Source organism: Microcebus murinus, chromosome 32, assembly GCF_040939455.1.
Source record: "Microcebus murinus isolate Inina chromosome 32, M.murinus_Inina_mat1.0, whole genome shotgun sequence".
In the NCBI taxonomy this organism is placed as follows: domain Eukaryota; kingdom Metazoa; phylum Chordata; class Mammalia; order Primates; family Cheirogaleidae; genus Microcebus; species Microcebus murinus.
The window spans coordinates 3048036-3117995 of record NC_134135.1 but is presented as its reverse complement, the minus strand read 5'-3'; the positions used below and the strand labels follow the sequence as shown (position 1 = coordinate 3117995).

Sequence of the window (69960 nt, the reverse complement as noted above, 5' to 3'; positions counted from 1 at the left end):
TTGGCCAATTAATTTATATTTTTAGCAGAGATGGGGGTCACACCCAGCCAATTGGTGAGTTTTTGAAGCCATGTGGTAATCGTGTCCACGTTAGCTGTCTTTTTTCCCAGTGTCAGGACCTTCCCATTCAAAAGCAAAAAGAGACCGGGCGTGGTGGCTCACGCCTGTAATCCTAGCACTCTGGGAGGCCGAGGCGGGCGGATTGCTCAAGGTCAGGAGTTCGAAGCCAGCCTGAGCAAGAGCGAGACCCCGTGTGTGTGTGTGTGTGTGTGTATATATAGAAAAAAATTAGCCGGGCATGGTGGCGCATGCCTGTAGTCCCAGCTACTCAGGAGGCTGAGGCAGGAGGATCGCTTGAGCCCAGGAGTGTGAGGTTGCTGTGAGCCAGGCTGACGCCACGGCACTCACTCTAGCCTGTGCAACAAAGCGAGACTCTGTCTCAAAAAAAAAAAAAAAAAAAGCAAAAAGGAGGCCAGGCACGGTGGCTCATGTCTGTAATCCTAGCATTCTGGGAGGTTGAGGCTTGCAGATCACTCAAAGTCAGGAGTTCAAAACCAGCCTGAGCAAGAGTGATACCCCGTCTGTATCAATAGTAGAAAGAAATTAATTGGCCAACTAAAAATATATAAACATTAGCCCGGCATGGTGGCACATGCCTGTAGTCCCAGCTACTGGGGAGGCTGAGGCAGGAGGATCGCTTGAGCCCAGGAGTTTGAGGTTGCTGTGAGCTAGGCTGACGCCACAGCACTCTAGCCCATGCAACAGAGTGAGACCCTGTCTCAAAAAAAAAAAACAACAAACCAAAAAGAACAAATCTGGACTGAGTTGCCCATAGAGAAAATGAGACAAAAGGCTTCACTCCTGGCAGCAGTTGGAAATCCCCCAGCCCCTTCCCCTGGAAACCGAGACGACAGCCGGAAAGAGGGCCTGGAAGAAGGGGGACACTGAGCCCAGACCAATGCCCTTATTGCAAGGAAACCAGACACTGGAAGAACGAATGCCTCCACCGAAAAACAGCCCCCTCCCCAAAAACCAGAACCCTCCCTGAGGCTTCCAGCTGGAACCAGAAAGTCAGGACCTCCTCGGACTTGTGGGCGGCACCTCAGAGTAGGGCGCCGGGGCCTGCCAGACGGGAGGACATAAGGGGACACATGAATTCCTGCACCTGCCGACTGCCCGATCCCTGTGCTGGGGCCGGCTCTCCTACCGCAGCTAGGAGCCCCGGCCACCCTCACCCTGGGGGCACAGCCAGCCTCTCGCTCCAGGCCCCGGGATCCCTTGGGATGGCAGTCAGTCCCCAGAGAAAGAGAAGGGAGATTCTACAGGGACAGCGTTCCAGGGGTGGGACCCCTGCAGGTGCGACTGCATCAAACCTTTAGGGGGAACAAACGCCCCAGAGTTTAAACAAGACTTTCCAGCAGCCTGGGCGGAGGACGAAGCCCCCACGCCACCCCTGGCTTTGGCACGCTTCCGGGCACCAGTGACGGTGGAAGTGAAGCCAGGGGCGCAGCCTGTAGGAAAGCCACAGCGCCCATCCCGAGAGAAGCGGGGGAGGGGACTCTAAACCACCCAGACACACTTGCACAGGAAGGCGTCTCGCTGGATTGCCAGGCTCCCTGCAACACCCCTTTGCTCCCGGTGAAGAAACTGGATGGGGCCCGGGCTCGGTGGCTCACGCCTGTAATCCTAGCACTCTGGGAGGCAGAGGCGGGCGGATCGCTCGAGGTCAGGAGTTCGAAACCAGCCTGAGCAAGAGCGAGACCCCGTCTCTACTATAAATAGAAAGAAATTAATTGGGCAACTAATATATACAGAAAAAATTAGCCGGGCATGGTGGCGCATGCCTGTAGTCCCAGCTACTCGGGAGGCTGAGGCAGGAGGATCGCTTGAGCCCAGGAGGTTGAGGTTGCTGTGAGCTAGGCTGACGCCAGGGCACTCACTCTAGCCTGGGCAACACAGTGAGACTCTGTCTCAAAAAAAAAAAAAAAAGAAAAAGAAAAAGAAACTGGATGGCACTTACTGGCCAGTCCAGGACCTGCGAATAATTTTTTTTTGAGACAGAGCCTCACTCTCCATCAGTGGAGTCACGCTCCCCGGCAAAGCCCTCGGACTCCTCCATTCCCGTCGCATGTCCGGGCCAGCCTGTGCCACAAGGGCCGCATTCACCACCTGGGGACTCTCCCTCCGTGCTTCAGGGTGACAGGCAGAGTAGGTTCTGCGACCTCCCAGGGGCGCTCGCAGAAGTCACTAGGCGTCCGTCCGCCTTCTGTGTGACTAGAGCGAGCCGGGTCCCACCGGTGGGCTTCTCAGCGCCTCCGGATCCCTGTAAGGGCCTCCCGACACCTGGCCGCCATCCCGGCCGCGGCTGTCAGAGTCCCGCGTGGGCGCGGTGGCAGGCGCAGCTGGCTGGCCCATGTTTCCAGGGCAGGGACCCCGCCGGCACTTGGCCTAGAGTCCACCGCCGGGCACGGGGGTGATTCTGCGTGGCTCTTGGTGTGGACGTGCCGGGAGTGGCTGTGTGCAGTCCCCCAGGTGACCTGTGGGTCTGGAAAGTGGTCTCTCCAGGACGTCTGTCACGCCGGCTTTGCAGAAGAGGAGGGTACGCTGCTGCCAATGCAGAGGGTCTGCGGTGGAGAAAGGTTGGTAGTAGGGGACTGGCTGCCCGGCTGGGCGGATCCATCATCTGCAACGCAGGGGGCTGGCCTCGAACTCGCCGACTGGCAGCTGGGGGCTGGAATCAGATTCCGGGCGGAGCAGAGACGGCGGCTACTGGGGTCCCTTCAGCGGGTGTTTCTGGCGTTTGGGGTGGCGAGACTGATGGCGGGAGTGTGCCTGGGGCTGTTGGGGGTGGTGGCCCTGGGGTCTGGTCGGTGGGATTGAGCGGTGGAGGCAGGATAGCTCATCTCCGGGGTCCCTGGTGCATGGTCTCACACCTGAGCTCCTGGGACCTGTCGCAAGCTAGCTCCCCTGGGCCTCTGAGCGCGGGGGCCGCACTCTGACCCTTCTCCGCGCAGAGCCGCACCCCAAGCCGGTCCGGGCTGCTGCCAGGCAGGACTCCGCGTCCGGGAGGCTGGGGGCCTGGGGCGCCTGTGACTATCTGCCGGCCGCCTGCACCGGGACGCAAGTGCGCCGACCGGGCCACCCGGCTGCGACGGAGCCGTTCGGCCTCACAGCGTGCACGGAGGCGATTCGGAGGCATCTTAACTCCGTGGTCACCCGAGCCCCTTGCTGAAAATTCTCCAGCGTGCACCCAGGGCTGTGGCTCCGGGCTCTGCCCCTCCCGAGAGGGGCCCCTGGGCGGCGTCTGTCGCACAGGGCGGCCAGGCTTCCAGCCCGTCTGGGCTGAGGCGCTCCTGCGTAAGTCCCCACGGGTCACTCCCCTCCGGGCACTGAGGCACCGTTAAGCCTGCGACGCGCCCAGACACCGGGCGGGGACCCACCCGAGTCCCGCGGCCGCAGGCCGAGGAAACTTTCACATCGCGGGGGGCACAGACGAGGCGGCCACACCCCTCCCGGACCTCTGCCTGCAGGAGGTCACCGAGCTTCCCTCTGTCCGCCGGGACAGGTGCGACGGGCCGGGGGCGGGGCCGGGACCTTACCGTGTCCGTCGGCTTCTGGCTGGTCGTCTACACCCTCCCCTCGTGGGGGGTCGGGGCTCGGCGGTCGGGAGAGCCCCTCGGAGCGAAGAGAAGAAACATCCGCAAAGGGGACCTGGCGCGCCCGCTCCCCCGGCCGCTGGGGCCCCCGGCGGCGCCCGCCCCGTCCCGCCCGCCCCGTCCGGTCCCCAGCGGGTGGCCGCAGGGGCCAGCGCAGTCGGGGTCCCGGCCGGTCGGCACCAAGTGCACAGCTGACCGGGAACAAGCCGGACGGCGCGAAAAGGGTGGAAAAACCAGGTTTAGTTACACCCGCGGGCTCCCAGGGGGCTTGCCACCGAATTCGGAGCCCGGACCGAGGGCGCGGCGGGCCTCCCCGCATTTCGTTGTAGGGAGGGCGCGGTGGCAGAGTGGCTGCCCGTGCCGGGCAGGGTCCCCGCGCCCCGGGTCCCGGCATAGAGTTGCTGCGGAATTTCTTCCTGTCGTGTCTTACTTACCGTGCCAGAAGTTGCTGCTAGCAGTTTGCAGAGGCGACAGCAGCAACAGTTTAGCAGTAGTCACATAGGTGGCTGCTCCGGGGAGGGGTTTTGCTTGGTGTAATTTTCTTTTTGTCTATAATCAAGATAATCATTGGTGTTTTGAAAAGCACACTCCAGGATGTGCCCAAAGAGGCCAGAGTGCACACAGGGCGAGTAATTAAAATGCTGATGAGTCAAGCCAGACGCGGTGGCTCGCGCCTGTAATCCCAGCACTCTGGGACGCCGAGGCGGGAGGATCCTTTGAGCTCAAGAGTTCGAGACCGGCCTGAGCAAAAAACGGGACCCCATCTCCTCTTAAAAAAAAATACTGATGAGTCATTCAGGAGAGACATAGTGGCCACCAAGGTAGAAGAAGCAGTGCAGGGGGGCAAAATGTTTGCACTGTGGACAGTCCAACTATTTGATTATTAAAAATTACATGTATAAAAAAAGATTAAATGCTCTTAACCAGTATATAAAGAGGGACTCTGAGGTTTGTTTATTTTTCGAGACAGAGTCTCACTCTGCTGCCCGGGCTAGAGTGCTGTGGCGTCAGCCTAGCTCACAGCAACCTCAAACTCCTGGGCTCAAGCGATCCTCCTGCCTCAGCCTCCCAAGTAGCTGGGACTACAGGCATGTGCCACCATGCCCGGCTAATTTTTTACATATATATATCAGTTGGCCAATTAATTTCTTTTTATTTATAGTAGAGACGGGGTCTTGCTCTTGCTCAGGCTGGTTTTGAACTCCTGACCTCGAGCAATCTGCCCGCCTCGGCCTCTCAGAGAGCTAGGATTACGGGCGTGAGCCACCATGCCCGGCCTCCTTTTTTTTTTTTTGAGATAGAGTCTTGCTTTGTTGCCCAGGCTAGAGTGAGTGCCCTGGCGTCAGCCTAGCTCACAGCAACCTCAAACTCCTGGGCTCAAGCAATCCTCCTGCCTCAGCCTCCCGAGTGGCTGGGACTACAGGCATGTGCCACCATGCCCAGCAAATTTTTTCTATATATATTAGTTGGCCAATTAATTTCTTTCTATTTATAGTAGAGACGGGTCTTGCTCTTGCTCAGGCTGGTTTTGATCTCCTGACCTTGAGCAGTCCGCCGCCTCGGCCTCCCAGAGTGCTAGGATTACAGGCGTGAGCCACCATACCTGGCTTTTTTTCTTTTATTGTTAGAATTCAGAGTGCTAGAATGATTTGAGACCTGACTTAACTTATGTCACTCTCATTCACCCTTATGACGACACCCTAAGTAGAGATTTTTGGTTACCCGCATCCAAGACAGGAGCAAATTAAGGCTGAGTGTGGGGAAAATCGTCCATGCAAACTGTGCAAACGGTGTCTTGCCTGTGATAAGCTCTCATTGGGAGATAACAGTATTGCTATTTTCCTAGTAATAAGTATTACTAGTATCACTATTATTATTGTTATTGTAAGTACTATACAATTACTATTACTTGCAAAAGTACTATTATTGGCCAGGCACTGTGGCTCATGCCTGTAATCCTAGCACTCTGGGAGGCCAAAACAGGTGGATCGCTCAAGGTCAGGAGTTCGAAACAAGCATGACCAAGAGCAAGATCCCGTCTCTATTAAAAATAGAAAGAAATTAATTGGCCAACTAAAAATACATAGAAAAAATGAGCCGGGCATGGTGGCACATGCCTGTAGTCCCAGCTACTCAGGAGGCTGAGGCAGGAGGATTGCTTGAGCCCAGAAGTTTGAGGTTGCTGTGAGCTAGGTTGACGCCACGGCACTCTAGCTTGGGCAACAGAGTGAGATTCTGTCTCAAAAAAAAAAAAAAAAAGTACTATTATTATCACTATTGATTCTGGTATTATTTACTATATACGTCACTATTATTATCTGAACCGCAGGCTTCGGAGCTGCTGCTAAACCCGCTCTCCTACCCGGCCTGACTTCTCTCGGGGAGGACAGTCCCCAGGCAAACACTCTGCAGCTCTGCAGCTCTCGGCTCTGATCTTGGCAGGAATGGAGCTTTGCCTAAATATTCTTTGACTACATCCTTTGATATAGATACAGGCCACGCTTTTTTTTGTTTTTTTTTTTGGAGACAGAGTCTCACTCTGTTGCCCAGGCTAGAGTGAGTGAGTGAGTGCCGTGGAGTCAGCCTAGCTCACAGCAACCTCAAACTCCTGGGCTCAGGCAATCCTCCTGCCTCAGCCTCCCGAGTAGCTGGGACTACAGGCATGTGCTACCACGCCCAGCTAATTTTTTTTTTTTATAAATATATTAGTTGGCCAATTAATTTCTTTCTATCTTTATAGTAGAGACGGGGTCTCGCTCAGGCTGGTTTCGAACTCCTGACCTTGAGCAATCCTCCCGCCTCGGCCTCCCAGAGTGCTAGGATTACAGGCGTGAGCCACCGCGCCCGGCTCAAGCCACGCTCTTGACCATGAATTACCGAAGGCTTCAGAAGGCCGGTCTCAGAATAACGGAGAAAAGGACTCAGATTGCCGGCGTGTGAGTCCCGGCTTGTGCCTGCTGTGTGACCTTGGGGAATGGTGTGGCATCTCTGGACTCTCAAATGCCCAATGAGAACGGCTAGGATGCTTCCTTGGTGCGCTGCTTAGCCAACAATCCATTTCCAGTAAGCGCCAGCCGCGGTTCCCAGCTACTTGGTAGCTCTGCTTGCGGCTTGTGGTCCCCGCCCCTGGCCTGTCACATCAGAGGTCATTAGCTTGTCCGCCCATTCCACAGGCCTTCTGCTGCCAGCGACCCGGCGAAAGATGCCAGAGGCGTGCCTGACTCATGCTGTGCCCCCAGGAGCTCCCGGTCCCAAGGCAGCCACGGCTGCGGGGGCGACATTTGTCTGTGTGGGGACTTACACCTCTTTCTCACAGTCACTTTCACCCTGGTCTCGTTGGTCCCTTTTCTTCTCCACATTCATGCAAAATTTGTCCCTCAGTCCTGCTAGCCACGCTGGGGTTTCAGGCTCTGTGGGGAAGATCTCATCCCCTCGCTGGATCTCAGTGTGCCCATCTGAGAAATGGGGCAGTGACAGACACGTTGGGCTCACTCTCCAACCTGAACTAGTGTTTTGATTGCAATATCTGCAAAGCTATATAAAAAATAAATAAAATATTTTATTGACTCCTAATTTAGCCAAGATAAAAAGAAAATCAAGTGTCTGAACAAGACACTTCATTTAGCGATTCATCAAATGTTGAGCACACACCCCCACCCCTGCTTGACGGTCATTTGAGAAACCGGTGATCGGTTCGCTGCTCTCACGGAGCGGGGGAGCCTCAGTCTCACGGAGCTGGGGCTTCAGTGGCCAGGATCCGGGCTGTGAAGCTGACATCCTCCACTTGGGCCTAATTATTCCATCCTTCAGCCTCATTCAGGTCTCCTCTCTAAAGCATTCCGGAGCCTTTTGGGTGAAGTCCTTTATCCTGCTAATTGAATCACTTCCAGCACCTTCCAGCACACTCCCCACCCCCACTATGCCCCACTGTCTTCTTACCACTGTTTGGGCCCTTTTTTTTTTTTAATTTTTGAGACAGAGTCTCACTTTGTTGCCCAGGCTAGAGCGAGTGCCATGGCGTCAGCCTAGCTCACAGCAACCTCAACCTCCTGGGCTCAAGCAATCCTCCTGCCTCAGTTTCCCGAGTAGCTGGGACTACAGGCATGCGCCACCATGCCCAGCTAACTTTTTCTATGTATATATTAGTTGGCCAATTAATTTATTTCTATTTATAGTAGAGACGGGGTCCTGGTCTTGCTCAGGCTGGTTTCGAACTCCTGACCTCGAGCAATCCACCCGCCTCAGCATCCCAGAGTGCTAGGATTACAGGCGTGAGCCACCGCGCCCGGCCTAATTTCTATTTTTTTAATGCAGACACGATCTCACTCTTGCTCAGGATGGTCTCAAACTCTTGAGCTCAAACGATCCTCCTGCCTCGGCCTCCCAGAGTGCTAGGATTACAGGCGTGAGCCACAGCGCCCAGTCTCCCTGGGCCTCTTGACAGACATCACTTTTGTGGGGACCCCCAGCATCGGTATAAAATAATTTTAAAGTTAAAACATTTGAGCAGGGGCGCACTGGCACGAGCCTGTAGCCCAGCTACCCGGCATCTGAGGCAGGAGGAAAGCTTGAGCCCAGGAATTTGAGGCTGCAGTGAGCAATGATGACACCACTGCACTCCAGCCAGGGGTGACAGAAAATGCAAGAAGAAATCTTATCTGGGCCGGGCGTGGTGGCTCACGCCTGTAATCCTAGCACTCTGGGTGGCTGAAGCTGGCAGATTGCTCGAGGTCAAGAGTTCGAAACCAGCCTGAGCAAGAGCGAGACCCGTCTCTACTATAAATAGAAAGAAATTAATTGGCCAACTAATATATATAGAAAAAATTAGCCGGGCATGGTGGCACATGCCTGTAGTCCCAGCTACTCGGGAGGCTGAGGCAGAAGGATTGCTTGAGCCAGGAGTTGTAGGTTGCTGTGAGCTAGGCTGACGCCACGGCACTCACTCTAGCCCAGGCAACAAAGTGAGACTCTGTCTCAAAAAAAAAAAAAAAAAAAGAAATCTTATCTGAATATACAGGATTTGAATAAACCTGAGCCTCTCAAGAATAGAGCTATTAGCCCCCCTCTGGGTTTCCTCCCAGTTCAGCAGCCTAGAAGACAGACCACCTACAGTAGCATGGAAAGCCCAATAGAACCTTCCACATTTTCCCATTGGAGCCCCCAAACTCTCCCTTTTGTTAAACTAATGTATATAAACCTTTACTTCCGGATATGCCTGAAGTTTTCCCTTCCTGAAGGATCCCTCACACCCAATGAATAAACCAGCCTTTTTCTATGATAGGTCAGTCTATTGTCAGTTAATTCGCAAGCCCCCACCTATAGGACTCAAGCACAAAGAGGAAAAGCTTCTCTTCCCAACGCTTTGCTCAGAATACTTTTCATCATCTCCCAAATCCTGGCGAGTTACCCTGTTTAAGGCCCCTCCATCGCCCTGCCATAGTTTTTCTTTTTTTTGAGACCGAGTCTCATTTTGTTGCCCAGGCTAGCGTGAGTGCCCTGGCGTCAGCCTAGCTCACAGCAACCTCAAACTCCTGGGCTCAAGCGATCCTCCTGCCTCAGCCTCCTGAGTAGCTGGGACTACAGGCATGTGCCACTGTGCCCAGATAATTTTTTCTATTTTTAGTAGAGACGGGGTCTCACTCTTGCTCAAGCTGTTCTCAAACTCCTGAGCTCAAGCGATCCTTCCACCTCAGCCTCCCAGAATGCTAGAATTGCAGCTGTGAACCATTGCGCCCGGCCTGGAAAAAAGTAGATGTTAACAAACACTTGTTGAACAACGAAGTTCTTCACAAAGGTAACTTTAGGAATATGCAGTAAAAGAGGACTTAAGAAAATAAAAATGTCTTTCTTGCACCAAGCACATTCTTCTGGCTGGGCGAGGTGGCTCATGCCTGTAATCCCAGCACTTCTGGGAGGCCAAGGCGGGAGGATTGCTTGAGCTCAGGAGTTTGAGGTTGCTGTGAGCTAGGCTGACGCCACGGCACTCTAGCCTGGGTGACAGAGTGAGACTCTGTCTCAAAAAAAGCAAAACAAACCTATTTTCAGAATTATGGTGCTCCTGAAATTTTTTTTCTGGAAGTTTCCAATTGTGTGGTTCATAGCCTTGGAACACTCTGCAGACCTTTCCCGGACACTTGGCTATCACTTTAGTTTCCCTCCCCTCAGCAAGATCCCTCCCTACACCAGAGTTGAGTCAATTAAGTGATTTTGTAAATCAGCACCATCCAAAATAACTTCCTTCAAGGATGTAAGTGTTCTATATCTGCACTATCCAATATGGTAGCCATTTGGTCTATGAAAGCTTAACAAAAAAAAAAAAAAAGTAGTATGGTAGCCAAGAGCCACAGTGGCCATTTGGCGTTTAAATTGTAGATACTTTATGTTGACCTAGTTCCCTTCCATGTCGTGTTCCAGATCAGTCGCAGTCACCAGTGCTGACTGGGAGAGTCCTGAATGGCCCATCTTCTCCCTTCCCCTCCATCGCAGTTCGTTCATCCCTTTGGCATACACGGTCCAATTTCTTAACAGTCACCCCAGCAGTCAAACACCTTGCCCACGGAACCCTGATATCAGTTGTGTGGATCTGAGTGTTTGACAGGCAGGCTCTGAAGGAGATAGCTGTTGGACCCTGTCTCTTAACTTCTGTAGGGTTCAGTCTCTTTCGTGGTAGTAGACAGCTCCAGGGAGGAGTCCTTGAATAAAGATACAAAAACCAAGCTGGGCATAGTGGCATGTGCCTGTAGTCCCAGCTATTTGGGAAGCTGAGGTGGGAGGATCCCTTGAGTCCAGGAGTTGAGTCCAGCCTGGCAAACATCGGGAGACCCTCATCTCTGGAAAAATAAAAAGAAGAAAGAAAAAAACATATAAAGCAAAGGGCTGAGGAAGCTAAACTCTCAATAGAGGCTAATTATTACTTTTATTTATATTGATTGTTCAAGACAAAAAGGCTAATAATTCCTGAGCACTTAATTCTTACCAGGCAGAATTTTAAATTGTAAACAGGGTTTGATTATCATGGGAAGACTGGTGCTTGGGATCATGAGAATTTCTCTATGAAACAGGTGAGGGAATAAATCTAATAGAGTGGTTCCCAAAGGAACATTTGTCCATTTCTTAATTATTTGTAGGCATTTTTTTTTCAAGAGAGAATTTAAAGAATTTTTAACTACATATAAGCTAATTCAGTCACTGAAAAGGCACCAAGAGAACCCTAAGGCACGTGGGAGGGAGCCCCACGGGGAGCAGGCGCCACCCCACAGCTGCGGAAACTAAGGGAAGACGCTGGAACTCGGTCCCAGGGGCTGGGACCGGTGGGGGCAGGGGGTTCTGGGCGGCACCCCCACCCCCCACCCCTGCAGACTGGAAGCTCTTTTTTAAAAATTATTTTAATATTAATTACAAATAATAAGTTTACTTCTTTTTTTATTAAAGCCTGGTTTTTCTCTAAGCCTTTATCCTTTTTTTTTTTTTTTTTTTGAGACAGAGTCTTGCTCTGTTGCCCAGGCTAGAGTGAGTGCCGTGGCGTCAGCCTAGCTCACAGCAGCCTCAATCTCCTGGGCTCAAGCGATCCTCCTACCTCAGCCTCCTGAGTAGCTGGGACTACAGGCATGCGCCACCACGCCCGGCTGATTTTTCTATATATATTAGTTGGCCAATTAATCTCTTTCTATTTATAGTAGAGACGGGGTCTAGCTCTTGCTCAGGCTGGTTTTGAACTCCTGACCAGGAGCAATCCGCCCGCCTCGGCCTCCCAGAGTGCTGGGATTACAGGCGAGAGCCACCGCGCCCGGCTAGGCAGACCCTTTTTGTGCAATCATATTTCTACACGCTTAGACATACATTTGTTGAGCATAAAAATGGAAAGTTTCAGGGCGGGACATGGGCAATATCCGTAACCTTAACATTTGTACCCACACAATACGCTGAAATAAATAAAAAAGAAGAAGAAGAAGGGCCGGGCGCGGTGGCTCACGCCTGTAATCCTAGCACTCTGGGAGGCCAAGGCGGGTGGATTGCTTAAGGTCAGGGGTTCGAAACCACCCTGAGCAAGAGCGAGACCCCATCACTACTATAAATAGAAAGAAATGAATTGGCCAGCTAATACATATAGAAAAAATGAGCCGGGCATGGTGGCACATGCCTGTAGTCCCAGCTACTCGGAGGCTGAGGCAGGAAGATTGCTTGAGCCCAGGAGTTTGAGGTTGCTGTGAGCTAGGCTGACACCACAGCACTCACTCTAGCCCGGGCAACAATGTGAGACTCTGTCTCAAAAACAAAAAAAAAAAAGGGAAGTCTCTCTGTATATTTGAGTGTGTTACAGCCGGTTTCCCTCCGCCCCAGGAGCAGAGACGCAGAGTCACGAACTGCAAACAACAAAGTTTATTGGCTAGCTAGAGCTAGGACCAAGGCCCAGAGCACCAGCAGTGGCCTCCCTCGGGCCAGGACCCCGCCCTGGGGCAAAGGTCGAGCTCTCATTGGCTTCTGTGGGTCACACCCGCAGGACACACCATCCCTCCCCCGCCCCAGGTCATTCGCTCCTTTAAAAGTGGCTGACCCCCCGTTGGCCCCTCATTGGTTCTGTTGGCTCCTGATTGGTCGGGTCCGAGCCCAGGACCCTCCACTTGTAATTGGCCTCATTTGGGGAAGGGGCGGACCCTCGTAGGGAAACCAAACTTAGGCCTACTCCAGGAGGTTCAGCCCGTCCTGGAGTCACCCCTACTCCCATCCTGTTCTACAGAATGACCCTGGTGACTGGGACCCGGCAGGTTCCGGTCCCACGTCCCTGCCCAGCACTCCTGCACCCAGGCTGACCAGGCCGGAGGAAGGAGGTGCGGAAGGGCCTCAGGAACCAGACAGGCCTCGCCCCTCCTTATCCCGTCGGGGGTGGGGGGGGGGGCCAGAGCGCCAAGCAAGCACATCTGCCCAAACCAAGGGGGGAGGTAACTGGGTGAGCCATGACTCTGCTTCTGGAGGCCAAGGCGGCTGCTCATTAGAAACCTCGTGTGGCCTCCCCTCTTGTTTATTATGGCAGGCATTCCTGTTCTACATGCCCTTTTTCTTGTTCCTGGGGTCTTGCACTTCCCCCATTTCTAAGCAGTAATCACGGCTCAGCCTTTGGTACTGCTACCGCAGTACCCCCAATTGCATGGTGTTGACTCGTTCTTTTATAACTAATCTATTAATTATAGATACATATAATCTAATCTAAGGTAACTAATCTATTCAGAATACAGGGCCCAAAAGTGCGGATGAGCAGAAGCACAATTAGGGGGTGCTAATAAAATGGAAAACATGTGATGGAAGAAGTCTTTGGAAGTGAGGAAAAAAAAGCAAAGAGAAAAAAGAAATGAAGTTAAAAATTAAAAAAAAAAAAGTGGAAAGCAAAGTAGTTAGCCAAGGGGAGCTATTGAACCATGACTCAAACTGTCCTTTTGCTTATGCCCTCACCTCTCCTTTGCATTCCTTCCCTGGCTTTAGCCATGGATTCTCTTACTAAGCGAGTATGGTCAGCACAGAAGCCGCACTCTCTCTTCTCCTAGGGCCGCCCGCACACAGTCCCCCCTGCAGGAGGAATATTAGGTCCAGCCCCCTCCGGTTCTGCAGCACTACCTCAGACAGTGAGGGTAGTGACTTTTCTAAGTGGGAGATGGACTCCTCGATCCTGACTATATCCTCATCTGTGGCGGCCCTTAAACTATTGAACCCCTGGTGCTGCACTGCTAAGGATGAGATACCTGTCCCTGCTCCTATTGTGCCCAGGCCGAAAAGGGTGGCAGGGGTTATGGCTGTAAACAGCTCTCTTCTTCCTCTAGTCAGCCCGGGGCCTTCTGTGCCCTCCGTCCATGCATCATACATTGCATTTTCCTGGTGGTAAATAACCTTGGTGAATACTAGCACCATGATGCAGTATCCCTCTGACTCATTAAAAACAGACAGGCTGAGACATGGAGTCAGACCTGTTTAGAGCAAACCCACCACCCACTGAGCACCAGAACTATCCATTTTGCTCTTCCAGTCGTGTTCACAGACAGGTGGACTTCAGCAGGGAACTGCGCATGACTAGAGGGCACCTTTCCTATGCAGGTTCCATTTCCGGTGACTGCCTGAAGTGTTAGCCCTGGGCCTCTGTGGTCCCAGGCAGAGGACGGGGGTCTCTCCTCCAGAAGGGTTAAAGGGGGCAGCTACTCCTACTGCTTCATAAAAAGGGGGTCTGATATCATAGCATAACCAGCAGGCTTCCGTAGTGTTGGGGTCGGAAAGGTTCAATGCCTGATATGCTGCTGTCAGCCTTTTCCAGAAGGGGTCTCCAGGCTCCTTTGTTTTGGGGGTGGGGGCCAGCCTATTTATTTTTCCGCCACCGGGGTCAGTGGAGAAGGCTGGTGGGACGCTCGCCCCTGTGGGTTGGTGTCATGGGCCGTGGATTGCCCAGCATCCCCCCAGCACTAGATTGGGCCCTATACACCTGAGACGGGAGACACCCTCAGTTTAAGCTGTATCACAGTGCCAAAAAGTGGGCGCTGGTAGAGACATATTCCCCAGGATAGTCCTGAGACCCACCGTCTGTCCGCTTTCCCTTCATCTGTGAACCTCACCCGTATCAGGTTGCAGTTAGAGGCGTACCTGGTTAGTGAGCATGGCCGGACATAAGACATTTCGATAAAGAGAGGCTGCACCTGCCACCTCCACTCTCCATCATTGGCGGTCACACACCTCCACTCTGCACAGTAGAGAGACTCGGTCCCCCCACACGCGCGGCTCATCTCCCCTGTCCTAAACCCCGGACATGCATAAAACCCATTCCGGCTCATGGACACTCGCCTATGGTGCTGCCTCCACGTTCCCCCTTCCATTTCTTCTAGAGGACTAATTTTTTCTAGATTGAAATATAGGTCTGGCCACCAGGTGTTCAGTGGGGCCGTTCCTGAAGTCTTATTGTACACTTCCTGGGTTTCTAAGTTAGTAATTTCCCACGTGAGGTTATAGGGCATGTGGGGATTTGGGTCAGTCATTGCTTTTCCCATAAGGGTTATGAGTATGAAAGTCACCACAAGCATTTTTATTCTGTGTTTCTTCATCATGGTCCTGCGGCGGTCTGGTTGCCACGAGAGTTGGTCTGGTCTTTAGCAGATTCTCTGGATCTGATGTCACCCCTCCACTGAGCCTGCTGTCGCTCTTGCCCGTCCTCGTTGGCAGGTCTTACGTGTAGTGCTGTACCCAGGTCGCCACTCCGTCAACCTTTAGGGCAGTGGGGTTAACAAGAACAATCTGAAAGGGTCCTTTCCACCTGGGCTCTAGGATTTTGCTATGATGCCGTTTTACCCATACCCAATCTCCCGGCTGGTAGGGGGAATCCCCGATAACTTTGTTTTCTTCCTGTCAGGCTGCCTGATAAATGGCTCAGAGGGCAGGCCAGATCTGGCTCTGAACCTGTCTCAGAGCCTGCACAGCCTGCAGCACTTGTTTAGGGTGTCCAGGCAGAGCCCTGGAGTTCATCCTTGGAATCACAGGAGGAGGGGTAACCATGCAATCTCAAAGGGGTTTAAGCCTGAATGGTAGGGGGTGTCCCGGGCTTGGAAAGGGTGAAGGGAAAGAGGGTCACCCAGTCTAGCAGTAGACCCGGAGATGCTCCCTACCTTTCTTCGACCTCGCTGTAGTCCCAGGGGGGTCGTTCGAGTGGAAACGCGCGGCCTATGATTCCTGGATTAGCCGTGGGTCTGCCGTCATCTCCCGGAACCAGTTTTCTTGCTTCCCCTTGTATTCTTTCCCTTTCTGCTGTGGTGAGAAGAACTTGTAGTAGTTGCTGACGATAGTCCCAGGTGGGCTGGTGAGTGAACAAAACAGAATGTAAGAGGTTAACCAGATCTTTAGGGTTTCTTTGAGAAGTTGGCGTTTTGAGACTTCCAGTCATGTAGATCACTAGTGGAGAATGGCCAATGTCGATAGGCCTGCTCCCCATCTGCTCGCAGGGGCCTATCGCACGCTACGGGAGAGCCTCACTGGCTCTGGCGTCCTAGTGGCCCGCTGCGGTCCCGTACCCCGGGCCATCCACCGGCGGGGCCGCGGCGGGGTTATAAGGAGGGGCGAACTCCATTCCAGGTCTACTAGGCCAGGGTATACAGTGGAATCCGGAAGAACAGGGGCGAGTCCGGAGGAGCGCCATTTGTGGGCCCCAGTTTGGACTCTCCCTCTTTCTTCGCCCCCACGATCTTGCTGTGTCCTGTTGGGGGCAGGATCTTCTCCAACCAAGGCGGGGATCCTGGACTGAGTCCTGCCAGGCGACGGTGTGCGGCATCTGGTCAGGGCGGCCATGGGCCCTTCACTAAAGACAGCCTCTCTCCCCTTACAGACGACACGAGAGTGAATGTTCCGCCCGGGGCCACCCAGCCCCGAGGGTTGGCCACTCGGACTTACTGTAACACGTTTTCCTTTCCTAATTTCTACAGAGAGGTTATCAGCCCAATCCCTGACTTCCTTAAAATGACCTAAGAGAACAGACAGAGGCGTCGTCTGAGTCTGTCCCATTTCAATAAATGAAAAAAAAATTAGAACACTGACGAGAAGCGACAATGCGAGCGACAGAGCACAGGCAAAAACCCGGAACGAAGATGAGGAGACAATACAGCACGGAGACGACGACAGGGCGTCCACGACTCCCCAATTCTTGGCGCTGGGGCCGACTTGGTTTCCTCCTGAATGGACCCCGTCGTGTCCCCGCGGGAAACCTACGAGGGGGAGAGGGACCCTCCCCTCCCGACCAGCGACGCGCCGGCGCGCCCGCTAGGCCTTCTGCCGTCGCTTCCCAGGGCCCGGTCACCTGCACCGCACGGGTTCTCAGAAACCCAACTCCTCTCGGGTCCGGATTCCGCGCTGGGGGTCTCGGGATCCCGGACGAGCCCCAAAATGTTAGAGCCGGTTTCCCTCCGCCCCAGGAGCAGAGAGGCAGAGTCACGGACTGCAAACAACAAAGTTTATTGGCTAGCTCGAGCTACGGCCAAGGCCCAGAGCACCAGCAGTGGCCTCCCTCGGGCCAGGACCCCGCCCTGGGGCAAAGGTCGAGCTCGCAATCGCTTCCGTGGGTCACACCCGCAGGACACACCATCCCTCCCACCGCCCCAGGTCATTCGCTCCTTTAAAAGTGGCTGACCCCCCGTTGGCCCCTCATTGGTTGGCTCCGAGGTCATGTTGGCTCCTGATTGGTCGGGTCCGAGCCCGGGACCCTCCACTTGTAATTGGCCTCATTTGGGGGAAGGGGCGGACCCTCGTCGGGGAAACCAAACTTAGGCCTACTCCAGGAGGTTCAGCCCGTCCTGGAGTCACCCCTACTCCCATCCTGTTCTACAGAATGACCCTGGTGACTGGGACCCGGCAGGTTCCGGTCCCACGTCCCTGCCCAGCACTCCTGCACCCAGGCTGACCAGGCCGGAGGAAGGAGGTGCGGAAGGGCCTCAGGAACCAGACAGGCCTCGCCCCTCCTTATCCCGTCGGGGGCCAGAGCGCCAAGCAAGCACATCTGCCCAAACCAAGGGGGGAGCATGCAGCTGTGGGGTGTGGGGGGGGAGATAACTGGGTGAGCCATGACTCTGCTTCTGGAGGCCAAGGCGGCTGCTGATTAGAAACCCTCGTGTGGCCTCCCCTCCTTTTTATCTGGCAGGCATTCCTGTCCTACAGGTCTTCATTCTGAAGGCTCTAATGTCATAGAAAACGATGGTCGAATAAATTTGTATGCTTTTCTCCTATTAATCTGCCTTTGTCTTTTAGTTGATTTTTATTTTTTGGAGACAGAGTCTGGCTCTGTTACCCCGGCTAGAGTGCCGTGGCGTCAGCCTAGCTCACAGCAACCTCAATCTCCTGAGCTCAAGCAATCCTCTGGCCTCGGCCTCCCAGAGTGAGCCACCTCACCGGCCAATTTCTTTCTATTTATAGTAGAGATGGGGTCTTGCTCTTGCTCTGGCTGGTTTCCAACTCTTGATCTTGATCGATCAGCCCACCTCAGCCTCCCAGACTGCTAGGATTACAGGCCTGAGCCACCATGCCCTGCCCTTAGGCCCCTTTTAAATAACATATTTTGAGCATAAACTTTGACAAGATTCCTCCCTTGTCCAAACTTTAGTCAGGCTCTCCAGAGCCTCGGAGGAGACCTCAACCTTGACCTCCACTTTATCTCTGACCTGCCCAGCCCAGTCTCAGCAAAGAACCCTGCTAAGTTACCTCCCCACCCTGGATATCTGGTCACTCCAGATATGACAGGACATCTGATAAACTTTGTCATCCCCCACCTTTGATGTACCAGGCCCTGGCCTGCCTTTAGCCAGAATCCTCTTTGGCCAGTTTATATATATATATATTTTGAGACAGAGTCTCGCTTGTTGACCAGGCTAGAGTGAGTGCCGTGGCGTCAGCCTAGCTCACAGCAACCTCAAACTCCTGGGCTCAAGCAATCCTTCTGCCTCAGCCTCCAGAGTAGCTGGGACTACAGGCATGCGCCACCATGCCCAGCTAATTTTTTTCTATATATATTAGTTGGCCAATTAATTTCTTTCTATTTATAGTAGAGACGGGGTCTTGCTCTTGCTCAGGCTGGTTTCGAACTCCTGACCTCGAGCAATCTGCCCGCTTCAGCCTCCCAGAGTGCTAGGATTACAGGCGTGAGCCACCGCGCCTGGCTTATATTTTTTTATTTTTATTTTTTTGATACAAGAGTCTCGCTTTTTTTTTTTTTGAGACACAGTCTCACTTTTTTGTCCAGGCTAGAGTGAATGTGTTGGCGTCAGCCTAGCTCACAGCAACCTCAAACTCCAGGGCTTAAGTGATCCTGCTGCCTCAGCCTCCCAAGTAGCTGGGACTACAGGCATGGGCCACCATGCCCGGCTAATTTTTTTTCTATATATTAGTTGGCCAATTAATTTCTTTCTCTTTATAGTAAAGACGGGGTCTCGCTCTTGCTCAGGCTGGTTTCGAACTCCTGACCTGGAGCAATCCGCCCGCCTTGGCCTCTCAGAGTGCTAGTGGCCAGTTTAATTAAGCAAAAATCGCCCTATCCTTGCAATCTCCTGTGTGTAATCTTCCATCCATGGAGCTCTCTCTGTCTTTGGCTATACATCCCCGCTTTTCTTCTCACATGCAATTGGGTTCAATCTGCCTCCCCTGTGTGACAGTCTTGACCACTATGGCAATAGTGTTGTATAAAGTCTTCCTTACCAATTTTTAACAGATGTCAGAATAATTTCTCTTTAACAACCCATACACCATCCACACCATCACTCCCTCTGGGTGCAGGGGCCCCAGGCCCCTGTAGTCCCACCTACTCAGGAAGGCAAGGTGGAGCATAGCTTGAGTTTGGATCCAACCTGGGCAAGATAGCGAGACCCCATTTCCAAAAATTATAAAAATAAAAATAACAACCCACATTGTACTATTACAATATTGTAAATTGTTATTTAGTATGGTCCTTAAAAACATGAGGTCTAGGCTGAACACGGTGGCTCACGCCTGTAATCCTAGCACTCTGGGAGGCCGAGGCAGGCAGATTTGTCTGTCGAGGTCAGGAGTTTGAATCCCGCCTGAGCAAGACCGAGACCCCGTCTCTACTATAAATAGAAAGAAATTAATTGGCCAACTAGTAGCGTATATATATATATATATATATACACACGCACAGACAAAATATTAGCCGGGCATGGTGGCACATGCCTGTAGTCCCAGCTACTCAGGAGGCTGAGGCAGGAGGATCACTTGAGGCCAGGAGTCGGAGGTTGCTGTGAGCTAGGCACTCTAGGGCACTCTAGTTGCTGACTCTAGGGCACTCTAGCCTGGGCACCAAAGGGGTGAGGGAATTTCTCAAGCATATCTGTTTCTAGAACTCAGGTGCACCCAGTATTGTCAAACAGAGACACAAATATAGTGTGCTAGGTAGTTATGAAGGTGATAAGGAACTATAAAGCAGTTTAAGGTGCTAGAGTCATGGGAGTTCTGATAAAGGATGATTCCTGGAGGTTTGATGGAGGGGAGCCTGTCAGGCCGTTGAAGCTGGAGCCGAGCGGGCAAGAGCAGTGGAGCAGTGGGCTGGAGACAGCGTACGGAAAGGTCGATAGTTGCAATAGCGACATCACCACTGGCGTTCCCTGGGTGAATTTGATAAACATCTAAGAACTTCGAGTGACCTTGGACAGAGCCTTGCTAGCCCCAAACTAAAGATCCTTTTTGACCAATAACCAAAGGGATCTGTTTTACCCAGCTCCTTCACCTTATCCAGAGTGCAAGTGTTTATTTATTTATTATTTATTTATTTGCTCGTTAAGTGAAACAGTGGGAGCGGAGACGTATTTACTGCTTTTTAACTTAAAAATTATTTTGAATTTGATACAGGGTTTCACCATGTTGCACAGGCTGGTCTACAACTTCTGGGCTCAAGGGGTGCTCCTGCCTCAGCCTCCCAAATACAGCAGTTGGGGTTACAGATTCCAGTCACCACACCCTGCTGAGAGGGCAAGTTTTTAATTAGCACAGTCACCTGGAACTCCCCCCCTTTCTAGCACTAAAACCCTAGACTTTCCCCAGTAAGTTGGTGAATCCCTTCACTGGCCTAGGAAATTGATAGACTTAGTAAGCTTGTTTAAAAATTTATGGGAAGGGCCAGGCGCAGTGGCTCACGCCTGTAATCCTAGCACTCTGGGTGGCTGAAGCCGGCAGATTGCTTGAGGTCAAGAGTTCGAAACCAGCCTGAGCAAGAGCGAGACCTCGTCTCTACTACAAATAGAAATTAATTGGCCAGCTAATATATATAGAAAAAATTAGCCGGGCATGGTGGCACATGCCTGTAGTCCCAGCTACTCGGGAGGCTGAGGCAGCAGGATCACTTGAGCCCAGGAGTTTGAGGTTGCTATGAGTGAGGCCGACACCAGGACACTCACTCTAGCCTGGGCAACAGAGTGAGACTCTGTCTCAAAAAAAAAAAAAAATTTATGTGAAGGGCTGGGCGGGGGTGGCTCATGCCTGTAATCCTAGCACTCTGGGAGGCAGAGGTGGGCTGATCGCTCAAGGTCAGGAGTTGGAAACCAGTCTGAGCAAGAGTGAGACCCCCTCTCTAATATAAATAGAAAGAAATTAATTGACCAACTAAAAATATATATACAAACAATTAGCCGGGCATGGTGGTGCATGCCTGTAATCCCAGCTACTCGGGAGGCTGAGGCAGGATTGCTTGAGCCCAGGAGATTGAGGGAGATTGAGGTTGCTGTGAGCTAGGCTGACGCCAGGACACTCACTCTAGCCTGGGCAACAAAGTGAGACTCTTTCTCAAAAAAAAAAAAAATTATGGGAAGCCAGCATGGTGGCTACACCTGTAGTCCCAGCTAATCAGGAGACTGAGGTTGGAAGATCACTTGATCCCAGGAATTTGAGAGCAGCCTGGGCAACATAGTGAGACCCCATCACTACCAAAAATTTTCAGAAATTAGACAGGCATGGTGGTGCAAGCCTGTAGTCCCAGCTACTCGGGGAGGCTGAGGCTGGAGGATCGCTTAAACTCAGAAATTTGAGGTCTCTGTGAGCTATGATCATGTGCCAGTGCACTCTACCCTGGGCAAGAAAGCAAGACCCTGTCGCAAAAAAAAAAGAGGACAAGAGATAAGGGTCCGTTAGGGTGTGGGGAAAAGGGAACCCTGGTACACTGTCAATGGGAATGTAAATTAGTACAGCCATTATGGGAAACAGCATGATGCTGCTCAAAAAATTAAAAATACAACTTCCATATAATCTAGCAATCTCACTACTGGCTGTAATGAAATCAGTATGTCAAACAGATGTCCACACTCTTGTGTTTATTGTGACATTATTCACAATACCAAGACATGGAATCAACCTAAGTGTCCATGACAGATGAATTATAAAAATAAATTTAAAAAGGTGATATATATAAAAAATACAAACACACACGCACACACATATACATGCAATCGAATATTATTTAGCCACTGAAAAGGAGATCCTGTCTTTGGAGAGAACACAGCAGGATCCTGGAGTACATCATGCTTAGCGAAGTAAGCCAGACACAGAAAGACAAATACTGTACAGTCTCACTTATCTGTGAAACCTAAAAAAAGTCAAATTCCAAAGAAGCAAAGAAAACAGTGATTGCTAGGGGGGTTGGAGGGAGAGGGGGCAAAGGAAGAAATATTGACTGAAGGCTGCAAATTTTGACTTATAAAATGAACAAGTCCTGGGGAATCTAATAATGTACAGCCTGGGTGGTGATGGATGTGTGAATTATCTGTTTATGGTAATCGTTATGCAGAGTATATGTGCATCAAATCGTCACTCTTGTACACTTTGAATTGATTCAATCTCTGTCAATTAAATACCTTGAAGAATTAAAGATGGGCTCTCAGTCCTGTGCCCTTTCCAACTGCAAGTTGATCTCTCAAAATAAACAAATCAATAATTAGGCTAGGCTTGTAATCCTAGCACTCGGGAGGCTGAGGCAGGAAGATCTCTTGAGACCAGGAATTTGAGGTTGCTGTGGGCTAGGCTGACACCACTGCACCACTGCACCCTAGCCCAGGCGACAGAGCAAGCCGCTGTCTCAAAAACAAAACAAAACAAAACCGGGAGGCCGAGGCGGGAGGGTCGTTTGAGCTCAGGAGTTTGAGATCAGCCTGAGCAAGAAGGAGACCTCATCTCTACTAAAAATAGAAAGAAATTAGTTAGACAACTGAAAATATATAGAAAAAAAAGCCAGGCATGGTGGCACATGCCTGTAGTCCCAGCTACTCGGGAGGCTGAGGAAGGAGGATGGCTCAAGCCTAGGAGATTGAGGTTGCTGTGAGCAAGGCTGATGCCCCAGCACTCTAGCCCGGGCAACAGAGTGAGACTCTGTCTCAAAAAAAAGAAAAAAAAAACAATCTTGGAGGCATGCAGTACACAGGTAAACAAAACAGGCACCCCTTAGTTCTGAGGAGCGTTTATTCTGGAAAGAATCTTTCCCCCTACTTTTTCTCCTTACCCTCACCCCACAGCGGAAACCTGGATAAAATGGCAATTTACCCTTAATGACAAAAATAGGATTCCGGCCCACCCACCTACCTTCAGGCTATAGATAAACAATGACTGGGAGCAGGGTGGGATTGCAGGAATGAACGTGTTACATAAACCGATTTCAAAAAACTGTAGGGATCTTTACAAAAGGCAGCGTTCTTGCTGGCAGGGGGGCAGCACACAGATTGTGCTGGGGGCTGGGCGGGGAGAGAGAGGGGCAGGATAATTATAATGACAACAGGTCTGGTGATTTGCAAACGGTGACCTTTCAGTTCAGCTAGAAGAACGTCTGATTAGGGGCAGGTTTCCTGCTCTCTGCCCATCCTCCCCCTACACAGGCTACTCAAATCTCATTTCCTACATTTTTGGGATTTGTGATCCTTTTTGTCATGATTCAAAAAAAAAAAAAAAAAAAAGAGCTCATTCTAGAGCAAAGACATTAACTAGAGACTTAAAGTTAATTAATGGTTGATAAAGATATTAATTTGAGACTTTAAATAGGCACGTTCAATGACAAAAATAATTACTGAAAGATTCAGTCCAGCATCATTGTCAACTCGAGAGTGGCAACGTGGGAGCGAGTCTCACACTGCTGTCACTACACATGTGAGGAATCCTTAAAAACATATCAAATTGGGGCTTTAAATTTACTTAAAATCATCTTTCCTTAATGCTGCCGAAGTCCAATGGCACTAGTAAAATTTTTCACACTAAATAAAAGGGTCCTTGCGTGCTTGGGTCTGTTTCTGGCTCGGCCCACGAGTGGTGCAGGGGGTGGGAGGACAGGACACAGGAACAAGACAGACCAGCGGCTGTCCCCGGGAGGCTCTGGTGTCGCGGCTGGAGAATCTGTTAGACAAATAGATTCTGAGAACGGCTAAGCCCGGGGGACTAATAACTGAGACAAAGAAAAAACTGTGACAAATAACGGAAGTGCTAAGCAGGTCATTAGACAGGCAGAGGACTGCCGAGCACGCGTCGCAATGAGAAAGGGACACAGGGTGCGGTGCTGGGACTGAGTGTGCAGGTTCGGGGGAGCCTTCAGGGTGAGCAAGGGAAGGCGTGGAGGAGCCAGAGAGCAACACGCTTCGCAGGGCCAAGGAAGCCCGTGGGTCCCCGGTGGAATATTGCAAAGACGCAATGAGGTGATGAAAAGGAACTCGCAGAGTTCTGGGAAATGCCAGCGTCGATCCAGGCCAGGCGGCTGACCAACACCGGGGGTGGGGGGTGAGGTGGGGGTGGGGTGGTCTAGGGGAGGAATCCGGTGGGCAAGGCAGGAATCTGGATGGCCAAGCGGCCAGAGTCTATGCTCTGCCCTCCAGCAACCCGGACAAAGACCAAAGCAAGAATTTGAGGCCCGGACTTCCAGACCCAGGTTCAAGTCTGCCGGTTTCTGGCTGTTTCCCTGGGCGAATCACTTCACCTGAGTTCCTCCCCCTGCCCAATGCAGATATCTGGAGGGTTAAGAAGGATTTGTGGAAGAAAGGCATGCACAGAACATGGGCACAGAGCAGCCCACTCCGCCACCCGATGAAGGATGCTCATGGGCACTGCGTGTGCACCTGGGCCGCACCGGCGCGTCCCCGGCTCCAAGGTGGTCAGTCTCGCCCGGAGACCACGCGGGCATCAGCTCATTCCACACCGTTTTGCTCTGGCTACTGGGCACCAGGGAATAAAGTTGATGAGACTCTATTTCCTGCTCTCACGGAGCTTTCTGTCCAGTGGGAGAGGCAGCAAAGATACAAGTTAACAAATAAATGGAATCACATCAGGTAGTAATGTGTACTATGAAAAAAAAAGAACAAAGCACGCTAGCAGAACAGCAAATTGCAGACATGTAGCATCCGGCTAGGAGGACCAGGAAGAGGGATGCTCAGAGAGGACACTTTTTCTGCAAGGGGCTTAGGGCATTTCTGGGAAAGAAAGGAGGACAGTGGGTTTGAGCTGGCTCATGTTGGGCCTTGTGGGTTACAGCTGAGTGATCATGCTAAAAGGCCGGGAAATCCACATGGCAGAGGAGGGAATCTCATCTGTGCAGGGAGGGACTGTCACTTTGGCTGCAGCAGGTCGAAGGGAGCACAGGGATGGAGCAGCCTTTGCCTTCAGGAGGCTGAGGGTTTTTGTGTTTGGTTTTTTTTTTTTTTGAGACAGAATCTTACTTTGTTGCCCAGGCTAGAGTGAGTGCCGTGGCATCAGCCTAGCTCACAGCAACCTCAAACTCCTGGGCTCAAGCAATCCTTCTGCCTCAGCCTCCCAAGTAGCTGGGACTGCAGGCATGCACCACCGTACCCGGCTAATTTTTTGTATGTATATATATATATATTTTTTTTTTTGAGACAGAGTCTCACTTTCTTGCCCAGGCTAGAGTGAGTGCCATGGCGTCAGCCTGGCTCACAGCAACCTCAATCTCCTGGGCTCAGCGATCCTACTGCCTCAGCCTCCCTAGTAGCTGGGACTACAGGCATGCGCCACCATGCCCGGCTAATTTTTTTTGTATATATATTTTTAGTTAGTCAATTAATTTCTTTCTATATTTTGGTAGAGACGGGGTCTTGCTCAGGCTGGTTTCGAACTCCTGACCTCGAGCAATCCGCCCGCCTCGACCTCCCAGAGTGCTAGGATTACAGGCGTGAGCCAAGGCACCCGGCCTGACACTGGGTTCCTAGTAACTCAGGAATGCTGGCTGCGACTAGGACTGCCTTCCCACTACCGTCCCTGTGCTCTCTGACCTATGGCAGGGAAGTCAAATGATATCAAGTGGACACCCATTCTTTGCCAAACACCCATTTGCAGTCTAATTCATTGTTGATATTTTGTTGCTGTTGTTTTTGACACTGAGTCTCTGTTATGTTGCTCAGGCTGGCCTCGAACCCCTGGGCTCCAGCAATCCTCATCCTCCAGCTTTGGTCCGGTGTAGCTGGGCCCTGCAGCTGAGCCAGCAGCGTGTGGGGTCTGTGGTCTCGCCTTCTACGCTGTTTCTTTATCATGGATGAAGGAACTAGGTTTAGCCAGAAAGGCAGAATGCACCCCCCACGGCTAGTTAGGAAGACAAAGGTGAAGGGCACCAGGCCCCTGGGGCGGCGAGCGTTTCCGCTTCCTGCAGAGATTCAGTACTTGGAGCATTTCCATTTTCCAACTCCCCTCCCGCCCATGCCCTGCACCCCATTTTTTAAATTCTTTTCTATGCCTCCTGGTCAAAGGCAACCTGTAGGCATTTTATGAAGACTCCATTAGGTACATTTCCGCTCTTTTATCAGAGCTTCTCTCCAAAATGTTCCGTACAGCACTATAAATAAATTAATCTGAACTCAGGGAAGTTGAAAACAGCCAAAGCTGGGGGCTAATTAATTTATGGTAGAAGCATACTCCAGATTGCCATTCGGCCATGAAAATGCATTTGAGATACTTTTATGGCTTTTAAAGAGCACTGAAGTGTGTTCCCAACGTAAGTGTTTTTATGAATAGGCGCAGAGATTGAGATGAAGTGGAGCAATAAGGAGCAGCAATTGGGTCCCCGCTCCCTCTCTCCCTACCTCTTAGCTTCCGCGCTATTAAAATTTGCGGCTGGAAAATGCTGTATTGTGCGGGGCTGACTCGTGCATTGCGGGATATTTAGCGACATCCCTGGCCTGTATTCACTAAATGCTGTCAGCATTCCATGTCCCTGACCCCAGCTGTGACAACTGAAAATGTCTCCAGACGTTGCCAAGTAACCCCTAGAAGAGAAAAATCACCCCCAATTGTAAACCACTCTTCTAGACTATAAAATCCTCGTTTTTATTAACCCCTCTAAGCCTGAGAACTAGCAAAGTGACTGTTCTTATTTGCTCCATAAATATGATGAATAAAACATTATATTTTAATATTTGTTCAGGCTGAGCATGGTGGCAAGCGCCTGTACTCCCAGCTCCTCGGAAACTGAGGCGGGAGGATCGCGTGCAGCCAGGAGTTCGAGATCAGCCTGAGCAACATAGGAAGAGGCCGTCTTAAAAAAAAAAAAAAATTGTTGAATAAATGACTGAACGCCCCAGGTGATGGCATTATTCTATATCTCTGCATTTTCCAAGTTATTTACAGTCAGTATGTTCTGGTGACATTAGCAACACAGGGGTCAATGTTTAAAAAATATAAAGGTGTGTGGGACTGAGCCTAGGTAAGATGGAAGGAATCTGGGTGGGTCTGGCCGGAGACCACGTGGAATGGGAGGGTGGGAGGGGGTGGTCTTTAATCCCAGCCCGGACTAAGGTGAATGCGCCCTCAGCCTATATAAGAGCCCAGCAGCCCCAAGCCCTGGCGTCTTGGGAAGACTTGGCTGGGCTTGTACCTTTGGGCTCTGTAAGTATTGGGCTTTGTAAGTATGGTCTTACTCTTTGTTCCTTTACTCTCTTTCTGCTTTTTTGTGGTTCCCTGTGGAACTCGAAGGCTCTTTTTTGCCAACACGTGCTCCTTCTGTGCTTGTCCCTTCTAGCAAAGGACTCAACCTGCCTATTGCTTGGATGCAGAAAGGCCGGGTGAGACGGGCAAGGGGCCTGTCCGTCCATGCATATCTGAGCGTGGAAAACCCCTTGCATTTTCTGTGTATTTCTTTGAGGGATCTCAGAGTAATGCTTGGAGTCTGGCAAGCTTTTTTTTTTTCTGTTTGAGACAGTTTCACCCAGTCACTTGGCCTAGAGTCCGTGGTGTCAGCCTAGTTCCCAGCAACCTCCAATTCGCCTGCCTCAGCTTCCCAGATGGCTGGGACCATAGACATGAGCCACCATGCCCGGCCAATTTTCTCTTTTTTTGAGACAGTCTCACTTTGTTGCCCAGGCTAGAGTGCCGTGGCTTAAGCCTAGCTCACAGCAACCTCAATCTCCTGGGCTCAGGCGATCCTCCTGCCTCAGCCTCCCGAGTAGCTGGGACTACAGGCATGCGCCACCATGCCTGGTTTGTTTTCTGTGTGTTTTTTTTTTTTTTTTTAGTTGGCCAATTAGTTTCTTTCTATTTTTAGTAGAGGCGGAGTGTCACTCTTGCTCAGGCTGGTTTCGAACTCCTGACCTTGAGGGATCCACCCGCCTCAGCCTCCCAGAGTGCTAGGATTACAGGCGTGAGCCACCGGGCCCGGCCCTCTCTATTTTTAATTCAATTTTTCTAATTTTAGTAGACACAGGCTCTCGCTCTCCCTCTTGCTTAAACTGGTCTCTGTAGCTCAGGCTGGTCCTGAACTCCTAAGCTCAAGCAATCCTCCCTCTTCGGCCTTCCAGAGTGCTGGGATTACAGGCCTGGCAAGTTCTCGATCTCTGGTTTGTGGCGTGTGGATAGACTTTAAGGTGATAGGGGTGTGTTTCTTTAAGTGCTGAAGTATTTTATTTCAAATTTTCTGCCTCCATGATTTTCCTAAATTTCTTCAATTTTACATGTCTTTCAGATTAGTCAAGGGTTATGCGTTGACCCTTAATCCAAAAGTGCTGTGCCTGGTGGGTAAGTACTAACTCTTGACTTCCCTAGTGGCTCCTTCCGACCTGTGGCACTCAAACTGTGGGGGCACTTTCTGTTATGTGACGAAAGTGCCGCTACTTTTTGAGTGTTACCGATTGAGAAAACTCGACCGGCAAATAGAGAAGCCGTAGATCTCAAGGACGGGGTGTGGCTGCGCCACGCTGCCTCTGAAGATGTCCAGGTGGAACTGCCCATCCCGTGACACTCAAATGTGGGAGCACTCTTCTGGAATCTAGGTGGAAAGTGCTTCAACATTTGGGTGTCATCGGTGGGCATCAGCTGCAAATGGCAGTTAAACCGGGCTTTGGGCTGGTTATTAAGCTGTGGTGTGCGCCTCCCACAGCACCTAGGGACTGTCCTGTGGAGAGCAATGGGGGGTGGCCAAGGGCACTTCACACGTGGCCAAGAATGAAGGCCAGGTGGGCTGCCGAGAGTCTGGGCTAGCTAGTGGGAGAGGAAGGGTGGGGCAACTACCCACCGCGGCCATGACACTGGTGCCCAAGCATGGGCGAGTGGTTGCTAAACGTCCGTGGCAGGTTAGGATGTATAGTGACTTGGGTGAACTGTAACGTGTACACTGTTTCAACGTGCTTGGACTGTTGCAGGCTCTGGTCCCTTTCAGGCATGAGGAGATCGCCGCGGGAACAGTCTTGAGCTCAAGACCGTGTTACTCAAAATGGAGGCACTTCCCTTTGTCTTCACTGGAAAGTGCTTCTGTTTTGGGTCTCGCTGTTTGAGGAAGGCGTCTCATCTTCCAGGAGCCACAACTGCATTTAGGATTCACTAACCCTCCTTCCTCCAGAGCCCGCTGTCCCCACGCTGCTCACGGCAGCTCTGGCCTGGGTTTCCTCGCTTTCTGCCCTGCGGGCCACACCCTGGGCCTTCCAGGCAGTGGCCTGCTTGGGGTCGCATGAGGGGAGGGTCGCATGAGCCCAGGAGGCCACTTGAACAATAGTGAGACCCCAGCTTACTAAAGCATTTTTTAAATTACAAATTTATTTTTCTTTTAGTCTCAGCCAATTTCCACCAGTAAAGTATTTTTAAAAATAAAATATTGTGTGAGCTGACTTGTTATTTCAGCATATCCCGGGGTGAGCATGGAGGGTGAGCGCCTGTAATTTCAGCAGCTTGGGAGGCTGGGGTCACTTTGGAGATTGGTCCCCCCACCATCCACAGTAACAGGGATGGGGAGGAATGGGTTCGAAACCCCTGATGGGGGGGTGGGGGAGGTATCTACTTTGGGGACCTGTAACCTGTAGGCTAACAAAAGGCTGCTCTAGGGGCTGGCACCTGCGATTTGGGGGATGACGCCATATTTTTCCTGTGGTGGCCTGGTGCCTTTATGTACCCCCTTGGTAAATTGGCAACCCTTCCCAAAGCAGTTGCAATTCCAGTTTTCTGCCCAGTTAAGTGCTCTCCCTGTTCCAATGAATATAACAGTGGAAATCGGAACTGTTAGGGGTGGCAAAGCATAAGCCACAGAGTATCAGCCATTAAGATTAGCATTTGAAAGGGGCCTGATTTTGACAGTAGGCCACCATGCGCAATTAGTTGCCTAGCAACAGAGGCTGCAATATGGACGCAGAATTGATGGACTCAGTCAGGTGTCTTGCAAAAAATCATTCCAAAGTCACTTAAAGTATGAGACATTAGGTTTATTAGCAGTATTTTGTTTTTCCTGCACTCCAGGTAACTATTTAGCTCCCAATGGTAAGTCTCCTGGTTTTGTCTTAGCAATTGTGGCATTTTGCCTCTCAGGGCTCAGCATTGCTGTTCCAGGCCCCTTAGGGCTCTGCTACTCACGTCACCTATGGCGTCCAGATCTGATGTAGATTCTCAGGTTCCAGGGAGCTTTGATAATAGCACCCCAAATGAGAAGAACCGTCCTGGTCTGTGGCCCAGCAGCGTTGACGCTGACTTGGGTGAAGTGCCAAGTCACCAAACTGGGCACGCCAGCCTGCCTTTTCATATTCACCCCACCTGGGCCCGAGTCTGCCTGTCGGCGTCCCAGGAGCTCCGGCCCGCGCGCACCAACGCCCGCGGTTCCCAAGTGCCCCCGCAGGCTGGTGACGGAAGGACTGTGGCCGTTGGGGGAGGACAGCTGGCTGGAGAAGCAGCCGCGCCTGGCGAGCTCCAGGCAGGCAGCCCCGGCCCCCGGCAGGGCCCCTGCGCAGACCCCGGGCAGGGTTGCTGGCATGAGGAGCATCTAAGGGCCATCTTGCACGGGAGTCTCCCCCAAACGCTCAGTTCCCCTACTGTCATCCAACGGGAACATTTTTGAGGAAGTGGTTTCCTTGATTTGGGCACGATGTGCGCTCGGGGTCAAGCGCCCGGAGGTCTGTCCCGTGCCTTGCGGGACACGCGTTCCCGTCCTCTGCCGCTAGGTGGCAGTGGTGCCCGCCCGTGGTAAACTGTCTCCCGGCACTGCCAGCGGCTCCTTGAGGGACGCGGTCACCCTCTTCCCAGCGCCGCGGCTGTCTAGTCATCTTGGCTTTCACTTCTCCTGTTAGGGGTCTTCAAACCTCTCCTAGGCGGTCATGCCCTGCCCGGAGCTCCCTGTGCGCGCCCACAATCCCAAAATTAAAGCTGCAGCACGCGTTGGTCCCCTAGGTCCCCAGCAGAAAGGACTTCTGGTCTCAGTCGGCAGGTGAATCTGCCTCCTGGGGAAGTGGACCCCTGGTCCTTGTGCTGTGTGGCCAAGGCGACCCGTCTTCCCCTGTCCGGACTTCAGGACAGGAGCCAGCAGGCAGGACCTGTCAGCAGCCAATGTCCAAGTAAGGTTTTGTCCCTCGAAGCGCTGCCAACCTCCTGTGGGTGGATTCCCGCAGCTCCATTCCAAATAACCTGAGGACAGCAGCGTGGGAAACGTCATTCCAGCCCGCTGTTGTGCATTCAATTAATAAATCTGAAGTTGCCTATTGTGTATCTTTCTCTGATAAAATAATTCCATTACCTTCCAATACTTCAACCCTTCTGGGAAACAGACCTACTCTATACTACACACAATTTTAAGTCTGTAACCTGTGTTAACTGATATAATTTATAATCTTAAGAAAAAGCAACTCTTCATTTTACAGAAGGGATACTAAGGTGAAGTAAGAGGTTGAATAAATAACTTGCAAAAAATAAGTCACCATAGCTGGGCGGCCTAGCACTCTGGGAGGCTGAGGCGGGCAATCGCTCAAGGTCAGGAGTTTGAAACCAGCCTGAGCAAGAGCAAGCCCCCGCCTCTACTAGAAAATAGATAGAAATTAACTGGCCAACTAAAAATATATAGAAAAACTTAGCCGGGCATGATGGCGCATGCCTGTAGTCCCAGCTACTCGGGAGGCTGAGGCAGGAGGATCGCTTAAGCCCAGGAGTTTGAGGCTGCTGTGAGCTAGGCTGATGCCATGGCACTCTAGCCTGGGCAGAGTGAGACTTTTGAGACAGAGTAAGACTCTGTCTCAAAAAAAAAAAAAAAACAAAAGATGTTAAATAACTTGCAAAAATATGTCACCTAGTTGATATGGATTAGACAGGATTAGAATTAGAACCTAGGCAGAGTAATCCTAGATTCTGACTCAGCTACAATGGCCCCATTTGAGATTAGGAAATAAATACTCAGTAAATTATCCAAGCTCGGCCGGGCGCGGTGGCTCACGCCTGTAATCCTAGCTCTCTGGGAGGCCGAGGCGGGAAGATTGCTCGAGGTCAGGAGTTCGAAACCAGCCTGAGCAAGAGCGAGACCCGTCTCTACTATAAATAGAAAGAAATTAATTGGCCAACTAATATATACAAAAAATTAGCCGGGCATGGTGGCACATGCCTGTAGTCCCAGCTACTTGGGAGGCTGAGGCAGGAGGATCCCTTGAGCCCAGGAGTTTGAGGTTGCTGTGAGCTAGGCTGACGCCACGGCACTCACTCTAGCCTGGGCAGCAAAGCGAGACTCTGTCTCAAAAAAAAAAAAAAAAAAAAAAAAAAAATTATCCAAGCTCACGCAGGCAGTAGATGGTATAGAAGTCTCCAAGAGGTGTGGCAAGCTAAGGCCTCGTGTATTCTGCGCAATTGCGTATGTGAGTGGATAAATGAAATGTTTCCAAGTTTTCCAGATTATTTACCCACCAAACCTGTGAGTCTCAATTATTGACCCCGAGGCTCCCAACCGACCTGCCTCCTCCAGAGAGAACCAGGAACCCTCTCTCACCAGAGGACTCGGAGTGGGCAGCTGGGAAGGCTCAGCGGCTTGCACAGCAGCCGGACACCTGTGTCCCCCAGGGCGTTGTTGGTCAGGTAAAGCTCAGCCAGGGTCTGGTTGATCCCCAGGGTGGAAGAAAGGTCCCTGCACGCCTTAGCCGTGAGGCCACAGCTGTCCAGCCTGTGGAAGATGAAGCAGCAACATTAGAGGCCGGGCGCCGTGGCTCACGCCTGTAATCCCAGCACTCTGGGAGGCCCAGGAGGGCAGATTGCTCAAGGTCAGGAGTTCGAAACCAGCCTGAGCAAGAGCGAGACCCCGTCTCTACTATAAATAGAAACAAATTAGTTGGCCAACTAATATATATAGAAAAAATTAGCCGGGCATGGTGGCGCATGTCTGTAGTCCCAGCTACTCAGGAGGCTGAGGCAGGAGGATCACTCGAGCCCAGGAGTTTGAGGTTGCTGTGAACTAGGCTGACGCCACGGCACTCACTCTAGCCTGGGCAACAAAGCGAGACTCTGTCTCAAAAAAAAAAAAAAAGCAGCAACATTGGGCACTACTCTGGGAGAGCCTCGTTTTCCAAGGGAATGCGTTGAAGTTTTCAGGAGACCAATTTAAGAGAAAGCAGAGTTGTCCAGAGCCAGTGTAGGTTAAGGCCAATGTGGGGATGGCAAGCATTTAAGAAAGGCATTCAAGGCCGGTCACCGTGGCTCACGCCTGTAATCCTAGCACTCTGGGAGGCCGACGCAGGTGGATCGCTCGAGGCCAGGAGTTCGAAACCAGCCTGAGTGAGAGTGAGACCCCCGTCTGTACTAAAAATATAAAGAAATTAATCGGCCAACTGAAAACACATAGAAAAAATTAGCCGGGCACGGTGGCGCATGCCTGTAGTCCCAGCTACCCGGGAGGCTGAGGCAGAAGGATCACTCGAGCCCAGGAGTTTGACGTTGCTGTGAGCGAGGCTGACGCCACGGCACTCACTCTAGCCTGGGCAACAAAGGGAGACTCTGTCTCAAAAAAAAAAAAAAAAAAAGAAGAAAGGCATTTACTGTGATCCTAAATTCACAGCTCCACCCATAAGGGACACCTGTTGATTTGGAAGCCCAGGGTCCACTTCCCTCCGGGGTATTCTGCCCCAACTTCCCATGGAAACCCAGTCTCAGTCCAGCTGTGGTCAACCTTGTCCTTAAGCTCTAGAGATGGACATGGGCTCTAGGCCGAAGTCTCTCATTTTCCATGTCCCCAGCCACCATGAATGGTTCCAGCTGGGGCACAAGATCCCCGCAACGCCCACGAATCCAAAGCCATACTTTTCTTGGAGCTTTTTCTTTCAGGGCTTGGATTTGGAATGAGTAAAATGTAGGCATCTGCTACCAAGCTGGGGGAGCCTGTCCCATAAAGGAGCCGACATACCCTCAAGGATGGGAGATAACGGAAATCAGGGCCCCGACAACTGGGGGAGCCACGCGGAAGCCCATGGGGGTCTTTCATATGCTGGAGAGGGCGGGGCGGGGGGCGGGGGGAGGCTGGGTGAGGAGTAGTTGGTTCATGGGTACAAACACACAGATGGGAAGAATAAGTTCTGGTGTTTGATACCACAGTAGGGTAATTATAGTTAATAATTTATTGAATATTTCAAAAATAGCTAGAATCCTCATTAGTATAGTGGGAAGTAAAAATAAAAATAAAATAACTAGAAGATTTGGAATGTTCCCAACACAAAGAAATGATGAATGTTTGAGGTGATGGGTACCCTAATTACCCTGATTTGATCAGTATATATTGCAGGCATATGTAGCAAAATATCACATGAACCCCATACTCAGGTACAATTACTATATGTCAATTTTTGAAAAGAGATCCAGGAATGGAGGATGATTTTACAAAATAGATAATGTCTCATCCCAATCCAAGCCCTTCAAGTTAGGGGTCTGGCTGGCATGAGAGAAAGGGGAAGGAGGGAGTCATAGCATTTGATTACAATTTACACCGGACCAGGTTGAAATTTTTTTTTTTTTTTTTTTTGAGACAGAGTCTTGCTTTGATGCCCAGGCTAGAGTGAGTGCCGTGGCGTCAGCCTAGCTCACGGCAACCTCACACTCCTGGGCTCAAGCGATCCTCCTGCCTCAGCCTCCCGAGTAGCTGGGATTACAGGCATGCGCCACCATGCCCGGCTAATTTTTTCTATATATATTAGTTGACCAATTAATTTCTTTCTATTTATAGTAGAGACAGGGTCTCGCTCTTGCTCAGTCTGGTTTCGAACTCCTGACCTCAAGCAATCCGCTGGCCTCGGCCTCCCAGAGTGCTAGGATTACAGGCGTGAACCACCGCGCCCGGCCCAGGTTGAATTTTTTTTTTTTTTTTGAGACAGTGTCTCACTTTGCCCAGGCTAGAGTGAGTGCCGTGGCGTCAGCCTAGCTCACAGCAACCTCAAACTCCTGGGTTCAAGCGATCCTTCTGCCTCAGCCTCCCGAGTAGCTGGGAGTACAGGCATGCGACACCATGCCAGCTAGTTTTTTCTATATATATTAGTTGGCCAATTAATTTCTTTCTATTTATAGTAGAGACAGGGTCTCGCTCTTGCTCAGTCTGGTTTCGAACTCCTGACCTCAAGCAATCCGCTGGCCTCGGCCTCCCAGAGTGCTAGGATTACAGGCGTGAACCACCGCGCCCGGCCCAGGTTGAATTTTTTTTTTTTTTTTTTGAGACAGTGTCTCACTTTGCCCAGGCTAGAGTGAGTGCCGTGGCGTCAGCCTAGCTCACAGCAACCTCAAACTCCTGGGTTCAAGCGATCCTTCTGCCTCAGCCTCCCGAGTAGCTGGGAGTACAGGCATGCGACACCATGCCAGCTAGTTTTTTCTATATATATTAGTTGGCCAATTAATTTCTTTCTATTTATAGTAGAGACGAGGTCTCACTCTTGCTCAGCCTGGTTTCCAACTCCTGACCTTGAGCAATCCGCCCGCCTCGGCCTCCCAGAGTGCTAGGATTATAGGCGTGAGCCACTGCGCCTGGCCCAGGTTGAATTTTTGATTATCAAAACTTTATTGAAAAGCTATGAATCTGCTCAAGTAAATGTCAAGGGAAGAAGAGACTCTGGGAGGCCAAGGTGGACGGATCGTTTGAGCTCAGGAGTTCAAGACAAACCTGAGCAAGAGCGATACCCTGTCTCTACTATAAATAGAAAGAAATTAATTGCCCAACTAATATATATAGAAAAAGTAAGCCGGGCATGGTGGCACATGCCTGTAGTCCCAGCTACTCGGGAGGCTGAGGCAGGAGGATCGCTTGAGCCCAGGAGTTTGAGGTTGCTGTGAGCTAGGCTGACACCACGGCACTCACTTTAGCCTGGACAGCAAAGCAAGACTCTGTCTCAAAAAAAAAAAAAAAAAAAAAGGGAAGAAGAGGGATTTTGCAAAAACATGTTTAGAGGCAACACTTGAAGGAACAACGGAGCAACTTATGTTTGTGTTGAATTACATAAACAGCTTGTACAGTATGTTTCCTCTTTTTTTTTTTTGAGTCAGTCTCACTCTGTTGCCTGGGCTAGAGTGCCGTGGCGTCAGCCTAGCTCACAGCAACCTCAAACCCCTGGGCTCAAGCGATCCTCCTGCCTCAACCTCCTGAGTAGCTGGGACTACAGGCATGTGCCACCATGCCTGGCTGATTTTTTCTGTATATTTTTAGTTGACCGATTAATTTCTTTCTATTTTAGTAGAGACAAGGTCTCACTCTTGCTCAGGCTGGTTTCAAACTCCTCACCTTGAGCAATCCACCTGCCTCAGCCTCCCAGAGTTCTAGGATTACTGGCGACAGCCACTGTGCCTGGCCTGTTTCCTCTTTTTTAAAATTTATTTTTATTTTGAAAAAGTTTAATTTTGATTTTTTTTTTTTAATCAGGTAGCCTCCCAGAACAGAATAGATTCAGAGAGAGTCTCTATTTTCTCTTTTGACCTCTTTCTTCTCTCCTTGGAAATTCCAAAGTGAGGGAGGAACAGTCCTTTCTTAGGAAAACAAAGGAAGAGAAAGCGCTCCCACCCGGGTGGCCACCACGCCCGCGGGGGACACTCACCACAGCTTCTGCAGCCTGCAGGCGGGATGTCGCAGCCCCGCGCCCAGCAGCCGCAGGCCCCCGTCCCCCAGGTCGTTGAAGCTCAGATCCAGCTCCAGGAGGTGGCGGCTGGCTTGGAGCACGTCGCAGAGTGCAGCGCAGGCCGCAGCGCCCAGCCGGCAGATGCCCAACCTGCGAGACAGGGCAGGGCGACAGGACAGTCCCAGTGAGCAGGGTTCTGGCCTCTGCAGTCCCCTCCACGAGGGCTCCCGCACCCAGTGCTGACAGAGCCGCAGAGGCGGCCTCCGTCTCCACCCTGGAGAGAGAGAGAGGACAAGACAGAAGTAGGCAGGGGGACGAGAGGAAAGGGATGAACAACAGGGGCGGTGGCCGCCAGGCTGAGGCGGGAGTGTCGCCTGAGCCCAGGAGCTGGAGCCCAGCCTGGGGAACAGGGCGAGAGGGCATCTGAGCTCTTAAAAAGAATAAAAAAGATTGCATTTTAAAGCACTTCTAGTCACTGCAAGAGAGAGTTGACACAGCTTCTACCCTTCTGGAATGCCACGTGCGCACACACACATATACATACAAATGACAAAATTTGGTAGGTGATGCCCAGAGGAGGTATAAGGTCATCTAAGATCATAAAACTAGGAACTCAGACCTCATCTAGGGATTAGGGAGAGTGTCCATGGAAAGTGGCGTTTGTCCAAGAAGATGAATTTACCTTCTCTGGGCAAAAAGGGACAGCACAGAGGAATGACATTCCAGAAAGCAAGAGTTGCTTGTGCAAAGGCCCTGTGGCAGAAATTTTATTTATTTTCTTTTTCTTTTTTTTTTTTTTTTTTGAGACAGAGTCTCACTTTGTTGCCCGGGCTAGAGTGAGTGCCGTGGTGTCAGCCTAGCTCACAGCAACCTCAAACTCCTGGGCTCAAGTGATCCTCCTGCCTCGGCCTCCCGAGTAGCTGGGACTACAGGCATGCGCCACCATGGCGGGTTAATTTTTTCTATATATGTTAGTTGGCCAATTAATTTCTTTGTATTTATAGTAGAGACGGGGTCTCGCTCTTGCTCAGGCTGGTTTCGAACTCCTGACCTTGAGCAATCCGCCCGCCTCGGCCTCCCAGAGTGCTGGGATTACAGGCTGAGCCAGTGCGCTGGGCCCCAGCAATGTTTTCAAAAGGAGGCTGGTGTAGCTAGAGTTCAGGAGAAGAGGGGAGGCAGCGTCGCTGAGGGCGGCGTTATGGGTCTGGACTCCTAAGATGGCAGGCGAAGCGCACCGGAGCGTCTGGAGCGTGCACGTGGGGTGCCTGAGGCCCTGGCACAGCAGCAGCGTCCCGGGGTCCCCCAGCTCATTCAGGCCCAGGTCCAGCTCCACCAGGCTCCGGTTCTCACGCAGGGTCGGGGCCAGATCTTCACAGGCAGCAGCCGTGAGGTGGCAGATCTTCAACCTGCACAAAATCCAATCCAACAAATATTACCGAGTGTTTTCCATGTGAAGAGTATCGTGTCCCCTCTCACTAATCTTAAAAGTAATGTATTTTCAGACAAACAATCCAGTTAAAAAATGGACAAAAGACTTGATTAGACACTTCTCCAAATAAAAAATTAGCCAGGCATGGTGGTGCATGCCTGTAGTCCCAGCTACTCGGGAGGCTGAGGCAGGAGGATCGCCTGAGCCCAGGAGTTGGAGGTTGCTGTGAGCTAGGCTGATGCCACAGCATTCTAGCCCAGGCAACAGAGTGACACTCTGCCTCAAAAGAAAAAAGGAAACAGGCCAGGTGTAGTGGCTCGCACCTGTAATTCCAGCACTTTGGAAGGCTGAGGTAGATTGATTGTTTGAGGTCAAGAATTTGAGACCAGCCTGGGTAACACAGTGAGACCATGTCTATAAAAAAAAAAATGAGCCGGGCGTGGTGGCTCACGCCTGTAATCCTAGCTCTCTGGGAGGCCGAGACGGGCGGATTGCTCAAGGTCAGGAGTTCGAAACCAGCCTGAGCAAGAGCGAGACCTCGTCTCTACTATAAATAGAAAGAAATTAATTGGCCAACTAATATATATAGAAAAAATTAGCCGGGCATGGTGGCACATGCCTGTAGTCCCAGCTACTCGGGAGGCTGAGGCAGGAGGATTGCTTGAGCCTAGGAGTTTGAGGTTGCTGTGAGCTAGGCTGACGCCACGGCACTCACTCTAGCCTGGGCAACAAGTGAGACTCTGTCTCAAAAAAAAAAAAAAAAAAAATGAGCTAGGTGTGGTGATGCACCTGTAGTCCCAGCTACTGGGGAGGCTGAAGTGGGAGGATGGCTTGAGCCCAGGAGCTCAAGGCTGTAGTGAGCTATGATTGCTCCACTGCACACTAGCTGGGTAACAGAGCAAGACCCTACCTTTAAAACAAAAAACAAAAATCTCAGACGATAACAAGTATTGGTGGCCAGGCATGGTGGCTCATGCCTGTAATCCAAGCACTCAGGGAGGCTGAGGTGGGAGGACTGCTTGAGCTCAGGAGTTTGAGACCAGCCTGAGCAAGAGTTAGACCCTGTCTCTACTAAAAAATAGAAAGAAATTTGGCCAGGCAACTAAAAATATAAAAAATGTATCCAGCTGTAGTGGCACATGCCCGTAGTCCCAGCTACTCGGGAGGCTGAGTCAGGAGGATCGCTTGAGCCCAGGTGTTTGAGGTTGCTGTGAGCTAGGCTGATGCCACGGCACTCTAGCCCAGGTAACAGAGTGAGACTCTGTCTCATAAAAACAAAACAAAACAAAACAAAAACAAGTATTGGTGAAGAAGTGGAGAAACTGGAACCTTATGCACATTGGCTGGAATGTAAAATGTCATTAACTGCTATGAAAAACAATATGTCAGTTCCTAAAAAAATTTAAAAATAGAATTACCATAGAATCCAGAAATTCTACTTCTAGATGTATATTAAAAACAATTGAAAGTAGGGTCTTGAGGGAATATTTGTATGCCAGTGATCATTGCAGTATTATTCACAATAGCGAAGAGCTGGAAGCAACTCAAGGGGCCACTGACAGATGGATGGATCAATAACCAATAGCCAGAACGAGGCATATTCCTGCAAGAGAATATTCTTTGGCCTAAGGAAGAAAGGAGATTCTGAAACGCCATACAACCTTGATAACGTTATAGTAAGAATGAACCTTCAGGACATTATTTTCAGTGAAATAAGCCAGTCACTAAAAGCAAATATTCTATTGCAACAAGGTGTACAGCTAGTGTTACAGGTCTTGTTGCAGCACTTGGCCCGGGAAAGCACTGAGCGGCACACGAAGAGCAGATCAGTCTTTATCCCTTCATCAGGCTCAGCCAACTGCTGACTTCTGACCCCCCTTCCTCAGGCTCCTCCTGTTTTTATACCCTTGGTAGGAATCAAAAAGCGTCCAATCAGCAACAAGCTTCAACATCCAATCAGCAACAGCGGGATTCAAAAAGTATCCAATCAACATCGCGCAGCCAGCTCCAAGGGAGGACGGGAGCAGGAGGCCAAGCACCTGGCGGGGACAGCAGGTGTGGACACGCGAGGCCCCGCCCAGCAGTGCGCACCTGCCGTGGGGGAGCGGCTGCGCCCCAGCGCTCGGCGGTCTTCCCCTGTCACTACGATTCCATTTACATGAGGAACTTAGAGGAATGAAATTCACAGAGACAGAAAGCAGAGTGGAGGATGCCGGGGTGGGGCAGGGAATGGCAGTTGTGAGTGGGCGCAGAACTTCAGTTTTGCGAGAAGGAAGGCGTTCCGGGGATGGCCGGCGGCGATGGCTGCACACCGGCCCGAAGGCCCTGAACGCCACTGAGCTGCACACTTCCAAATGCTCAAGATGGTAACTTTTTTGTTACATGTATTTTGCCAGTTAAAAAACATTTTAAGGTAATGCATTTTCTTGGTTAAAATATTGGGAAATATGTTTGTGGCCATCGGTGTGACTCCTCGGGCTCCCTTTGATGTGTGTCTTGGGGACCCACCTCAGCCCAAAGGGTGGACTGACTGGTGCAACCATAAACCCATCTTCTTTGGTTTTTATTTATTTATTTGTTTATTTATTTATTTATTTTTGAGACAGAGTCTCGCTTTGTTGCCTAGGCTAGAATGAGTGCCGTGGCATCAGCCTAGCTCACAGCAACCTCAAACTCCTGGGCTCAAGCCATCCTGCTGCCTCAGCCTCCCAAGTGGCTGGGACTACAGGCATGCGCCACCATGCCCGGCTAATTTTTTCTATATATATTAGTTGGCCAATTAATTTCTTTCTATTTATAGTAGAGACGGGGTCTCGCTCTTGCTCAGGCTGGTTTCGAACTCCTGACCTCGAGCAACCCTCCCGCCTCGGCCTCTCAGAGTGCTAGGATTACAGGCGTGAGCCACCGCGCCCGGCCACCACATTTTCTTTATTCAAACATCCATGGACAGTTGGGTTGTTTCTACTTTTGGCCACTGTGAATAACGCTGCTATAATTATTGGTGTACAGATAGTGGATGCGTTTCTGTGCTGTCATTCAATATGAAGAGATTTGCCATTTCAGTTGGCCCCACGAAGAACTCACCACAAGGTCCGTAGTCTGCAGACTGGATGCCGCAGTCCCTGGCACAACCACCTCAGGCCCGAATCCTCCAGAGCGTTTCCTGTCAGGTCGAGTTCTATCAGATGTGGGTTGGTGCTGAGCACAGACGCAATCTCCCGGCAGGCCGCGGCCTCCAGCTGACACTTCCTCAACCTTGGGAGGAGAGAGATGTTGAAGTAGGCGCCATCATGCTTTTCTGTGTCCTTATTGCTTGTGCCGTGGCCTGTTTAATCACCCAACACTAACCTACACATGTCACTAGAGCTACAGAGATAAACAAGACGCGGTCATTTGCAACAAGGAGCATTCTGTCTCATAAGACAAACAGGGAAGCAATCAAAATCCAGCGTGGTGGCTCGTCCAAAGGTAGTGAGTTATCTCAATTGATTGCTCACAGTCAGTTACAGATCGAGCTCCTTGTTCTTCTCTTTCCCCCTTCTCACTACTGCACTTGACTAGTCTTAAAATTAAAAAATAAAATAGGCCGGGCACGGTGGCTCACGCCTGTAATCCTAGCACTCTGGGAGGCCGAGGCGAGCAGATTGTTCGAGGTCAGGAGTTCGAAACCAGCCTGAGCAAGAGTGAGGCCCCGTCTCTACTAAAAATAGAAGCAAATTAATTGGCCAACTAAAAATATATAGAAAAAATTAGCCAGGCATGGTGGCGCATGCCTGTAGTCCCAGCTACCTGGGAGGCTGAGGCAGGAGGATCGCTTGAGCCCAGGAGTTTGAGGTTGCTGTGAGCTAGGCTGATGCCATGGCACTCATTGTAGCCTAGGCAACAAAGCGAGACTCTGTCTCAAAAAAAAAAAAAAAAAAAAAAAAAAAAAAAAAGCCAGTGCTGGGAGTCACTCCCTTGGTTCTCAGCTAGGAGTGGAGATTGTGATCACCAGGGAAATTTGTCTCAAAAAAAAATTAAAAAATAAATAAAATAAATAAAGTCTAGCGTGGTACCATCAAGTCAGTAGAGGGCGCCAGTTCAGGGCGGGGTCTCTAGAGTTCAACGACTGCATTTTTATCCACCTCTATCACCCTGTGATTTCAAGCAAGATTTATCAGATCTCAATTTTATGTGTCACCTGCAGTTGTGTCTCAGGTTCACTGTCTATGCAATGAGGATGATAATAGTACCTCCTTCATAAAGTTGTTGCAAGGATTAAATAATTTGCTAAACAAAGGACGTGGAACGGGGCCTGGCACATAGTGAGTGCCCAGTGAACACGAGCTGCTGTTTGTGAAACCGTCACGGTGGAGGTGCCACCTAACTCAGCTTTGGGAAACAGGATGTATTGGTAGGGAAGGCTCTGGGAGGGCTGGAGGTGGATCTCAAAAGCCGAGTAGGAATTCACCCAGAGGAAGAGGATGAGGCTGGCACTGTGGGAAAAGGGGGTTGCTCAACTAAAGGCTCTTTGATCAGGGAGCCTGGGACCCTGATTGCTCAGGACAGAGTCAGTGAGGAGGTTGTTCGTTCTAGATGGGCGAGTGGCCCCAGGGACCCCTCACCATGTGGACACAAGTGGGGTCAGAGGAGGCCAGAAAGAGGCCCTCAAAAGTGCACAGACTCCAGGGCAGGAGTCAAAGTCGTGGGATTAACCGTAAACCCTGATTCAGAGGTAGAGATCTGGGTATCAGCAGAATTTGGGGGTGTTTCAAGCCCCAGGAGACAATGAGCTTGCCTAGAGAGATCACACAGATCAGGAACTTTTTCTCAGGGATGGAGACTCACCGGATCATCTGCAGCCTGCATTTGGGATGTTGCAGCCCTTCGCAAAGCAGTTCTATGCCTGGAAGTCCGAGGCTGTTGCCGCTCAGATCCATCCTTATTAAATGCTTATTGGCTATAAGAGTGGCTGCGAGGTCCTGGCAGGCAGAGCTGGAGATGTGGCACTTCTTCAGTCTACAACGGGAAAAAGTAAAATGAGCTAGGTCATTTACTTTGTGGTAGTTTTGTGGTCCCCCCCCTTTCCTTTTCTCTCTCCCTCTATTAGGCTACACCTATTTGTCCCCTCTTTCTAAAATAAAAGAAAGGAGATTAGGGTTTCCAGGGACTGATCGGAGGGGGCATGTGGAGGGAATACTAATGGGCTTAGGGTTTCTTTTTGGAGTGATGAAAATGTTGTAGAATTAGATAATAGTGATGTTTGCAGAGCCATATGAATATACTAAAATCATTGAATTATACACTTTAAAAGGGTACATTTTCTTTTTTTTTTTTTTTTTTTTTTTGAGACAGAGTCTCGCTTGTTGCCCAGGCTAGAGTGAGTGCCGTGGCGTCAGCCTAGCTCACAGCAACCTCAAACTCCTGGGCTCAAGCAATCCTGCTGCCTCAGCCTCCCGAGTAGCTGGGACTACAGGCATGTGCCACCATGCCCGGCTAATTTTATATATATATGAGTTGGCCAATTAATTTCTTTCTATTTATAGTAGAGACGGGGTCTCGCTCTTGCTCAGGCTGGTTTCGAACTCCTGACCTCGAGCAATCCGCCCGCCTCAGCCTCCCAGAGTGCTAGGATTACAGGCGTGAGCCACCGCGCCTGGCTTAAAAGGGTACATTTTCTGGCATGTGAATTATATTTCAATTTTTAAAAAGCAACAAAATAACAATATACTGTATTCTTGAAAATTGCTAAGATTGTAGATTTTTAAGTGTTCTCACCACAAAAATGGTAACTTTGTGGGGTGATGTATATGTTGATTAGCTAGATTTAGCCATTTCACAATCTCTATATATTTCAAAACATCATGTTGTACATGACAAATACCTATAATTTTATCTTTCAAATTAAAAAACTTTTTAAAAAGCAACGAGAACAATATAAAATGTTTTTTTTTTTTTTTTTTTTTTTTTTTTTTTTTTTTGAGACAGAGTCTCGCTTTGTTGTCCAGGCTAGAGTGAGTGCCGTGGCGTCAGCCTAGCTCACAGCAACCTCAAACTCCTGGGCTCGAGTGATCCTTCTGCCTCAGCCTCCCAAGTAGCTGGGACTACAGGCATGCACCACCATGCCCGGCTAATTTTTTATATATATATCAGTTGGCCAATTGATTTCTTTCTATTTATAGTAGAGACGGGGTCTCGCTCTTGCTCTGGCTGGTTTTGAACTCCTGACCTTGAGCAATCCGCCCGCCTCGGCCTCCCAAGAGCTAGGAGAACAATATAAAATGTTTTGATGCTTTGTAGTTAATGAAATATATTCATGAGGCTGCCCTTAAAAGAGAAATTCAAGACCTATTTCTTTCCCTTTTCTCCACTTCCTCTTGTTCTCCATCACTACGAAAAGAAGGAGGTATGAATTTTGGAGCAGATCCCAAGGTGCTCACTGGGCCACATTTGCTGGTGCGCAGGGACTCTGTGCCTTAAAAGTTCACCACCAGAAAGTATGTATTTTTACTTTTTTTTCCTCCAGGTACCTTTATTTTCCCTTCTAGGACATACTCTCATAATGTCAGCTGAAATGGGTAGCTGAGACTACAGGAGTATGCCACTGAGCCCAGCTTTCTTTCTTTTTCTCCTCTTCACCTCTTTGTCTCTGTCTCTCTCTCACACACATGTAGTAAACTCATATCCTTCAAATGCATGCATTCCAAGATTCCACTCTACAGAACGCATATTATAGAATGTTCCTTAAAGTACAAGAAAGAAACACTAATGATTCCTGAGTGATTGCTATAAATTAGGCATTTTTGTATATTATATACAGGGTCATTTCACCTCATTGGGGGTAAACAGATCCAACTCTATTGCATAAAGGAGGAAACTGAGTTTTAGGAGTCTGGTGGCTCTTAAACATGTACACAATTTTTTTTTTTTTTTGAGACAGAGTCTCACTCTGTTTCCTGGGATAGTGTGCCATGGCATCAGCCTACCTCACAGCAACCTCAAACTCTTGGGCTCAGGTGATCCTCTTGCTTCAGCCTCCCGAGTGGCTGGGACTACAGGCATGTGTCACCATGCCTGGCGAATATTTTCTCTATATTTTTAGTTGGCCAATTAATTTCTTTCTATTTTTAGTAGAGACGGGGTCTCGCTCTTGCTCAGGCTGGTGTTAAACTGCTGACTTTGAGCAATCCTCCCGCCTCAGCCTCCCAGAGTGCTAAGACTACAAGTGTGAGCCACAACACCTGCTCCACAATTTGTTTTTTGACACTCCTGCCTTGAAAGGTGAGAATCTGTGTCCATTTGACTTGAATCACTTAAAAAAAACTTAACACTTTAGCAAGGGTTTGAAGAGAAGATTCTGAGTAGACTTAAAACTTCTAAAATTCGGATCCTTTTGTGATTCATAAGCAGGATGACTGGGTTTTCATGCCCATGTGGGAGATGCAGCTCTCTCAAACCTTGTGACAGTGTCAGCACACTACCTGTCTGAGGTGACAAAAAAACCCACAAAAACCCACAACTTTTTAGATCCAGTAGCAATTATCAGATGGGAGGAGACTAGATTGAAGATGGGAAGACTGGAAGGAGGAGATAAAAAAGAGATAAATGAGGCCGGGCGCGGTGGCTCACGCCTGTAATCCTAGCTCTTGGGAGGCCGAGGCGGGCGGATTGCTCAAGGTCAGGAGTTCAAAACCAGCCTGAGCAAGAGCGAGACCCCGTCTCTACTATAAATAGAAAGAAACTAATTGGCCAACTGATAGATATATAAAAAAAAATTAGCCGGGCATGGTGGCGCATACCTGTAGTCCCAGCTACTCGGGAGGCTGAGACAGAAGGATCGCTCGAGCCCAGGAGTTTGAGGTTGCTGTGAGCTAGGCTGACGCCATGGCACTCACTCTAGCCTGGGCAACAAAGCGAGACTCTGTCTCAAAAAAAAAAAAAATTAAAAAAAAAAAAAAGAGAGATAAATGAGAAATGATAACGCTTGAACTTCTATTGATCCCCATCTGTTTTTTTTTTTTTCCTTAGGCAATTACAAGATGAAGATCCCCATCTGTTATCATCTGAATCGTGTCCCCCCTCCCCAAAATTTATGTATTGAGGTCTTGATCCTCAGTACCTCAGATGTGACTGTATCTGGAGATAGGGTCTTTTTTGTTTTTCTTTTTTGAGACAGAGTCTCACTCTGTTGCCGGGGCTAGAGTGAGTGCCCTGGAGTCAGCCTAGCTCACAGCAACCTCAAACTCCTGGGCTCAAGCGATCCTCCTGCCTCAGCCTCCCGAGTAGCTGGGACTACAGGCATGCGCCACCATGCCCAGCTAATTTTTTCTCTGTATTAGTTGGCCAATTAATTTCTTTCTATTTATAGCAGATATGGGGTCTCGCTCTTGCTCAGGCTGGTTTTTTTTTTTTTTTTTTTTTTTTTTTTTTTTATAAAAAAATTTATTTCCATTACTAGACTGGTGAATTTTTTCTTTTCTTTTTTTTTTTTTTTATAAAAAAATTTCTCAGGCTGGTTTTGAACTCCTGACCTCGAGCAATCCACCCACCTCGGCCTCCCAGAGTGCTAGGATTACAGGTGTGAGCCACCGCGCTCGGCCAAGATAGGGTCTTTAATGGGGTAATTAAGGTAAAATGAGGTCCGTGGGATGAGCCCTAATTCAATATGACTTATACAACGAGGACATCTGAATGCAGACGTGCATGGAGGGACGGCCGTGTGAACAGCCAGGGAGAAGGTGTCCATCTGCCAGCCAAGGACAGAGGCTTTGGAAGAAACCAAACCCTGTCAGTGCCTTGATCTTGGACTTCTAGCCCTCAGAAGTGTGAGAAAATAAATTTGTATTTCTGAAGTCACTCAGTCTGTGGTACTTTTTTTTCTGAGACAGAGTCTCACTTTTTGCCTGGGCTAGAGTGCCATGGCGTCAGCCTAGCTCACAGCAACCTCAAACTCCTCGGCTCAAGCGATCCTCCTGCCTCAGCCTCCCAAGTAGCTGGGACTACAGGCATGTGCCACCATGCCCGACTAATTTTTTCTATATATTTTTAGTTGTCCAATTAATTTCCTTTTATTTTTAGTAGAAACGGGGTCTCACTCTTGCTTAGGCTGGTTTCGAACTCTGGAGCTTGAGCGATCCTCCCGCCTTGGCCTCCCAGAGTGCTAGGATTACAGGCGTGAGCCACCGCGCCCAGCGTGTGGTACTTTGTTACAGCAGCCCTAGCGAACAATAAACTGTCCCATGGCAGGTGCATCCTTTGAGACTGAGCCCCATGAGGGGCAGTGGTGAGGACCAACAGAAGCCCACAGACCCGCCCGGACTCACCTGAGGTTCTGGAGTTTGCAGCCGGGGTGTCTGAGGCCCTGGCAGAGCAGCTTCACGCCCTGGCTTCCCAGGGCATGGTGGCACAGCGCCAGCTCTGTCAGACTGGGGTTGGTGCACAAAGCCGCAGCCAGGCGCTCTCCGTAGGCGCCCAGCAGAACGTTCCTCTCTGGCCTGCGTGAAGGAAAGACAGGCCAGAGCCTAGCCTCAACGGTTGCTTTATAATCGTCATCTTTGGCATTTGTGTGTCACATCATAATTTATGAAGCATTTTAGCATCTTCGTTTTATTTATTTATTTATTTTCTTTTTTTCCTTACACAGAAAAGCAATGGGATATTTTATTAGTTTTTAATAGGCTTAAGTGAGACTGCATATCTTTATTTTAATTTAGCTTCTTTTTATTTTTTTGGGGTGAGACAGAGTCTCACTCTGTTGCCCTGGGTAGAGTGCAGTGGTGTCATCGTAGCTCACTGCAACCTAAAACTCCTGGGCTCAAGGGATCCTCCTGCCTCAGCCTCCCAAGTAGCTGGGACTATGGCACTCACAAAATTGCCTGGCTAATTTTTTCTATTTTTTTTTCTTTTTTTTGAGACAGAGTCTCTGTTGCCCGTGCTAGAGTGCTGTGGCATCAGCCTAGCTCACAGCAACCTCAAACTCCTGGGATCAAGTGATCCTCCTGCCTCAGTCTCCTGGGTAGCTGGGACTACAGGCATGTGCCACCATGCCCGGCTAATTTTTTCTATATAGTTTCATTTATTTATTTAGAGACAGAGTCTCACTTTCTTGCCCAGGCTAGAGTGAGTGCCATGGCATCAACCTAGCTCACAGCAACCTCAAACTCCTGGGCTCAAGTGATCCTTCTGCCTCAGCCTTCTGAGTAGCTGGGACTACAGGTATGTGCCACCATGCCTGGCTCATTTTTTCACTATATATTAGTTGGCCAATTAATTTCTTTCTATTTATAGTAGAGACAGGGTCTCACTCTTGCTCAGGCTGGTTTCGAACTCCTGAACTCGAGCAATCTGCCTGCCTCGGCCTCCCAGAGTGCTAGGATTACAGGCGTGAGCCACCGCGCCTGGAAGATTTTTTCTATATAGTTTTAGTTGACCAATTAATTTTTTTCTATTTTTAGTAGAGACAGGGTCTCACTCTTGCTCTGGCTGGTTTCTAACTCCTGACCTTGAGTGGTCCTCCCACCTCGGCCTCCCAGAGTGCTAGAATGACAGGCGTGAGCCACCGGGCCCGGACTAATTTTTCCTATTTTTAGCAGAAATGGGGTCTCACTCTGATTCAGGCTGGTCTTGAACTTCTGACCTCAAGCGATCCTCCCGCCTCAACCTCCCAGAGTGCTAGGATTACAGGCATGAGCCACCATGCCTGGTCTCCCCAGTTCTAATTACTTATTAGCTGCAAAAATTTTGGTGAGTTATTCTATTATTCTGAACCTCAACTTCCTCAATTTATAAAAATGAAGAAAACCACGGCACTGCTTCCCAGCATTGCTGTTGGAGTTCAATGAATTAATCTTTATTTCATGTAGAGTGTCATTTATAGCACAGGCAATTTTCCAGTGCGTATTGTTGTAACTACAGCTTGGCATCTTTAATTCCAACCTGTTGGGAAGATTTTGGTGATTAAGGAAAGCAACATTGGCTTTCTGGAGTCTAACGTTCATCCCTTCTAGATGAAGGTGGAATTGCTCCCAACTACGGTTAACACCCATGGCGACTGTCATCCCTGAGAACTCCGGTTGCCACCATTACGATTCCATGTGGGATGCGGAGTCATGAGGAACCAGCCCGAGACTGGCAACTGTTTTTTTTTCTTGAAACAGAGTCTCGCTTTGTTGCTCCGACTAGAGTGAGTGCCCTGGTGTCAGCCTAGTTCATGTTTCCTGAGACCATTCCCCAAACAAACATTCAAATCCTTCTTTCTGAGATTACTCCTTGGGGAACACAAAGAAAAACAAAGTCTTTAGCTGAAATATCACTTCCTGGCCAGGCGGGGTGGCTCACGCCTGTAATCCTAGCTCTCTGGGAGGCAGAGGAGGGTGGATTGCTCTGGGTTAGGAGTTTGAAACCAGCCAGAGCAAGAGCGAGACCCGTCTCTACTATAAATAGAAAGAAATTAATTGCCCAATTAATATATATAGAAAAAATTAGCCAGGCATGGTGGCGCATGCCTGTAATCCCAGCTACTTAGGAGGCTGAGGCAGGAGGATCGCTTGAGCCCAGGAGATTGAGGTTGCTGTGAGCCTGGGCAACAAAGTGAGACTCTGTCTCAAAAAAAAAAAAAAAAGATCAATGGTCTTGGCAGGTCTGAGAGCTGCTCCACTGGCCAGACGTCTCTCCAGTAGCAAAGCCAGCCTGGGGCTTGCAAGCCAATCCTGAGCAAGCTTATCGGGGTGAAGCTGAGGCTTTCTCCCCACTGTGACTGGAGTGCATGTTGACACCAGCACTTTTCTGCACATGCATCTCCAATCCAACAAGGCTATTTTTTATGCTGAGTAACAGAAGCCACCGAGCAGCTACTGCATTATTCCTTCAGCAACTGGCTGCAGTCTCTTCTGCACCATTTTCTACACCAGACCTGCTTGGTACTACAGGGAGCTCTTTACTCCTGCACAGTGACATTCCAACTGGCCACCAGCCAGAAGTTACAGCCAACATTGCTGACGGGCACAGTAGGACCTTGGGTCCATTGGCACTGTCTGATAGCAAGCCATTTCCTGGGAAGGGGAGGAAACTCCACATACCTGCTTGGGCCTGTGCAAATGGCACTTCAAAAGGAGTCCCCATGCACTTGGACTCCACGAGCCAATAGGGTATGCAAAGACGCTTAAACATTTCAGGGCTGGTTTCTCTGTTCATATCCAATTCCGGTGCTTAGGAGCAGGGACCCGAGTGATGCCCAAGGGCAGAAAGCTCCTTTAGGCCTGACCCTGATGCCCAGGAAGGGGCAACCCTAGGCTTTTTGTTTTTCTTGCTTTTATTCTCTCTCTCTCTCTCTTTTTTTTTTTTTTTGTTAGCCTTGTGCTGGGTTTGTTTACAAAAGATGTATTTTGTTTAACCAAATATTAAAAATGGAAAACTCTGTATATAAGAAAAAAAAAAGAAATATTTTTTGGGGTAAACTGTGTTGATTTTCTTCACTTGTTTGCTTATTCATTTCTTTATTATCTAGTTCCCTTTTCTTTTCTTTTCTTTTTCTTTTTTTTTTTTTTGAGACAGAGTCTCATTGTGTTGCCCGGGCTAGAGTGCCATGACATCAGCCTAGCTCACAGCAACCTCAAACTCCCGGGCTCAAGCGATCCTCCTGCCTCAGCCTCCTGAGTAGCTGGGACTACAGGCATGCGCCACCATGCTCGGCTAATTTCTTCTATGTATTTTTAGTTGATCAATTAATTTCTTTCTATTTTTAGTAAATACAGGGTCTCGCTCTTGCTCAGGCTGGTTTCGAATTCCTGACCTTGAGCAATCCTCCCTCCTCAGCCTCCCAGAGTGCTAGAATTACAGGCGTGAGCCATCGAGACTGGCCTTAGCTCCCTTTTCTTTAGGACTCATGCCGCTAGGAGCATCAGCTGGCTGTTTCACACTGTGTTGTGTTCACAGATATAAGGCACTTAAAAATATTTGTTTGTTTGTTTTCTTTTTCATTTTGGTAGAGACGTGGTCTCACTGTTCCTCAGGCTGGTCTCCTGAGCTCAAGCTATCCTCCTGCCTTGGCTTCAATAATATTTGTTGATTGAATTAATTCTCCTTAACATAGAGTGGGGTTCTCAAATCATGGCACTATTCACACTTTGTGGCCATATTGTTCTTAGCTGTGGGGGACAGTCCTATGTTGGGGACTGACATTATATTTTCCTGGTCTAAGAATTAAATTTAGCAATGTACATGCTCTGCCCAGAGCATTTAAAAGTAATGTGTTCCGGACAGGGTCCCTGTGACAAACAAGGTTGTTGCCGGAGGCACAACAAAGGACCTGAGCTGCAAGTAAGCAAGACTGCCCAGCCCCACAGCAGTGGGTGTCTAGAGGCCACACGATAAACACATTGTTCCTGTGTTGCTGCTTAGCCCCATAAGATGGCTGGTTAGTCAATGACGGGTAAGACCCCTGAAGGGAGGGGCGACCTAAGCCAGGCACAGCTGCCGGGCATCAGCCTAAGAGGAACTGGGGACGAGAAATGCCCACTGTGGCTGCCTTGCCCATCCTTGCTAATCTCAGTCCGTGATCTATGCCTGGCGCCTAGAGCAACCACCTGGAAACCTTGAGTCAGGGGACATCTGTGTCCTTAGGCTACGTGTTCCAGAATTTATGGCCATTGCTGCAATGCCTAGTGGTTACGTATAAGGAACTAACTTTAATTTTTTAGAGTATAAAAATAAAACTGACCCGGTGTATTATCACTTGAGTCATGTAATCGTCTTTACGTGTGTCTGCGCTTTTCTTTTGTGTTCTGTATTCATCCTCCATCCTGTAAATGGGCCATGGCAGTCCTGTGTATTATTGCAGGATTTTTTTTTTTTTTTGAGACAGAATCTCACTATGTTGTCCAGGCTAGAGTGTTGTGGCATCAGCCTATCTCACAGCAACCTCAAACTCCTGGGCTCAAGTGATCCTCTGCCTCTGCCTCATGAGTAGCTGGGACTACAGGCATGCGCCACCATGCCCGGCTAATTTTTTTCTATATATTTTTGTTGTCCAGCTAATTCCCTTCCCCTCCCCGATTTTTTTTTTTTTTTTTGAGACAGAGTCTCGCTTTGTTGTCCAGGCTAGAGTGAGTGCCGTGGCGTCAGCCTAGCTCACAGCAACCTCACACTCCTGGGCTCAAGCGACCCTCCTGCCTCAGCCTCCCGAGTAGCTGGGACTACAGGCATGCGCCACCATGCCCGGCTAATTTTTTATATATATATCAGTTGGCCAATTAATTTCTTTCTATTTATAGTAGAGACGGGGTCTCGCTCTTGCTCAGGCTGGTTTTGAACTCCTGACCTTGAGCAATCCGCCCGCCTCGGCCTCCCAAGAGCTAGGATTACAGGCGTGAGCCACAGCGCCCGGCCCCCTCCCCGATTTTTTGAGACAGAGTCTCACTTTGTTGCCCAGGCTAGAGTGAGTGCTGTGGCATCAGCCTAGCTCACAGCAACCTCAATCTCCTGGGCTCAAGCAATCCTCCTGCCTCAGCCTCCCGATTAGCTGGGACTACAGGCATGAGCCACCATGCCCGGCTAACTTTTTGTATATATATTTTTAGTTGGTCAATTAATTTCTTTCTATTTTCAGTAGAGACAGGGTTCTCACTCAGGCTGGTTTTGAACTCTTGACCTCAAGCAATCTGCCCACCTCGGCCTCCCAGAGTGCTAGGATTACAGGCGTGAGCCACCGCGCCCGGCCATTGCAGGATGTTTTGCAGAACGCCTGGCCTCTACCAGGTGTCAGTCTCCACGGCCCTGCTTCCCAGTGTGGCAACCAAAGAATGTCTTCAGATATTGCCAAACGTGTTTTGGGGAGAGAGGGCAAACCACCCCTAGTGGAGGAACACTGGCTAAGAGCGTGCAGGTGGAGAGCCAGCCCCAGCGGGTACTTACGACTGCGCCAAGGGCGTCTGGGCTCCCAGAGTCCCGCCGGTCCTGTCGTCTTCGTGGGCGCGGTGCGCTGCCCCACGCAAGTGCAGCACCTGGACGTTCCTGCAGCTCTTCACACAGAACGAGGAGACCATGTGCTCCATCCTGGAGGCGATGTCGCTCACCACCACCACTCGGAAGGGGCTCAGGGCCCGCTGGATGAATTCCTCGTCCTGGATCTCGTGCAGGCAGCTGAACAGCTCCAAGGAGCCGCGCTGCAGCGTGGAGCCCTCGCTCTGCGCTTTGCTCTCGATCCACCCCAGCAGCTCCGCCTTGATGCCAGGCGACACCTTCCAGGAGAGGCTCTTCTCCAGGTAGCCCCGCGTCTCCTCGTTCAGGAGTCCGAACAGGAAGCGGACGGTGAGTGCCAAGAAGCTCCTTTCTGCAAACCCGTACTCCGCCAGCAGCCTGGTCACCGTCCCGCCCGGGCCCGACCCGCGCTCCGCGCCGTCCAGGACGTAGTGCATGGCCGCAAAGAACTCCTGGAAACTCAAGTGGATGAAGCTGTAGTACTTCTCGCAGTTGATGTCCTTCTGGAAGATGTCCATGTTGAGGAAGGCGGAGACCTCCGCCCCACGCAGGCCGTGCCTCCCCAGGTCCCGCTCCTCAAACAGGACCTTCTGATGCCAGAGGCCATCGCAGGCCAAGGAGCACAGCCCTCGCAGCGACCGGGTGGCCGGCGCGGGTGGCGTCAGACTCAGAAGGTAGAGCAGGTACACTGCTGTGGTGGTCCTGCACGCCTGCCTTAGAAGCCCGCCACCCTCCAGCTGCTGCCTGAGGCAGGTGCAAACCACCCAGCACACCATGGGGACAAAGCACATGGTGAAGAGGGGCTCGTTGTCCCTGACGAAGTGGAAGGCTTGGCTCGCCTGCTGGGCGTCGGGGAAGTACTTGTGGAAGTACTCCTTCCGCTCGGCCTCCGAGAAGCCCAGGATCTCCACGCACCGGGGCTGCTCCAGCGCCGCGGGCCGCGTGGTGATGAGCAAGGACAGCTCCGGGAGCAGCTTCCTCCCGATCAGGCTGCTGAGCAGAAGCTCCGCGGGCCGTTTCTCCTCCCAGCAGGCGCACCAGGGTCCCTGGGCGTCGTGGAAAGAAGGCTCGAGCTCGTCGAAGCCGTCGATGATGAGGAGGAGGCGCTCGGGCACCCGCAGCAGCTCGTGCAGGGGCGCGCGGGGCTCGGGCCAGCAGCCGGCGACCAGGTCCCGCGCGCTGCGCTCGGCGCCCTGGTTCATGTCCCTGCAGTTGACGTAGAAGACGTAGTCAAACCTGCCTCGGAAGAGCTTCCCGTCGGCCCAGTCCAGCATCACCTTGCGCGCCAGCATGGACTTCCCGATGCCCGCCGCGCCCTGCAAGACCACGGTGCGCGGCGGCTCGGGGCGCTCGGCGTCCGGCTCGAAGAGCGTCTCCAGCCGGATGGGGCGGGCCTGCTGCCCCGCGGCTCGCGCGCGGCCCCGGCCCGTGTCCAGGAGCTTCTGCCGGGCCCGCGTGGGGTTGGAGTGCTCCCTCACCAGGAGCAGCCGGGTGTAGCGGCGGCTGAGGTTGACGCACTCGCCCGGGCGCGCGTTGCGGTCCTGCATCAGCCGGAACCTCCTGCGCACCGAGTCCCGGTACGCCTCCCCGGGGTCTGCGGGCGGGCACGAAGCGCGGGGAGACCCGTCAGCGAACCGTGGGTGAGTGCACGAGTTAGAGCAAGCCATGCGCCTGCCTGTTCCGCACAGCCTCGGACCCGTCTCCTAGATGGGCCCGGGAGCCTCGGGCTTGGCTGTAAGGCCTTCCCTGCCCTGGGGGCTGGGGCGGTAGCCGGCGCCTCCACTGCGGGGCGGGGCGCGCCGCGAACGGGGCCCTGGCAGCCGCCTGCGGGGAGCTGCGGGCAAGTGGGGACTCTTGGCCTGCTCCCCAACTACTGAACGGGAGCCAGCCTTCCTTTCTTTCTTTCTTTCTTTCTTTCTTTCTTTCTTTCTTTCTTTCTTTCTTTCTGTCTGTCTGTCTGTCTGTCTTTCTTTCTTTCCTTCCTTCCTTCCTTCCTTCCCTCCCTCCCTCCCTCCCTCCCTCCCTCCCTCCCTCCCTCCCTCCCTCCCTCCCTCCTTTCTTTCTTTCTTTCTTTCTTTCTTTCTTTCTTTCTTTCTTTCTTTCTTTCTTTCTTTCTTTCTTTCTTTCTTTCTTTCTCTTCCTTCCTTCTTCCTTCTTTCCTTTCACCCCTTTCCTTTCCTTTCCTTTCCTTTCCTTTCCTTTCCTTTCCTTTCCTTTCCTTTCCTTTCCTTTCCTTTCCTTTCCTTTCCTTTCCTTTCCTTTCCTTTCCTTTCCCTTCCCTTCCCTTCCTTTCCTTTCTCCTTTCCCTTCCCTTCCTTTCCTTTCTCCTTTCCCCTTTTTCCTTCCCTTCCCCTTTACTTCCCCTTTGCCTTTGCCTTGCCTGTCCTGTCCCTTCCTTTCCTTTTTTTTTTTGAGACAGAGTCTCACTTTGTTGCCCAGGCTAGAGTGAGTGCCATGGCGTCAGCCTAGCTCACAGCAACCTCAAACTCCTGGGCTCAAGCAATCCTCCTGCCTCAGCCTCCCGAGTAGCTGGGACCACAGGCATGCACCACTATGCCTGGCTAATTTTTTTTTTTAATTTTTAATTTTTCTTTATTTTCTAATTTTTTTTCAGGCACCACTGTGACTTGGATGACTAATCTTTTTTATATGTATATTCTTCAGTTGTCCAGCTAATTTCTTTCTATTTTCAAAGTAGAGACGGGGTCTCCCTCTTGCTCAGGCTGGTCTTGAACTCCTGACCTTGAGTGATCTACCCACCTCGGCCTCCCAGAGTGCTAGGATTACAGGCGTGAGCCACCGCGCCTGGCCCTGAACCCACTCTTTTTTTTTTCTACTTTTTTTTTTTTAATTAGATGATAGTTGATTGGTTGTGTACTGAACCCACTCTTAGTCTACATTAGTAGAGCTTAGAAGCATGCAATATGTGCTTCCATGTTGTGCTAGCTATAGGTCAGAAAACTAACAAGGAATAGTCTCTTTTGTACCACAGCTTCTTAACTTGGGGTCCATGATCTGTAGGGATCTGTACATCCCCTCAAAATTATTCCATTTTTGTGTGCCTTCGCAATTCTCTGGAGAGAGTCCATCTTTTTTTTTTAATTTTTTAATTTTTAGACAGGGTTGGCTAGGTTGCCCAGGTTGGATTCAAACTCGGGGGCTCAAGTGATCCTCTGAAGTAACTGAAACCACAGGCTGAGCCAGCACGCCCAGATTCCATTTTCATCAGATGGTCAAAGAGGTCTGTGATTCTCTTCAAACTAAGAACTAAAGATGAAGGAACAAAACTATGTACAGCCACCAAAATTCTGGTGAATAAGTAATAACAATGGAGAGTGTTTATGATATAAAATTGATTTTTAAAATGAAGAAGTAGGCCTGGCGCAGGGGCTCACGCCTGTAATCCTAGCACTCAGGGAGGCCGAGGCAGGAGGATGGCTCAAGGACAGGAGTTCGAGACCAGCCTGAGCAAGAGTGAGACCCCGTCTCTACTAAAAATAGAAGAACTTAGCCGGACAACTTAAAATATAGAGAAAATATTAGCCAGGCATGGTGATGCATGCCTGTAGTCCCAGCTACTCGGGAGGCTGAGGCAGGAGGATCACTTGAGCCCAGGAATTTGAGGTTGCTGTGAGCTAGGCTGATGCCACGGCACTCTAGCCCAGGCAACAGAGTGAGACTTTGTCTCAAAAAAAATAAGAAATAAATAAATAAAATGAAGAAGTAAAAAATAAATAAATAAAAGGATCTGAAGGCCGGGTGTGGTGGCTGACGCCTGTAATCCTAGCACTCTGGGAGGCCGAGGCGGGAGGATCGCTCGAGGTCAGGAGTTCGAGACCAGCCTGAGCAAGAGCGAGACCCAAACTCTACGATAAATAGAAATAAATTAGCCAAACGACTAATAACAGAAAAAAAAAGCCGGGCATGGTGGTGCATGCCTGCAGTCCCAGCTGCTTGGGAGGCTGAGGCAGGAGGATCGCTTGAGCCCAGGAATTTGAGGTTGCTGTGAGCTAGGCTGACGCCACAGCACTCACCCTAGCCTGGACAACAGAGCTAGACTCTGTCTCAAAAAAAAAAGGATCTGAACATCCCTCTCTGACTCTGTGAAGCAATGCCAAGTTGTCGGCACTGTGGTCAAATCTCATGCGTCCACGCCGTCACCATGCAAGCCCTGATAGCTGAGGGCCAGGCTGCTCCTGTCACCAGCTCCGTGAACCAAAATGCCTTTCTGTGGTTCTCTTATGTTCCTAGTTTCGCTGAGCAGAACTTTGCATTCTATTTCACTGACCCACCCTGTTTTGAGTTGTTTTTTTTTCAGAAACTGGCAGAATCTCTTTGCATTCTCGAGGTAACTAAAGGCCTTACCCCACCGGTTTGTTCAAAGGTAAGATAAGCGACACGCCACCGCAGATCTCGCCCAGGGACCCACCGAGCCACCTACTTACTCCCCACATGCCGCCTGCCCGCAAGGCAGAGGGAATGACCGATACTGACCCCAGCTCATTATTTTAATACTGCTAAAATCCGCACGCGGGGGAGCGCTCTCAGCCTTGTTGGATCGTGCAGTGTACGTGCCAGTGTGGCCCTCACTGCGCCGGCCCCGCGCTCGGCCCGAACAGGGAACGCTGCTCGCTCACTCCGTGCACCGTTCTTTCACCGCTGGAAACGCCCCTGACCCCGTCAGGTGGGGAGCCGGATTTGAGGCAGTCCCCCCACCGCCCTGTTGATGTCCTCCGCAATAAATCTCCCTTCTTCCTTGACAGTCCTCATCGTCTCAATAATTGGCTTTCTGGGTAGCAAGAAACTGTGTGCAGGGAAACTGCCTTTGCGAGTTCGTTAACACTCTTACCATGGAAAAACCCGCTTTGGATAGAGGAAGGAGGGGAGGTGGTTTTAATGATGTATTTGATAGAGGAAAAAAAGGCATAATGAAACCTTGTGCCAACCTATTTCTTTTCTTTTCTTTTTTTCCCTTCCTTCCTTCCTTCCTTCCTTCCTTCCTTCCTTCCTTCCTTCCTTCCTTCCTTCCTTCCTTCCTTCCCTCCTTCCTTCCTTCCTTCCTTCCTTCCTTTCTTTTCTTTTTTTTTTTTTTTTGAGACAGTTGCCCTGGATAGAGTGCAGTGGCATCATCACAGCTCACCATAACCTCAAACTTCTGGCCTCAAGTGATCCTCCTGCCTCGACCTCCCAAAGTGCTAGTATTGCAGGTGTGAGCCACCACGCCCAGCAAGTAATTTTTATGAAATCTAAATATGGACCAAGTCCAGTGAAAATTTAAGATTTGAAATGAGATGTGCTGTAAATGTAAGATACACCAGACCTGGGAGACTTGGTACCAAAAAACATGTAAAATACCTAATTAATCATGTTTCATATTGATCAGATGATGAAATGATAATATTTTGGGTATATTGGGGTAAATTAAATATTTCATTAAAATTAATTTCACTTTTTTTCACTTTTAAAAATCCTAACATTTCAAATCATGTATGTGCTCACATCACGTTTTTTGATTTTGGGGTTTTTTTTGAGACAGAGTCTCACTCTGTTGCCCAGGCTAGAGTGAGTGCCGTGGTGTCAGCCTAGCTCACAGCAACCTCAAACTCCTGGGCCCCAGCGATCCTCCTGCCTCAGCCTCCCAAGTAGCTGGGACTATAGGCTAATTTTTTTCTATATACATTAGTTGGCCAATTAATTTCTTTCTATTTATAGTAGAGACAAGGTCTTACTCTTGCTCAGGCTGGTCTCAAACTCCTGACCTTGAGAAATCCGTCCGCCTCGGCCTCCCAGAGTGCTAGGATTACAGGCGTGAGCCACCGCGCCCAGCCTCACATCATGTTTTTATTGGACAGAGCTGCTTAGAGCTTCCCAAACCATATTCGTCATTTTATGTGATGCTGCCAGACTCCTCAGGGCGGCAGGCAGGTAGGGAAGGTACATCTCACAGGTGGGGAACTGAGACCCAGACCCAGGGACAGTGGCTCGTCTAAGAACACATGAAGGTCTACAGCAGGCAAGGAGTCAAGAGTCAATGCACTTTGTGGTTCCCTTGAAAAAAAATGGCCAGAAATATTTGAGCCCTCGTTGACCATGTTGCCCTGCACCCAAAAGACCATACCCCAGTTTCTTCCCTGCTGACACTCCTGCTTCTGCTCAGGCAGGGGGGGTGGCCCCGAGATTCCAGTGAAGGGCAAACGCTGCCCCTTCACAAGCCCCGGAGCATGGATTACGGTTTTGCTAACCCAGTCATAAGTAACCCCTCTCCCCTGTGCGGGCAACGGGCATGTGCCCCGGTCCTGCCCAATGGGCCCGTCCGTGGGTGTGACTGCTAAGGGGAGGAAGCTCATTAAAAGGATTTTATCGTGGATTAAGTGACAGAGACTCTTGAGTCTCTTGAGGAAGAAAGCCTGCAGCCTCCCTTCTTGTCCTTGGTTGTGGCTCAGTTGCGTGCGTGGCTTTGGTAGCCACCCTTCAGCCGTGCGGGGATGAGGGTTAGGACGAAATGCTGCCTCACACAGGTTGTTCGAATTGAAACACAGGAAGAAGTTGGCTTTGATGGCGTCATTCCTCCCCCACCAACTCTGCACCCACTCACCCCCAGACTCCTTGTTAAAGGCAAACGTTAAGTAAATATCCTTTTTGCTTGACCTTGGTTGGACCGTCTGTTCCATGTAGCCTTATACATTGGGCACATGGCTTGTGGCTCACCTTTTCTTGGCGTGCCAGGAGAGACTTCCAGAAGGCACGCTGACTGGCTCCCAAGGGAGGATGGGCCACCAGGTGGAGTATCTGGAAGAGAAATTTTGGAAGATCAGCCAACACATATCCGGCTAGTACTCAATAATATTAGTGACTCTTACATCAAAACGCCTACGGAACTCCCGCCCCCAACACCTCAGAGCATGCAGCAGCCCCTGCACATGCCATGTGCTGAAAAACTGAGTTCATCTCTCGTTTCTTGTGACCAGCTCTCCTTCCTGGGCCCCCATCATGGTGGTTGGCACCTTCGTCCATCCTGTCAGTTCCCTCAGCCAGGAAGTTCTGAGTCAGCCTGGCTTCTCTCCTACCCCCTCAGCCCTTGGCTATGTCTTACCCGTCACTCATTCACTCAACAAATGCACATACATTGGGCACCAGTGTTACCCAGTGATGGACACAGCAATAAACAAGAATGAGGTCTCACTCCCTGGATTTTTTTTTTTTTTGAGACAGAGTCTCGCTTTGTTGCCCAGGCTAGAGTGAGTGCCATGGCGTCAGCCTAGCTCACAGCAACCTCAGACTCCTGGGCTCAAGCAATCCTCCTGCCTCAGCCTCCCGAGTAGCTGGGACTACAGGCATGCACCACCATGCTCGGCTGATTTTTTCTATATATATTAGTTGGCCAATTAATTTCTTTCTATTTATAGTAGAGACGGGGTCTCGCTCTTGCTCAGGCTGGTTTCGAACTCCTGACCTCAAGCAGAGCAATCCTCCCGCCTCGGCCTCCCAGAGTGCTAGGATTACAGGCGTGAGCCACCAAGCCCGGCCTTAATGTGTTTTCTGATTATACAAATTATATAGTTTTATTTTTAGGTTAGAAAAATACAGACAACTATAATGCAATAAAATATCAATGCTAACGAACTTTACTAAGGTGTATAATTTATTTAACAAATATGTCTTGAACCCTTACTCAGTTTTAACGCCTGGGCTAAGTGATGGGATTATAAAGGTGAAGCATATGAAACAATCTCTGTCCTCGCTCACTGAGCTAGTCTAGGGTAGAATGCAGACAGAAAGCACACAGACAAACACAGTGCAGCGCGATGGAGCTGTACTGGGAAACACAGGAAAGGGCTATCAAGGAAGACTTTTCTAGAAAAAGAAGCACCTACACTGAGACCATTAAGAATGAGGAGGAATCAGTCAAATCAATGTGGGAGAAGGAGAAAGGGAAGATTATTCCAGGTGGAGAAAAACAAGTTCCAGGCTTGAGAAGTAAAAGGCAGCTAGGTGTGGCAGAAAAAACTGACAGAAATCTGGGCCGAGAGAGCAGGAAATTGGGTCGAGAATGACTCAAGATACAGGCAGCAGAAATCCTCTGAGTTGGTTAAAGCTCGGTGTCACCAAATCTGCTTTTCGTAAAGGTCACTTTGAGGGCTCGGTGGAGGGTGGTCGGGAGGGAAGCGAGAGGGCCGGCGGCGGGCCCCCCAGACTGGCATGTGCCACCCGGCTAGACCTGGAAGGGACCGGGGCGGGACGGGAAGGTACAGCGGACGGGCGACCTGCAGAGACGCCATGCTTGAGGAGGCCCCTGGCAATGAGGCGGGCGACCCGGGTGAGGCCATCAGCGATGACTGCCGGGTTCCCAGTGGCTGGGGGGGGAAGGAAAGCTGATGCAGGAATACCAATTTAAGAGATAAGAAAACGAACAGGTGGGCCGGGTGCGGTGGCTCACGCCTGTCATCCTAGCACTCTGGGAGGCCGAGGCGGGTGGATTGCTCGAGGTTAGGAGTTCGAAACCAGCCTGAGCAAGAGCGAGACCCCGTCTCTACCATAAATAGAAAGAAATTAATTGGCCAACTAATATATATAGAAAAAATGAGCTGGGCATGGCAGTGGGTGCATGCCTGTAGTCCCAGCTATTGGGGAGGCTGAGGCAGGAGGATCGCTTGAGCCCAGGAGTTTGAGGTTGCTGTGAGCTATGCTGACGCCACCGGACTCGAGCCCGGTCAACAGAGTGAGACTCTGTCTCAAAAAAAAAAAAGCTGGGAGAGATTTAGGTTGAAGAGGGAGAAAAGGGGGACTTTACTTTTTTTTTCTATAATTGTACATTATGTCAATTCCTTAAAATAACTGTAAAACTCCTATTTAAATAAAGGTATACGAAATTACAAGTAAGTGCATTTATGCTTTTTTCTTGCCTTATTGCTGATACCACTTCAGTTTTCCTATATGTACCGAAGTACAGGAGGGGCCCGACCTCACATTCCCAAAGCAGAAGGCCCCGTCAGCATTCCCTAGCAGTGGAGACAAGGTGGGCAAGGAATCGTGCAAGGTGACGTCTGAGGAGGCCTCCCGAGGCTGGTTGTGCAGAGCCTGTTGTTAAATTTCTATGAACTCCAAGCTGGTTGACTTCACTTCGGTGGCTTGAAATCAGCCTTGCTGGGAGAATTTACACCCCAGAAATGAACAAACAAGGGCCTTTGTGTTTTCAGAGATGTTAAAAGTTTCCCAGCACATCGCTACCGTCACACCTCATTAACTGGGAGTCAGCAAGCTTCACAGAAGTGACTTTGTATGTCAGCTGTTGGCAGAACTTGCTTATTCATTCCTCAGACATTCGCCAAGGCAGACTCTGTCTCTAGCCCTCGCCAGACACTGAAATCGCAGAGCATCACAGTAGAGGCGTCAAAACTCTCTCTGCTCTTGAGGGGTCCATGTCCCAGGAGGGAAGACAGGTGAGAAATGATGTTAAAAATCACAGCTCGGAACACTATCTCTGCCACTTGCAGCAATAGCTGGTATTTGCTGAGTATTTATTCCCGGCTCTGAATTCTGTTACACACTTGGCATGTATATTATCTAGTGGGCTTTGTCTGAGGGCAAATTTTTTTCCTGAGCCTTAATTTTCTCATCTGTAGAATAGAGATAATAGTCGTATCTATCGCATAGCATTTTTGAAATTTTTAAAGTCTTAATTTTTTAATATGCGATGCTTCACGAATTTGTGTGTCATCCCCGCAGCGGTGCCATGCTGATCTCTGTACAGGTCCAGTTTTAGTATACATGCTGCCGAAGTGAGCGCCACTGAGCATGTTAAACACTGGATGCTGATGCACCGTTACTATGCACAGCGGATGCCGTAGTATAGGAGAGAGTCCGTAAGTGTTCGTACCATTGTGATAAGACACACAATGCAATAAAAGAAATCTGGCCAGGTGCCATGGCTCATGCCTGTAATCCTAGCACTTTGGGAGGCTGAGGCAGGAGGATCGCTTGAGCCCAGGAGTTTGAGGTTGCAGTGAGCTATGATGACATCAAGGCACTCTAGCCCAGGCAACAGAGTGAGACTCTGTCTCAAACAAAAAGAAAAGAAGGAAGAAAGAAAGAAAGAAAGAAAGAAAGAAAGAAAGAAAGAAGGAAGGAAGGAAGGAAGGAAGGAAGGAAGGAAGGAAGGAAGGAAGGAAGGAAGGAAAGAAAGAAGGGAGGGAGGGGAAAAGAAGGAAATCTAAGAGTGCTCAGGAAGCACAAAAGTGGGGCTTCTCAATCAGCCAGGATGGGGAACAGGAGGGGGTGGGAAGAGGAGTAAAGAATTCACAGAGAAGGTAGTGACAGTTAAGGTCCTGGACTTTCAAGGTCCTGACAGTTAAAAAGGATTTTCCAGGCAAAAAAGATCGAGGGAGGGTGTCCAGGCAGAAGACAGCATGAACAAAGACCAAAGGGATGAAATCAGAAGCCCAGGGCCCCCGGGTTCAGGGACTTTCTCAAAAGCAAGGGGAACTGGTGGATTGGGGACGTGGCTGCCCCCCACCGCCTTACCCCTCACCAGGTCCTCTCTCTGTCCTTTCTCCCACAGGTCCCTCCTGTTGATCCGCTCAAAGAGGCCAAGAGCGAGCAGCCAGGCTGCCTCCGTCCCGAAATGGCCCGTGAGCAGCTGGGCCATGTCCAGGGGACCGGCTGTCTCCATTCGTCCCCAAGGGATCTTGTCTTCCCCACGCTCCGTCACGGTCCCCAGGTATAACTTGAACTTCTTCAGTTCCACGGCCTCCAGTTCCTCCAAGTAGGTGGACAGGAGGCAGAGGCCATCCCGGACTGGGGGTCGCGGCATGGGGGCGCCGAGAGTCCTGGGAGGAGGGACTGGAGAGCAGGTGTTTCCAGGCCCTGGGCCAGGGGCAATCCCAGCCGACACGCCCAGGGACCCTTCTCAGGCCGAGGGACGAGAGGCCGCTCCGAGCCAGCGGCTGTAGGAATGAGGGAGGGAGGGGAAAGCCGTGGCTGAAATAGCGCTTCCTCCGCCCGCCCTGGCCCGCCACCTAGACGTGCCCACTCCCAAGAAGGGGAAGTTGGGGGAGATGGAGAAATCTCAGGAGCCATCCGGACTCGTGAGAAAGATTTCACTTCTGCTCTCTCTCTGGAAGGAACAGTCACTCTCTTTCGTCCTTCCTTCCATTTTCCTTGTTTCACGGGTGACTGCTCCGCTGTAGGCTCAGAACAGTGGCTGTTCCTCTTCCAGAAAGTCGTGTTAAGAACCCTGCATGATTCTGCTGTTTTCCCTTTTCTTTCAGGCACAAGAGTGGCACACCCCTCATAGGGACCCTACAGTAGGCAGGATAATAGTCACCAAAGATGTTCATGTCCTAATCCCCAGAATCTGCAATAGGTACCGTCTGTGGCAAATGGGACTTTGCAGATGTGACTAAAGGAAGACTCTAGATGAGGAGATCGCCCTGGGTTATCTAAGTGGGCGCTATGTCAGCACAAGGTGCTTCTAGGAGGGAGGCAGGGGTCCGGCAGTGGCTCACGCCTGCAATCCCAGCATGGAGTGATGGTTGTCACAGCGGCAATTGGACACTAACATAGATTCCTTTGCCACCTTGGACCAGGAATGCTAAGAACATGGATGAGGCCCATTGCTAACTGGCTCCCAAGGAACTTGTGTGGAAGAAGGAGGTAAACAATGTTGCTGTAAGTCACTAAGACGTATTGCCTATTACTGTAGTGTACCTGACACTAAACCGACTGACACAGTGCTTTAATGATGTCTGGAAGGCAGTCAAAACAGCATTGCCTCACGCAGGATGCCTTAGGCAGGAAGTAGCAATCCCAACTCCAAATGCCTTAAAAATAAGGAGAAACAAGGCAGGGCGCGGTGGCTCAAGCCTGTAATCCTAGCACTTTGGGAGACCGAGACGGGCGGATTGCTCAAGGTCAGGAGTTCGAAACCAGCCTGAGCGAGACCCTGTCTCTACCAAAAATAGAAAGAAATTAATTGGCCAACTAAAAATATATACATACAAAAAATTAGCCAGGCATGGTGGCGCATGCCTGTAGTCCCAGCTACTCGGGAGGCTGAGGCAGGAGGATTGCTGAGCCCAGGAGTTTGAGGTTGCTGTGAGCCAGGCTGACGCCACGGCACTCACTCTAGCCTGGGCAACAAAGTGAGACTCTGTCTCAAAAAAAAAAAAAAATAAGGAGAAACAAACCACAAACACAAGAAATAATGTGGATGAATCTCATGAGCATAATATTGAGCAAGAGAAGTCAGATATAAAACTGTGTATGTTCTCACGCCTGTAATCCTAGCACTCTGGGAGGTGGAGGTGGGCAGATTGCTTGAGGTCAGGAGTTCGAAACGAGCAAGAGTGAGACCCTGTCTTTATTATAAATAGAAAGAAATTAATTGGGCAACTAATATATATAGAAAAAATTAGCTGGCATGGTGGCACATGCCTGTAGTCCTAGCCACTCGGGAGGCTGAGGCAGGAGGATTGCTTGAGCCCAGGAATTTGAGGTTGCTGTGAGCTAGGCTGATGCCAGGGCACTCACTCTAGCCAGGGCAACAAAGCGAGACTCTATCTAAAAAAAAAAAAAAAAGAGAGAGAGAGAAGTCAGACATAAAAATGTGTGTATCGTACAATTCCACTTATATGAAGTTCAAACCAGGTAACCCTAACATACAGTGTTCAAAGCTAAGACATGGATTGGCCTTAGCAGGGGGTAAGTGATAATAACCAGGAGGAAGGCTGAGTGTGGTGGCTCACGCCTGTAATCCTAGCACTCTGGGAGGCTGAGGTAGGAGGATCACTTGAGGTCAGGAGTTTGAGACCAGCCTGAGCAAGAGCGAGACCCCGTCTCTACTAAAAGTGAAAAGACTAGCTAGACAACTAAAAATATATAGAAAAAAAATTAGCCAGTCATGGTGGCACATGCCTGTAGTCCCAGCTACTCGGGAGGCTGAGGCAGGAGGATCGCTTGAGCCCAGGAGTTTGAGGTTGCTGTGAGCTAGGCTGACGCCATGGCACTCTAACCTAGGAAACAGAGCAAGACTCTGTCTCCAAAAAAATAAATAAATAAATAACCGGGCGGGAGCCCAGAGGGGCTACTGAGATACTGGTCATATTCTGTCTCCTCATCCAGGTACCAGCTAAATGTGTGTGTTCAACAAGAACAACAATGTGGTTTGTTCTTTCACATTTCATAAAATCTTACAGCGGAATTCCTAGAGGGTTAGTTAATTCAGTGGCTCCGTGACGTTCACTTTCCCACTCTGCCACGTGTACACTGTCACCTTCCTGTGTTCAGCCAGGTCCCCTCATGGTCTCAAGACGGCTGCTGCAGCTCCAGACACACATGCAGATGCAATGATCTCCAATCAAAGAAAACAGACTTTTTTCCTTCATACATCTCTTTTCTTTTCTTTCTTTTCTTTTTTTTGAGACAGAGTCTCACTTTGTTGCCCAAGTTAGAGTGCCGTGGCGTCAGCCTAGCTCACAGCAACCTCAAACTCCTTCTGCCTCAGCCTCCTGAGTAGCTGGGACTACAGGTATGCACCACCATGCCTGGCTAATTTTTTCTATATATCTTTAGTTTTTCCAGCTAATTTCTTTTTATTTTTAGTCTAGACAGGGTCTCGTTCTTGCTCAGGCTGGTTTTGAACTCCTGACCTTGAGTCATCCTCCCGCCTCGGCCTCCCAGAGTGCTGGTGTTAGGGATGTGAGCCACTGGGCCCAGCCCATACGTCCCTTTTCTTGGTCAGTGTTGTTTTTTAATGAGGCAGGGTCTCACTCGGCTTTCACCGCACCAGGGCTCATATTTCTCTTTTTAGGACAATAAAAAAGTTACCAGCAGACTTCTCACACCTCACCGACCAGAACTGGGTCATATGGGTCATTTAAACCAATTCCTGGCAAGGCGGAAATGGGTTACCACAATTGGATTCATGAACCACATGGCTGAGTGAAGGAAGATGAACAAGCTGAACAAACTTAGGGCTTACCTGGCAAAGAGGAAGGGAGGGGAGCCATCGTGCTGGCCTGGGCGGGGTGACTCACATCTGTAATCCTAGCACTCTGGGAGGCCAAGGCAGAAGGCTTGCTTGAGGCCAGGATTTTGAGACTAGCTGGAGCAACACAGTGAGGCCACTTTCTCTACCAAAAAAATAGAAAAATTAGTGGGGTGTGGTGGTACGTGCCTGTTGTCCCAGCTATTCAAAGCCGAGGCAGGAGGATCCCTTGAGCCCAGGAGGGTGAGGCTGCAGTGAGGTATGATGATGCCACTGCATTCCAGCCGGGGCAAGAGCAAGGTTAAGAACAACTGCCTGACATATTTTTAATTTATTTTATTTTTTTCTTTTAGAAACTTTGTTACCACTTAATTGAAGTATGATTGACACACAAAACCTGTACATATTTAGTGTGTACAATTTGATGAGTTTGGAAATAAGTACCCATGTACCATGAAGCCATCACCACTATCTGTTCCAGAAACATCCCCATCACCTCCCAAAGTTTCCTCCTACCCTCTTTACTTATTTTTATTATTCATGTGTGTGTGTGTGTGTGACAAAAACACAACATTAGATCTAACCTCTTAGCAAAAATTTTTTTTTTTTTTTTTTGAGACAGAGTCTCGCTTTCTTGCCTAGGCTAGAGTGAGTGCTGTGGCGTCAGCCTAGCTCACAGCAACCTCAAACTCCTGGGCTCAAGCAATCCTCCTGCCTCAGCCTCCCGAGTAGCTGGGACTACAGGCATGCGCCACCATGCCCGGCTGATTTTTATATTATATATATTAGTTGGCCAAATAATTTCTTTCTATTTTTATGGTAGAGACGGGGTCTTGCTCAGGCTGGTTTTGAACTCCTGACCTTGAGCAATCCGCCCGCCTCGGCCTCCCAGAGTGCTAGGATTACAGGCGTGAGCCACCGCGCCCGGCCCTCTTAGCAAAATTTTAGTACAACATACAGTATTGTTAGCTATTGGCATTATGCTGTACAATAGCTCTCTAGGAATTATTCATATTACATAACTGAAACTTTGTGTTCTTTGACTATTTCCCGGTTTCCCCTTTCTCTAGCCCCTGGCAACCACGATTTCACTGTCTGCTTCTATGACTTTAACTACTGTAGATTCATCATCGTATAAGTGGCATCACATAGCATTTGTCCTTCTGTGTCTGGCTTATTCCACTTAGCATAGCGTCTTCCAGGTTTGAAACATCTGTTACTCTTTCCATAGTGTATTCCAAGCACCCCAGTGTGGTGAACACATTCTTCCACTAAAATAACACCGTCCTTGTTCACATATATAGCTAGCATTCTTAGAAGCATCGTGCATAATAATACATGCTCTACATAGTGTATTCCGTGCTGCCCAGTGTGGTGAACACATTCTTTCACTGAAATAACACTACCTAAATGCAACAAAATTCCAGAACTCTTAGAAACATCTTCTATACATGAGTACCTGACATATTTTAAAATTCAATACTTAATTATTGAGCATCTTCCATTCATTTGTGGATTCCAAAACTCTTCATTAGGCACTTACTGTGAGCCAGACCCTGAGCTACAGGTGTGATTTCTGCTCTGTGGCAGTGACAGTCCAGGGTGTTATTCACATCCCAGGACTGTGAAAATGACACATAGCACTCAATAAATGTTACGCCTTAGTTCTCCTTGGATCCAGCTTAACAAATTGCATATCAGGCTAGCCACTGGAGATGAGAAATAATACCCACAGCTAAGAGTTATAAAAAAATATTTGCAGTTCACATCACACTTCTGCAGCCAATTTCTCTCTGCATGCTCACAAAAGGTCCAGTAAGACTTGACTTGTTAGCTTCAGTGGGCAGATGGGGAAACCAAGCTCAGAGAGGATGATAATCACTCTTCAATGACTTTCTGTTATACTCAGAATAAAACTCCATCTCTTGGCCAGGCGCGGTGGCTCACGCCTGTAATCCTAGCACTCTGGGAGGCCAAGGCAGGAGGATCACTCAAGGTTAGGAGTTCGAAACCAGCCTGAGCAAGAGCGAGACCCCGTCTCTACTAAAAATAGAAATAAATTAATTGGCCAACTACAAATATGTAGAAACAATTAGCCAGGCATGGTGGCGCATGCCTGTAGTCCCAGCTACTCGGGAGGCTGAGGCAGAAGGATCACTTGAGCCCAGGAGTTTGAGGTTGCTGTGAGCTAGGCTAACGCCACGGCACTCACTCTAGCCTGGGCAACAAAGCGAGACTCTGTCTCCAAAAAAAAAAAAAAAAAGAAAAGAAAAAAATATAGTCTGGAAGCTACAGGTCTAATCAAGTTATCAGCAAGGTTGGTTTTCTTTTGAGGCCTCTTTCTTTGGCTTGCAGACAGGCACCTCCTCATGTGGTCATTCTGCAGTGCCTGTGTCCCAACCTCTCCTTTTTTTTTTTTCTTTTTTTGAGACAGAGTCTGGCCCTGTTGCCCAGGCTAGAGTGTTGTGGTGTCAGCCTAGCTCACAGCAACCTCAAACTCCTGGGCTCCAGCGATCCTCCTGCCTCAGCCTCCCACAGCACTCCAGCCTGGGGCAACAGGACAAGACTGTCTCCAAAAAAAAAAAAAGGGAGGGGGCATCAGAAACATCTCATATGAGGCTTGTGTCAAGAGGACAATGGGGAATCATGGAGTGTTTTAGTTTTTTTTTTTTTGAGACAAAGGCTCACTGTGTTGCCCAGGCTAGAGTGAGTGCCGTGGCGTCAGCCTAGCTCACAGCAACCTCAAACTTCCGGGCTCAAGCGATCCTCCTGCCTCAGCCTCCCGAGTAGCTGGGACTACAGGCATGCGCCACCATGCCAGCCTAATTTTTTTCTATATATATTAGTTAGCTAATTAATTTCTTTCTGTTTATAATAGAGACGGGGTCTCGCTCTTGCTCAGGCTGGTTTTGAACTCCTGACCTCGAGCAATCCACCCACCTTGGCCCCCCACAGTGCTAGGATTATAGGCATGAGCCACCTCGCCCAGCCTTGTTTTGGGTTTTTTTTTTTTTTTTTTTTTTTTTTTTTTTGAGACAGAGTCTCGCTTTGTTGCCTAGGCTAGAGTGAGTGCCGTGGCGTCAGCCTAGCTCACAGCAACCTCAAACTCCTGGGCTCGAGCGATCCTTCTGCCTCAGCCTCCCGAGTAGCTGG

General features: G+C 50.0%; 1 protein-coding gene, 1 long non-coding RNA gene and 1 other non-coding gene across 4 annotated transcripts; 1 reads left to right on the top strand and 2 right to left on the bottom strand.

The window, feature by feature from the left end:
* Positions 1-12594: 12594 nt before the first annotated feature.
* Positions 12595-16697, bottom strand: LOC142865752 (uncharacterized). Its single transcript, XR_012915883.1, has 3 exons — positions 16471-16697; positions 15290-15477; positions 12595-14891 (listed from the first exon to the last, which is right to left on the bottom strand). It is a non-coding gene; the product is annotated as an uncharacterized LOC142865752 (long non-coding RNA).
* Positions 16698-29811: 13114 nt separating this feature from the next.
* On the bottom strand, positions 29812-63796 carry NLRP12 (NLR family pyrin domain containing 12). Of its 2 annotated transcripts, XM_075998917.1 has the most exons (10): positions 63345-63796; positions 59532-59612; positions 52758-54417; positions 47171-47341; positions 42696-42866; positions 40953-41123; positions 37675-37845; positions 36419-36589; positions 32353-32523; positions 29812-31010 (listed from the first exon to the last, which is right to left on the bottom strand). In XM_075998917.1, the coding sequence occupies exons 1-10, from the start codon at positions 63631-63633 to the stop codon at positions 30923-30925; spliced, it is 3144 nt and encodes a 1047-aa protein (XP_075855032.1). In that variant the 5' UTR covers positions 63634-63796; the 3' UTR covers positions 29812-30922. The 2 variants fall into 2 exon arrangements, with proteins under 2 accessions (XP_075855032.1, XP_075855033.1); XM_075998918.1 differs by lacking the exon at positions 47171-47341.
* On the top strand, positions 45235-45338 carry LOC142865774 (small nucleolar RNA U13). The gene has a single exon (XR_012915902.1). It is a non-coding gene; the product is annotated as a small nucleolar RNA U13 (small nucleolar RNA).
* Positions 63797-69960: the final 6164 nt, after the last annotated feature.

Excerpts from the sequence above, each read along its gene's own strand:
- NLRP12 (XM_075998917.1), bottom strand. The coding sequence starts at position 63,633 with ATGCCGCGACCCCCAGTCCGGGATGGCCTCTGCCTCCTGTCCACCTAC. Across the intron at positions 54,418-59,531 it reads TCCTGGCACGCCAAGAAAAG|ACCCCGGGGAGGCGTACCGG; the intron begins GTGAGCCACAAG and ends GCCCGCCCGCAG. Across the intron at positions 47,342-52,757 it reads CAGACGCCCTTGGCGCAGTC|GCCAGAGAGGAACGTTCTGC; the intron begins GTAAGTACCCGC and ends TCCTTCACGCAG.